We start from the raw sequence: 58,951 nt of genomic DNA on the forward strand, positions 1-58,951 counted from the left end.
GCAAGGAAATAGAAAGATAAGTTCAGTAAGCGACAGAGATTTGAAAAAGGAAAGGAAAAAAAAAGGAGTGCATACATTGTTCGTAGCAATGGAAATACAAAACATTCGCTGCCTCAAAAAAAAAAAAACAAAAAACAATGCAAGCATTGCAAATCCTTTTTAAAACTGGGCCCCCAAAACACGGCCCACTGAACACTGCATTCCAATGGGCCGTCCTCACGTTCACGGCTGGGCCCGACTAACCGCACGGGTCGCCGCCGGCACTCGGCAAGTCTGCGCAGACGACGACGAGAGGTGGGGAGCGAGATGGAGGCGGCGCTGCGCGGGATCAGGGCGAAGCTGACGGAGCACCGGGAGAAGGTGATCAGCGCCCTGCTGCTGGGCTCGTTCGTGGTGCTGGGGTGGCGGTCGTCGGAGCAGCAGCGCGAGATCGAGGACCTGTTGGCCGAGAAACGCTCCCTCCGAGCCACCAACGCCTCCATGTCCGCCGCCATGTGGGCCTGGCGGGAGGAGCTCTTCTCCCTCGCCGCCGCGCCCTCCTCCCCCATCTCCCTGTCCCGGCTCCGCCACATCTACGGCGAGGAGGAACCCGCACCGCCCGCGTCCAAGCTGCCAGGTGGGTACCCCGGTGCTCGCCGCAGTGATCTGATTGGTGTGCTAGATAATTTGATACTGTATATTTTTTTGCTTGTATAGCATAATATTCCGGCGAAATTTCCCAATTGATTGGCATCGAAACGTATGCTAGTTGCAATCCAGAACTTCATTGAGTTTGCAATCTCCATTTCGAATCATTATATATGATCTAGTAGGTCGAAATGCCACTAAGCTAGTGAGATTTCTCTGTTCTAAGTGTGGAGGTTGTGCTCTTGCACTTGACTTAGACAGGGCAAGGTGCTTTGCTGCTCTAGTATGATGTCACTCAATTTTCTGCGTGAAGAGTGTAGGGACTTAAAAGCACATCATGTAATGCCAAAATTCCAACCTGGAAATCAGTTTGTGGGTTGCACACTTGCTCTCTTGGATCCATATTTAGAGAATTGATGATTATAATTTACAGTTTTGCCATTTGATAATGCATACCATTTTATCCATTTGATGAAGTTTCCTGTCCAATTAGCATTTTCTTTGTTCTACGATTCTGTTGTAAAAAAATGCTTACGCTATACTGTCACCCAGATTGAATGAGAATACATAAAAAGCACGAAATACACGTCAAAGGTTTTTTATAGCTGCAATTCTGCAAATGTGTGGTTATGCTCTTTTCCTTGTTCATTGTTAAGCACCTCAGTCACATTGTACTAATAGTCTAATACTGGTACTTAATAATGTGGATGTGCAGAATGAATTTATTCTTTGTCAAAACTGAACTTATTATGCAGTTCATATCTCAATGGTAGATGTTCATGTTCTCCGTGTTATTTGCTGAAAGAAGAAAAGTAGCAACTTAATATGCATTGGAGGTGTGGAGTATGCATATTTGTACTTTTATTAATAAAGCATTTTCAAGGTATTATAAATTCACAATTTGTCCCAACCATTCCTTAATCTGTATATGTTGGCATGGCTTTTACCATAAGAGTCCCTTAACAAGTGTGCAGTGTGGGTGATTCTGATTTTCCTTCTCAGTTCTTGAACTAAAAATCTTTGGGTCGCAACATCACATCTACATTTTGTTTCGAAAATAAGAGCATCACATCTACATTGCTTGCGGCATGTAATTGCCAAAAATGAGCAGCTCGCTAATTTTGCATCTGAATTTTGAATGCATCATGGCTGTAATAAAATTGTTGGCCTTTTCAATATGCAGGATCAGATGCTGGGGAGGAATCGATCTCCATAGCCTGAACTCTTTCGCACTTTTCCAATCGAGCGTGCCGTGTATAGCATGGCCGGCTTCCTGAAGGCTAGGATGCTTTGTTAGATAATCATGAATAGTTCTGCACTGAATTGCAAATAACTTTTATGGACCTAGCGTAAGGAACAGTGTGTCTCAGGTCTGGCTTTTCAAAGCTGTACTGCGGACTGACATAAAGGAACAGTCAGTGTTGTATTTGGGTGCTACTAATATGGTGAGCTTAAGGCTCTAGATATTTTGTGTACTTTTTTTTTGGAATAGATATTTTGTGTACTTCAAATGCTGTGCTTTAAGCAGAGTCGAGTGTCAGTCGACAAAGAAATAAGCAACAAACCGTGCACGATTTGAAATGAACGTGCCAACCATGCAGGAAACGACGAGGCTGCGTAGGCATAGCTGTGCTCGTCTCCAAATGTTTGCATTCCGTTGAGTGCTTATGTTTTGCATCATTTTTTAGCACAGAAAACCTCATAACCGGTGAAAGTAGGCGCTCCATATCCTGATGATTTCCAAGGAGATGCTAACTGTTTGAAGACGACGTTTTGGATAGTTGAGACTAGAGAGCACATTGGATAGCAACGTGCGCTCAGCCTGAGCCAAAAAAAAAAAAAAAAAGCGCTCAGCCTGTGAAATACTTAGGGGGTGGATGCAGAGTTGCAGACTTAGCCTGAAGGAGAGAGGCTTCATCTTCAACCTTCAGCCCCTCCTATCTTCTATGCATTCAAAAATGAAGGAGGGCTCAGGGAGGGGCTTTAGGGCTTGCAGCGGGTAGGAAGGGCTCAGGCCCACCTGCCCCACCACTGGATCCATGCTCCTAACAAGATAACACCACTAGTTTATTAGGTAATTGTACTTACTTTTGTATAAAGTATACTAGTCTTGCAGATGAAATAGAGTAGTGCTACGAGGTAGTAGATCGGGGTAGCTGAAGAGCAACACACTGTCCGCTCGTCCGTTTCACTGAGAAGGACTAAAAGAGCAAGAAGAGAGCATGGAGGAAGGGGCAGGGAGGAGAGGGATCCCTTCGCTGCTGAAATCACCGGTGGTGGCTGAAACCGAAGCCACTTTTCTTTCTCTGCAGCAGGAGCACATCGCCTCTGATATTACCCAGGTGATGCCATCTTATCTAGTCTCTCTGTCCTGGCATCGGCTTCTGAGTTCTGACTTCTCTCTCTTTTTTTCTTCTTTTTTTGCAATTTTTTTGTGGAAGGTTTGTTTCCATTCCATGTAATTTAGGGTTGGTTTGTGCTACCATATAAATATATCTCAATCCCAGTTTCCCTGCAGCTTGTAGGATGGACGCCACTGATAGAACTGAAGAGAATCGCTGAGAAGGACAATGTCAACGCCCGGATTGTTGGCAAGCTGGAGTGCTACCAGCCCCTCTGCTCTGTCAAAGACCGCAGCGCTCTGAGGTATCTATCTAGGGTTTGAACTCGTGTCATGTTGAAGCTACTCGCCGATGCAAAGATTACTACCCAGGCTCTATCAGGAAGTAATCCATGCTATTCATTGGTCCTTTATGGCTTTACCAATGGCCGGCACTGTGACTATGATGTTCTTCACAGAATGATTGAAGATGCAGAGGAGAAAGGGCTGATCTCGCCTGGTATGACAACACTGGTTGAGCCGACGAGCGGCAATATGGGCATAGGTTTGGCGTACATTGCTTTGACTAGAGGTTACAGGTTCGTTGCCGTCATGCCTGCCGAGTACTCACTTGACAAGCAGATCTTGCTGAGGTACCTGGGAGCTGATTTGGTGTTAACCGGTAAGGATTGCAGCTATGGAGTACACATAGTGTCATCTTGAGCCTTGAGACCAATGTCAAAAATGGAGTAGCGATTTGATGTTTGTTTAGTTCTCGCATTTGTAGGACTAGCGTTATTATATTCTGAAATTTAATATCTAATGCTGTGCTGTTTTCAGATCCTACGCTTGGCTTTCAGGGACAACTTGACAAGGTGGAACAGCTCAAGAAAGAAATACCCAATGTGCATGTTCTTGACCAGTTTGCAAACGCAGCAAATCCTGAAGCACACTTTAAATGGACTGGTACTTATCCTTACAAAGGACCACCTAAGAGTCATAAATGAATTTACCTATGAAACATTAGCAGCTTTTTTTTTTAACTGGGTCAGAAAATGTCGTGGTGTACGATACATCACCTCTGTCCATTTGTACTTAGGACCTGAGATTTGGAAGGATACGGCAGGCAAAGTAGACATATTTGTGGCCGGTTCAGGCACAGGAGGTACTGTTTCTGGTGTCGGCAAATACTTGAAGATGAAGAACCCAGCTGTGAAGGTCATTTGTGTTGAGCCTGCTGAGAGTCCAGTTATTTCAGGTAAACTGCTAACCCTGCAATATGTAAAGTTTTAAGCTCAAAATATCTCACTGAATGATAAAATGCTACAAGAAATCAAAATGATTAAAAATGTGAACTGGCCACTTACAATGAATTTACTGCAGGAGTTAATTGATTTGATTATAGCTTTGCTGATTTTGTTACAGGAGGCAAGCCTTCTAGACATAAAATTCAGGGAGTCGGCCCAGGATTTGTGCCCAAGAACTTGGACACCTCAGTCACTGATGAGATCATTACAGTAACTGCAGAAGATGCAATGGCAAACGCTAGGAGGTTGGCCAGGGAAGAGGGCCTGCTAGTTGGCATATCATCTGGAGCAAATCTGGCAGCTTGCCTGCAGGTTAGCGCTATTGTGAACTCTAATTGTTCTGACTGGATCTAGTTGCATGCATTTCTTTCGTGTTTTTGCTCACCTTACCTTATATTTTAAATGATTAAATGCATTTTTATATAGGTGGCATCAAGAGAAGAGAATAAAGGGAAGATGATTGTCACTGTGTTTCCTAGTGGTGGCGAGAGATACATGAACTCCGATCTCTTTGCAGCTATAAGAGAGGAATGCATCGCCATGACCTTCTGATCTGGACGTCTGTGCAGATCTATAGTGGTGATCTGTTATTGCTCGGCATGTAATAAATTTTAGTATCATTGATCCAATCCAACAAGTTGCTGAGGTGGGTGGGGATTTGGAACCTCACAAACTGCTGGCATAAGATTGCTGGTCATGTGCATTCCATTAACAGGAAAGAGTTGTATATGTTCTTGGCTAGGGATCATTACAGACTTTTGAGGATTGATGTAATTGTTCGTGCTTGTTTGCTTTCTAGCTTCCATATTTCTTGGCACGGAAATTTTCAGCAAAGAATTGTACCACAAATTATAAACTGAGAGATGCCAATTTTCAACCTTGGATCATAAAGTATCTCGTTTGAAAAATAACCACTTGGCCTCTGATTAAATACATTAATTCACCTCCATTTACTTCATTTATTTGCCGGAATTACTGTTTGCATCTTGTCTTGAGTTCTAGCGAAGCCATAACGCAGAATCATCAAAGTAGTAACAAACCTCCAGCCTCCTTGAACTAAGTAGTCATAACCGATGAACAATTAAGCAGGCCCGTGTTCCAAATGTGGATTGACCATTTCATTTTTCTCGTGCTGGTTGACGAGCAACGGAGGAAAGCCCACTTACGAGCCACCGTTGTACCTGTCACAGTGTCACCTCAGCTTAGTGTTTAGCACCACCTCGCTAATCCACACTCCACAACATCAGCTTAAATACTCGTCCGGACCACCCACTCTCGCCGAGCTCAGTAGCGTGAGCTTGTAACCCGAGTGGGGGCATTAAGGTGGTGAGGATGCTTAGAACTGGCTTCTGGGCTTGGGCCTGTGATGTGCCTTTGCTGGCCTGCCCATCCCAAGTTGGTAGTGCTTGGTGGGGCTCTAGTGAAGGCTTGGGCCTCCCTAAACCTAAAGTGGCAGGAATGGCGTGAGGCTGGCTTCACAGAGCAGCGATAACTGCCCGTTTCCAACGGTGGGAGGATAACAGGCCGCTGCATCAAGAGTCCAACTTAGTCCTAGAGCCTCTCTATAGTAGACCATCACTTTTTTTTATCAGCTTAACTCCTTTTCTTACTATTTTAATCACTTTTTTTTATCGGGTTAACTCCTTTTCTTACTATTTTAATATCTATTTCTTAGCAGGCTTAAAAGCATCAGTCCTATTCATGAAAAGGGTAGGCAGGGTCATGTGCTTCAGTGGAAGTGCAGACAGAAATATTTTCAGACTTCAGATGATCTCTATAGTAGACCATCACTTTTTTTTATCAGTTTAACTTCTTTTCTTACTATTTTAATCATTTTTTTATCGGGTTAACTCCTTTTCTTACTATTTTAATCTCTATTTCTTAGCAGGCTTAAAAGCATCAGTCCTATTCATGAAAAGGGTAGGCAGGGTCATGTGCTTCAGTGGAAGTGCAGACAGAAATATTTTCAGACTTCAGATGACAGATGAGCAATACAGTATGTCTGTGATCCGCAAAGTTACAGTCTTCAGTAGCTGCCTGTTTTTGCCAATGAGAAGAAACTAAAGAAACAGGAGGGAAGCAAGCAGTTCATTCATGTCATGGAGGAATAGCAGACTGGGAGTATTCCTTCTCTTCTGTAACCAAGTGAAGGTGGTGTTTTTTTTTCTCAATCACGCAAAAGGCTTGTGCGTATTTTCATTAAGGAGAAAGAAGTGAAGGTGGTGTTGGGTCATGACGAAGGAGGCACACAATGACTGATGTCTCCGTCTCTCCGAGGTGAGTTCCTCGTTTAGTTTTCAGTTTTACCAATCTGTTTCGTGCACCTCATTTAGATCTTTGCTTCTTCAAATCGATCCACACTGTGAAGCTAAACTAGTTGGACAAAAGCTAGAATTCTGACGAACTTCAGTTTTTCTAGTGTTTCTTTCTGAACCACATTTGCTTGTTAGGTGAATAACCATCATTTGTCTACTATTTCTGAACCACACTTGTCTAGAGTGTTTGTTTAGTTTCTGAACAAAATTTGTTCTTTAGCATTCATTTGTTCGGTTAGCAAAGTAGCTCTTGACGTGGACACCAGTGGACCATAACCATTTGTCCAAACAAGTTTAGTAGCCATATGGGTTAGACTGTTAGAGTTAGACGGGGCTGCATCTGCAACAAATATCTCCAAGCTGCAGGGCACAGTCGTCTCTGCCTGCCTACTCCCTCCTCCAGTGAAGAGAATCCAACAAGCCAGCAGCCATGGATGGCGAGGAGGTTGGCAGGAGGGGTATTCCTTCTCTGCTGAAGCCATCTTCCTCCTCCGCCGATGGCGGTGCTGGGGAACAAGAGCACATCGCTTCTGACATTACTCAGGTACGCCGCCGCCTCCACCAACCCCCCCCCCCCCCCCCCCCCTCCCTCCCTCTGCTGGTAGTGGTGAACTAAGTTGGAATGAGAGATTGACTGTTGTTGCGCAACAATTTCCTCAGCTCATAGGATGGACACCACTGATCGAACTGAAGCGAATCACCAGCAAGGCTGGGATTGATGCGCGGATCGTTGGCAAGATGGAGGCTTACCAGCCGCTTTGCTCCATCAAGGATCGCTCTGCTTTGAGGTACCATCTTTTCCTTTCCCCTTCTTTCTGTTTTCTTCTGAAGAATGATGCAAGATGCACACCTGTTACTTCTGAAGAATGATAGAAGATGCAGAGGAGAGGGGGTTGATTTCACCTGGAGTCACAACACTAGTGGAGCCGACAAGTGGTAACATGGGGTTAGGATTGGTCCTCTTTGCCATTCAGAAAGGTTACAGGCTCATTGCAGTTATGCCAGCTAAATATTCGCTTGATAAGCAGATCTTGTTGAGATTCATGGGTGCTGAGCTGTACTTAACTGGTATGATTAACTGAAGAAAGTTATGGCATAACCTTAATTGCCTTTTTTCAGTCAAATTCACTTGATTAAGGAATTTATGGGTGACCTTCCATTGGGCGTACTGTATGTGCAGATCCAGCCCTTGGTTTTCCGGGCATGTTTGACAAAGTTGAACAGCTCCGAAAACAACTGCCAAATGTACATGTTCTGAATCAAGTTACGAATAAAGCAAATTCTGAAGCCCACTTCAGATTGACCGGTATGGATAATAATATGTGTTCAAATGATGCTTATATCTCGGTATAAACAGGAGTTAGTTGCTGTGGAATAGTTTTTCTGAGAAAGTATCATTTATGCATTTACTGTATTTATATGAAAGTTTTGTTTCTTGCTTCAACACATGCCAACTGTGCTGTAAATGGTACGCTCTCTGACTGACCGTCATGCTATGCTAGTGCAAATATCACTGTATCAGAAATTCAAAACCTGAATTCTTGGTGCAACATGTTACTCTACATGGCCCTGTTGCCATCATAGTTTAGAACCCCACTTACGTTCAAAAAAAAAAAGTTTAGAACCCCACCGAAATCCTGTACACTACAAGAATTTTGTATTCTAGGACACTAATAATTACTGGTCAGGATTTGTATTATTATACAATTTTTTCTGTTGTAGCTTAATACAATATTGATAGTACATGGTGTCATAATATCTTGCCTACTGTTTACAAACACAGGACCTGAGATCTGGAAGGACACAGCAGGCAAGGTGGACATATTTGTGGCCGGTTCAGGCACAGGAGGCACTGTTTCTGGTGTGGGAAAGTATCTGAAGATGCAAAAGCCAGGCGTCAAGATCATCTGTGTTGAGCCTGCAGAAAGCCCAGTGATTTCAGGTAGTATTACACAAATGTAGAAACACCAGTTAATTCAAAATAATCTTTTGGAAGCCTTGACTCTTGAGCAGCGTGGCTTAACAAAATACAATATTTGCTATAAGAATCACAACCTCTAAAATTGTATTTGCACATTGATAAGCATTGGTATTCTTCAGGTGGTGCGCCTGGCAAGCATAAAATTCAGGGAGTAGGACCAGGATTTATACCTGAAGTCCTGGACACCTCGGTCATCGACGAGACTGTCACTGTGACCACCGAGGAGGCCATGACGAACGCGAAGAGGCTGGCCAAGGAAGAGGGCCTGCTTGTGGGCATTTCTTCCGGAGCAAACCTGGCAGCTTGCTTGAAGGTTCAGACACACATCCTAGCTAACTGACTGTTCTTCTCGCATTTCAATTCCCTGCCTGAAGGTTCATACAGTGATCCTTCGAGTGCGTCTTCAGGTCGCTTCGAGAGAGGAGAACAGGGGCAAGATGATCGTCACTGTGTTCCCGAGCGGCGGCGAGAGATACATGAACTCCGACCTCTTTGCAGATGTACGAGAGGAGTGCATTGCCATGACATTTTGATCTCCCCGTTCTTTTGGAAGATAGCACTGCACTTTATACTGAAAAACACTGAAAACCCGATTTCTCAAAAACACTGAAAACCCAGGAATTGGGACTTTGGGAGCCAGAGCATGATACTGTCAGCACTTAGCAGTCTCCACACAAACATATTTCTGGGACTTGGCAGTGGCACTCGTCTCTTCGAGTAAATGACACCGTGGAGGCAAACATTTTGCTTCCTTATTTGATGGATTTATTTCCAGAATAGAAATGTTCTCTATATATGACAAACCAATTTCTTTAATCCTAGGTGGCCAAGTCAAGCATCGAAGCGTGATTCTTTCTCTGCATATTCCGTGTGTGTGTGTGTGTGTGGGGGGGGGGGGGGGGGGGGGAGGGAAGAACAGCAAATTCGTCCTCTGTAAAGCCTTCTCCCTTACTACTTGCCATCCATTTTCAGTGTTTTATCTCATCCACTTAAGGCCAAACAGACAACCATCTTTGGTGTATAGGCAGAGCTCCATGGGGCACCAAAACATTCCTTAGAAATCAAGGATATTTTGTTGTCACTTGCAAGTTGCAACACTGGGTATACAAAATTGTCTCATACTGTAGAAAGTTTCTTCTCAGTAGCAATTTGGCCACTAACTGAAAGTACTAGTTTAGGTTCAGTAAAGTAATGTACAATGCAAACATCCGTACAAGTAAAGTTTATTCTCTCCAATTTGAGTGGGCTAATGTGCGAAAATTGCTTTTCATCAGTCCCTTTGCCAGCCAGCAGGATCTTCATGACACAATATCGGGGCACTAGCCGCTTCTCCAGGCTCAATGTGAGCAGGGAAGGCCTTTCCAGAATGTCCTGCGTCTCCAGTCCAACCTCGTTGATCAAGAACTGAATCTTGGGGAGAAGGCACTCATGAGATATTCCTAGAATGCCTGGCGTATTGGGCCAGTAGCAGCAGCAGCAGCAGCAGCACGAGGGAAACGGGCCTCAGATCAATTAGAGGGGGGGAAGCACGAGGAGGGTGCGCGTGTGGCCCGTGACAACTCAAAAGGGCCCAGCTGGGCACAGGAAGCCCCGTGAGCGGTGGGCGGTTTCGCGGGATGGTTGGATGGATGGATGGATGTTTTTGTCCCACCTCGGAAGCGGAGAGGAGGAGCGGCAGGGGGAGGCGAGTACAAGACGTGGGGGTGGGCGACCTGAGGAAAGCATCTTTGCGCTTGGGGCAATGACGCAGCTTATGAGGTCATACCGAGGCGCGTCAATTGCTGGTTGAAAACTATTTCCAAACCCCCTCATTGGCCCTCAAAAGCCTTTGAGAATTTCTGGAAGGGCTCCTTCTCTTCGGAGAAGGGAAAGCCCTACAAATCATATCTAAGTTTTATTCATTCAGTCAATAATAATGGTTTTGAAGTCAATTGAACTTCTCAGAAGAATCACGTTAGCAGGTGTCCTATCTGGCTGCACGCCCTCGCCCTTGCTATACGAACGTGGTTATTACTCACAAGCATAAAGATGTGATCAACTAATTGCTTGTTATTAAATATAAGCATAGCTCTTGTCAACTCTTCTATTCCTTGCCTATCTATCACACCTACTACTAATACTAAAACGACGTGTTCAAGCTCGCCTCGCTATCTACGTACAGCAGAGCTTAGATCTTTTTTTTAATAAGGCCTTGTTTAGTTTTAAAAAACTCCGTCACGTCGAATCTTGCAGTACATGTATGGAGTATTAAATTTAGACAAAAATAAAAATTAATTACACAGTTTGACTGTAAATCGCGAGATGAATGCCAGAAACAAACGAAAGTGCTACAGTACCCAAAATCCAAAATTTTTGCCAACTAAACAAGGCCTATGAGGATAGTGTTCCAATTATCTTGCCAACTGATCCAAAAGACGGGCCGGCCTGATCAAACCCCAAGCGTCGTCTGACTCTTACCCAGACACCCGCCCGCGGTCTGGTCAAATTGGGCCGACTTTGTTTTTCTAGTGGTTTGGATCGGGTGACAATGAGCCAAGAACAATATTTTTTGTAAAACGGGAGATGTACATCCGTACTGTGCTAATCAGCAATGCAAGGTGGTGAGGGCCTGACTGATCATTTCGTCTTCAGTTTTTCTTCAAGGCTTTTTGTTTAGCTGACTCTTTCATCTCTTCTTCCGAGGTCTTTCTCCTTGCTTGTAGCAAAGTCAGAAGTCGGAACCAATCAAAACATGGCTTACACTTAATATCATGCTACCAAATGGACATCCATAGCATGACATGCTTTTACTTGACGTGACAGTAAACAATTATGCAGGCCGTCCCGAACAGGTCATTTATCTGTTAGTTACATCTCGTGTTGAGACTCGCTACCAACCAATCGCAATCCTCCAATCCAGAAACATTTGCAAATTTATTATACGACATGGACACCGGTGTTGTCTGGTGGTGCTGGACTGGACCGGACCGCCGTATTACTACAATTTAATATCCCTATAAAAAATATTAGCAAGTGCAGCTACTAATAAAAGAGTTCTGCGGCTCGCAAGAGGCAAATTCATTCTTCACTGACAGGTAACAGCACGCTCCGAGAGGCCAAGAAACGCTCGGTAGTTTGGACTTTGGAGCAGCATATCCATGGCGGGAGAGGAGGCCGGGAGGAGGGGGGTTCCCTCTCTCCTCAACCCGCCGTCCGCTTCCAGCGAAGGGCAGCAGGAACACATCGCCTCTGATGTCACTCAGGTCCCCCCTCTCTCTGTCTCGTCTTCGTGCTTGCCTTTTGGGGGGCGCCATGAGAGATTAACTGTTCGTGAGCGACGATTGATTCCTTCAGCTCATCGGGTGGACACCTCTGATCGAGCTCAAGCGAATTGCCGACAAGGAAGGGGTAGATGCCCGGATCGTCGGCAAGGTCGAGGCGTACCAGCCTCTCTGCTCCGTCAAGGATCGCAGCGCTTTGAGGTCTGACATTTTTTTTTCCTCTTTGTTTTCCCCAGCTGGTTTGGGAGTTCAGATGGAACTCTGACCAGTTCTAGTTATCCTGTTCCTCCATTATCTGATTCGGATTTTAGCCGAAGAATAGCAAACTGGGAAGAGGGAACACAAAGTTAACGGACAATCTTGTGTCTGTCCTGCACATGTCTCCCAACTTCAGACATGTATGGTCTGCATTTTTGCCAAGTTCAGAAAGACTAGACTATTTGATGGTCCTAGACTTTCTGGATTTATGCTGTAGCTAACTACTTGTTCCTCTGTTATATGGTTGTACTAGCACACTTTCTAGATTTATATGCTGTAGCTAACTAATTTTTCCTTGTTGTTACTCTGCTTTATGAATTGTACTAGCGTAGACTGTGCAGTAACATTTCTATTTCTTCTGAAGAATGATTGAAGATGCAGAGGAGAGGGGGTTGATTTCACCCGGTGTGACGACACTTGTCGAGCCGACAAGCGGCAACTTAGGGTTAGGATTAGTACTCATTGCTCTTCGCAAAGGTTACAGGTTCGTTGCAGTTATGCCAGGTCAATACTCGCTCGATAAGCAGATCCTGTTGAGGTACATGGGTGCAGAGTTGTATTTAACAGGTAAGACGATTTCTAGGAACAGCATCTTGTTTGACCTTTTATTTAGGATGCTATCTACATTCTGTCATTGGCAGACTGGCAGTGTAAATTCGGTGGAGTTTTATGGGTTACTCACCATTGAGTGTGACATATGCAGATCCAGCCCTTGGTTTCCCGGGCATAGATGCGAAGGTTGAGGAGCTCAAAAAAGAATTGCCCAATGTACATGTTCTTGATCAATTCAAGAACAAAGCAAATCCTGAAGCACATATTAGATGGACTGGTATGGTTACTGAATGAGTTTGGACATGATTTTAGTTCAGTACACATTAGTTAGCTTATGGAGACGACGCTTTTTTTTTTCTCTGAAATCTATACTTTCTCAATGTCTCTGAACTTTCAAAGTTATGCTAAGCACTTACTTAAATTATTTCCTCCTCACATGATGACAATGCAAATCTCATCATATCATAACCTGATTGCCTGCATTGTATTTATTGACCCTGATGTCATCAAGACATCAATAGTTCAAAAACCAAAGGGCTGTTACATGTTATTGACGTGTACTGATATCCAGGACCTGAGATTTGGAAGGACACTGCTGGCAAGGTGGACATATTTGTAGCTGGTTCAGGCTCAGGAGGTACGGTGTCTGGTGTTGGGAAGTATCTGAAGACGCAAAACCCCAGTATCAAGATCATCTGTGTTGAGCCTGCAGAGAGTCCAGTTGTTTCAGGTAGTACACCATTCAGAACCATCAATTAGGTTAGTATGCTCTTTGGAGTGAATGATCGTGGTACATAGAGGAAATTAGGGAGCCAAAGAAAAATGCACTATGTTGAGTGCTTCTATGCTCCCAGAAAGTATTCCTAAGTACCTAACATTTCTTTAGAGATACTGAGTTTCCATAATAGTTGTCCCCTGTTGATGGACCATCAGTTTTCAGCAAGTCAAAAGCTCTAACGAATTATTAGGAACAGTGGAATTTCCCTAATGAGGTAAACATAGTTGTATGACCCATACTGTATATACTTCTAGAACATAGAGTACTTTCTACTTTGTTTGGATGATCACAGAGCAATGTTTTCTGCACTGAACAATTGCATTGAATGATAATGACATAGTATTGCTGTCCTTCAGGTGGCGAACCAGGCAAACACAAAATCCAGGGAATAGGACCAGGATTTCTACCTGAAGTACTGGACACCACAGTTATTGATGAAGCTGTCACAGTGACCACTGATGAAGCGATGGTGCACGCTAGGAGGTTGGCCAGGGAAGAGGGTCTTCTTGTGGGCATATCTTCTGGAGCAAACTTGGCAGCTTGCTTGAAGGTTTGCAAGAATCCTAACTAAAATCTCTTCCATTAATTCTAACTTCCCATTCTGATTCTTTTAGTAAACCTTGAAATGAATGTGCCTTTAGGTCGCATCAAGAGAAGAAAATAAGGGGAAGATGATTGTCACCATGTTTCCAAGTGGGGGCGAGAGATACATGAATTCTGACCTTTTTGCTGCTGCTAGAGAGGAGTGTATTGCCATGACATTTTGATCCCACATCCAGAAGAGGGCTATGGACTATTTTCCATGTAACGGTCGGCATGTGTTGCATGTAGTTGATATTTGGTCAGACCACAATGAATTGCATGATTTTGTTATGGAATTTATACTCAACGAATATGTATGAATTAACTGGAAGAGAAATGGACAACAAACTAATGTGTTCTAGGATTAGTTAAAAATTTAGTTTATATCCTATAATTTGCTAAACGTATGGCCAACACAAATTGCTCCCAAATTGGTATGATGCCTTTTTTTTTTAAAGAAAAGACAGACAGATGTGTAGTATACCTTTATCTTCATATATGGCACTTGTTTACTCTGTACATTTATAATTTTCTTTTTCCGAAGGGGGGAGGGATTCTATTAAATCGAGAGATAACAATTACATGCATGTCCACCCAAGTCTCTGGACATTAAGAAAGATACAACAAAGTAAATTCAACTCCCATAATGTCATTCTTCACCTCCAGTTCATGTTCTTAACGATTGCCTAGTTATGATAGATCAGGGATGCACATCCAATGCCACAGGAATTTTCCTTGACACATCTGACACTAAAAGGATCAACATGCCCAAAAGAGGGTGGTGAATTTGGCTAATTTATTTTTTTGTGGAAATAAACCTTTCACCTACCCAAGTTCACTCATTGTGCTTAACAAGTGTTATATTCTTACTGCATAAAGTTTTGCATTCTAAGTTCCAACCCTACTCTAACGTGATAATTCTAAGAATATAAAATGCATGAAAGTAAACGAGGAAAGTAAAGAGGGTTAGAAACAAATATAATTTTTCCAAGGTATCGGAGAATCAACACTCACCACTAGTTTTCGTTGGAGCACCCGCACAAGTTTTTTGATTCCCCTTGATCCATGCAACGGTGTACCCCTCCTTGGGCCAATGCCAATGAGAGATCACCAAGAGCCACACCACCACCAAGCCATCTACATGATAAGAGTAACAAACATAAACTTTCACATGACCCAACAAAGCCTAGTGAGAAGAGTGAATGCAAACTTGCTACTCTCTAAGCACTTGGAGTCCTCAATCTTCAATTAAGATTTCCTAACCACTCCAATTGACTAAATCATTTTCTTAGACTCAAGTATGTGTATCTAGCTACCCTAGCTTCCAAGAGATCTAAAATGCATGAGAGGACGGAGTATATATAGGTCAAGCAATCAAAACTAGGCGTTGGAATTCCACTCAACCGAAAACCATGCAACGGATTTCTCTTGTGCTTTCTTGGTGCAGCACCGGAGAATTCCAGTGGCCTTCAACTGGCTGAACTCCAAATTAGCCGTTACTGTATAAACAAGCTCCAGTGTGGCAATAGAGGATTCTGTGGACATTTTTATTTCACCTTGGCCAAATGCACTCGTCTCTAGTGTATCTCTCGTGCAAACTCTGGTGACTTCATCTCCTCGATCTCAACCAATTGCACATGTCTCTGTTGCATTACTCCGGTGCCTACACCAGAATCCATAGCATTTTTCTATAGCTCAGGTGGTCTTTGCGGTGCCCAAACTGGAGAGCTCTGGTGCCTACAAAAATAGTGTAAATTCTTGCAATTCAACTTCTTTGAGTCTGGCTTTGGGTTTCATTCATCTTTGGGCTTCATCTGAGGAACCTAGTGCTAGTTTTCACAGGTGTGCATCACATGCACTCACTAAACTTACTTAGGTCAAGATACCCATTCATATCCTTCTTCACAGCACAACCAAAGAAGAGAATAAGAACCTAAACTACTCTAAGTGTTTCTAAATACCAAATGACACTTAGAGCTAGCTTGTCCTTAGCCTTCGCACACATCCTCTGAAAATCGTTGAAATCAACCATTATAAGGGAATGAAAACCACAAGAGCCCAATCAATATAAATCATTGTGATTTCACTAAGAAATGGTACCGCAAAACACATGTTAGTCACAATGATTATATCGTCATTAATCACCAAAACAGAATTAGAGGCCTATGCATTCAATCTCCGTATTTTGGTGATTGATGATAACACAACCTCGTGTATGTGTATAAGAGAAAGATTTAAGGTTTTCAACACTTGGTTTGCATGACCACATGATAGTAAGTCAGTAAGAGCAAACGGTTAGAATTAATTCATGTAAGCCAAGCCTAAAACACCGTTACGAGTATGAAAATAAGCGAGTGTATGGAAGGAATTACTCATTTGACATAACTTTTAATGGAAGCTCAGCAAATGAGTAAACAAACATAACACGATATAAGATATATAGAGCACAACACGTGTCACAAGCAATGAGCTAGCATGTATATACACAAAGGATATAATGCAAATAATGCATGAAAATAGCATATCAAAAGATCCAAAACCTCATTAATTCCCCTTATCTCACATGCTCTCACGCACTCTCCCCTTTTAACGTCAGACACCAATACCTAAGAGTCTGAATATGGGAAAGTCACAAATGAGAAAGGATTTAAGGTGTGCAGAATGAACTGGAACTAAGAAGTGTCGTGCCTTCGACGTTCCATGATAAATTCTAAAATATTATCTATTATGGAACAGAGGGAGCATACAACTTGGGCACTGCCACACTGGTGGTGGAGTTAACTATATTTTCTCTAATATAGCATATTAAAAATTACTTTATCTATTTTAAAATAACTGCACATCTCAGTTTTTTTAAGTAGTCAAAACCTTTTTAAATTTGACCGACTATACAACCAAAAATCCAAAATTACTAATAATTTATGGTGCATAATAATTATTTTTAGATTAATCATGATATATATTTTTATAATAGATTTATTTGTTAATAATATTATTTCTTATAATGTCAGTTAAATTTATAGGGAAAGGAAACGATTCTAGAAGCCAGTTATTTGGAAGGCAGGAGCGGTAAGTGGTCAAGACTTTTTTTTAAAAAAAAAAACTTGTCAGTTGAGGCTTTTAGAGTGCACGTGCGGTTGAAACTCGGTTAAATATAGAAAAAAAAAGACTTATGTAGTTATTTTTGAACCACATGAGCGGTAAGCATTCTTGGGTTCATTGCGTCTCGCAGGAGGCAAGCTTCAGTTATCACTCATCAGTCTTCAGTCTTCACTGACAGCACGCTGCGACTGCGAGAGTCCAAGAAACGTTGCTGCACCTGCATCCATGGCGGGAGAGGAAGCCGGGAGGATGGGGATTCCCTCTCTGCTCTATCCATCGTACGCTTGCAGCAGCGAAGAACAGCAGGAGCACATCGTCTCTGATGTCACGCAGGTCAGGCCGCTTTGCTTTTGGGCTTAATAAGGCAGCCATGAGAGATTAATTGTTCGTGAGCAACGATTCCTTCAGCTCATTGGGTGGACACCTCTGATCGAGCTCAAGGGAATCGCCAGCAAGGAAAGGGTAGATGCCCGGATCATCGGCAAGATCGAGGCGTACCAGCCTCTCTGCTCTGTCAAGGATCGCTGCGCTTTGAGGTCTGACCTTTTTTTTCCTCCTTTTTTACCCTACTGGTTAGGGAATTCAGATGGAACTCTGACCAGTTTTAGTTATCCATTTTCTCGATCGTCTGATTTGATTTTTAGCTGAAGAATACTTCCTCTGTTCTAAATTGCAAGTCATTTTGGCTTTTGTAAATACGTAGTTTTTGTACGTAGAAAAGCCAAAACGACTTTCAGTTTGAGATGGAGGGGGTGGCAAACTGTGAAGAAGGAACACGTAAGTCAACTGACAATCTTGTGTCTGTCCTGCACACGTCTCCCAAGTTCATATATGGCAATTTCATCACTTCCAACTCTAATGACTAAGTGTTTTAGGCTAAATGAATTCCAATGCGTCACAAGCAAACCAAGAAGGTAATGCAAACTTAGGACTATCATTAGTCCTGATCTTGCCCTGCTTGGCCTGTTTACAAAATGTAATGCAGTACTTACGCTACATCAGATTATAAGTACAACGATATATTTGGTACGTCATGTTTGCAGAAGCATCATTCCTCAATCACAATTTCCATATCCATGTCAGATTCTCTACCCCTGCGACCAATAACTTCACCATTAGCAAGCCTCTGCAAGTCAACAATAGAGAGTTGGTCAAGCCATCTCACAACATGGTTTGCTGCTTGGAGCTCATAGGCAGGGTGTCGGCCTGCAACTGCCACACACCTCATCCCAGCGTTATGTGCAGATTCCGTCGTCAAGTTTGAGTTACCAAACACAACACAAACATCTGGCTCCAGACCAAGTTGCTCTGCCGCGACCTCAAACATCTCACCATCAGGTTTCCCTAGGCAGAAGTCCTCCAATGCAATTATAGCATCAAAGTAGCCTTGCAGACCAACAGTTTTAATCCCTTCTTCGAGACTCTTCCTTGAGTGAGGAGTTGCAATTGCTATTGGAATGTCCAAACCCACAAGGGTGTTCAAGAAATCAAGCACACCTGATCGCAGCTGGTAGTATCCACCTCTGAGTGTTTGATATATTACCTCCTTGTGTGCTGCCAACCTTTGAATTTCTGCTGGATCTTCTGACCAACATAAGACTTCTGAAATAGCCTGGTCAGTTCTCATTCCCTCAATTTTCTTCAGCAATGCATCTGGAGGGAAAGACTTTCCCTCTTCAAGTGATAGAACATACCAAACCCGGGGCTCCAAGTCTGGATCATCATCGTCCACAACAACTCCCTCCCACTCCAAGATCACACCAAAGCTGTTACTAGTCACTATTTCATCCTTTTGTTTTTTCTTCTTCGAGGTAGGTCTTTTAGGAACTTCTGGTGGTGCCAACAGCCAGCTAAGGTTCTCTGGAAGTCTATAAACCAATTCGTAAAGCTCATGTACCTGGGGGTTCCGCTTCATGTCTGTGGCATGCGGCTTCAAACGTGCCCTCTTCACCATCATAGCTGTACCCAAGGGCTTTGTAACTGAATGCATGGTCAGCGCAAAATATGGGTTATTTGTCAGGCATTTTCTGTAAAACTTGAGAGAAGGCTGCAGCGAGCTCCCAAATAAATTGTTAAAAGAGATCATTTCTCCCTGAATCCTATCTGAAACTTGTACTGAAGTTCCAATTTTCAGAAAAGCAAGTTCAGCTCACATGCGACTAATCAGTGAGATCCAGGGATAATGCAAACTGCACCTGCATTAGGAACCAAGCAAAAGGTATAAAAAACATATTTTAGAAAAACAAATGGAGGGGTAATATCCACCTTCTGCACCAACCAGAGGTGCACACAGCCACTTATCTCTCTTTACAGGTGGACATCATGTTGTTGATGGTGACCTGTGCACTGTAATCATCAAAACTTACGAGCCGTTTCGGGCTAAAATAAAATTATTTTACAGGTGGGGATCGCCTCCCCCCCGTTGACTCTCAAAAAAAAAACTTATCTCTCTTTAACTCGTTTAAAAAAAAACTTATCTCTCTTTAATATTTGTGCACATAGGATTTGAGCCCTGGTCGGTGGACCTATACTTTCACATCTTACAACTGCACCAATGGTTCTTTCGCAAAGTTATGACTTAACAGCTTGGCAAATAACTTCCTATCCATAATTTTTTTAGCAAAATGAGGAAAAACCTTCTAGCGCGCAAATATATGTGTGGGCAATGTGCTTGGGATCGGTCTTTCTCCTCATGCTTTGCGGGGCTCTTCGTTCGTTTAGCGGGGCTCTTCGTTCGCTTAGCGGGCCTCTTCATTTCATTAGCGGGTTTTTGGGTTTTTAGAAACAAAATTTGCCAAACTATTGGAGATGAGATGTTTTTTTCCTCCTCACATTATTTTGGGAGTTGGGAAACAACAAGATTTGGGAAACGAATTTTCCCAAACTGTTGGAGACTCTAACAACATAATGCGCAGTACATAAACGCTCCATGTCAACAGCTTGTTTAGTTATAGTGTTTACTTCAGTGAGAACTAAAGAAATCTGTGAACCGGGGTTAACTAGAGTGTTTTCTTGTTGCACTCTTGTAAACTGGCAACCTCAATGCTGGGTCAGGGTTTCAGCAGCACGCTTAAAGCTGGACTAAAGCCTTTGGTCCAAAAAAATGCAAAGGGGCAAGATTTCCTTTCTCCATTAAAGTCAGATAGATTGGCATAAGCATTTGATTCATTATCTTAGTTCTCCTGCTCGCAGTATACTTAGAATTTAGGAAGAAAGCATATGCAGAGCCTCACTTCTTGCAAGCATTTCTACAAATCGACCTTCATATGAATCCCTAAAAGGAACAGCCTAACACTAACAGTAACTTTTCCTGGTAGACATGCTTTCCGCATTTTAGGCGAAGTTACAACGGATGTCAGAATAAAAGGCGAACTTTAGCACAAGGGCTCGGCCTAATTAGCTCCATCCCAACTATTGGACAGGACAGCAAATGCGAAGCAACAAGGCGCAATCTTTGCAGCGAAACTCCGTCATTTCCGAATATTTTTCAGGAGACAGACAGCAAAACAAGGTAATGCTTCATCTTAGCCCAAGCAGTAGCTACTTCCCAAGAATCCGGGAACAAAAGAGGATTATGCTGACCTGATGGAGGAGAAGGAGCAGGTGAAGGGAGCGTCGGCCGAAGCTTGGAGGAGTGGAGGAGACTCCAGCGCCAGCCACTAGCCCACTACAACCGGGGGCCGGGGCTCTTGTCTTGTGCGCTTCGATTGGATGGTGGCGATGAGCTCCACCGCTTTTGGATAGACAAAGGGACGCGGGCGGCCGCTCTGGCGCTCCCCATTGGTGGCAAGCTGCGGCAGCTTGGTGACAATGCCAAGTGGGACAGGAGAGGTTGGGACCCAACTGTTAGAGAGAGTGGCTGCGCGGTGGCGAGATCTATGGCCTGCATTCTTGCCATGTTCAGAAGCACTAGACCACTAGAGTATTTCATGGCCCTAGATTTTCTTGATTTATGCTGTAACCTGTAACTTACTACTTGTTGTCGTGTTCCCTTATTGTTCCTCCGTTATATGATTGTACTAGCACAGTAACATTTCTATTTTCTTCTGAAGAATGATTGAAGATGCAGAGGAGAGAGGGTTGATTTCACCTGGTGTCACCACACTCGTCGAGCCGACAGGCGGTAACATGGGGTTGGGATTAGTCCTCATTGCTATTCGCAAGGGTTACATGTTTGTTGCAGTTATGTCAGGTCAATACTCGCTCGATAAGCAGATCCTGTTGCGATACATGGGTGCAGAGTTGTATTTAACAGGTAAGATAATTTCTGGGAAGCTGCCCAAGCACCTTGTATTATGAGTGACAGTGTAAATTCAGTGGAATTAATGTTGTATGGGCGAACTGCCCTTGAGTCCAACTGTGCTGTGCTACACTCTGTAATCTGAAACCTACGAGCCGTTTCGGGCTAAAATAAAATTGTTTTACAGGTGGGGATCGCCTCCCCCCGTTGACCATCAAAAAAAAAAACTGCCCTTGAGTGTGACATATGCAGATCCAACCCTTGGGTTCCCAGGTATGAACGCGAAGGTTGAGCAGCTCAAAAAAGAATTGCCCAATGTACATGTTCTTGATCAGTTCTCGAACAAAGCAAATACTGAAGCACATAGTAGATGGACTGGTATGGTAACTGAATGATGTTTTTATTTCAGTACACATGAGTTAGCTTATGCAGAGACGCAGACGAACTATTTTTTTTCCTTCTAAAATTTATACTTTCTCGATGTTTCAACTACCAAAACTATGCTGAGCACTCGTTTAAATTCTTTCATCCTGATGTAATCGATAGTTCAAAAACCCAAGGGTTGCACGGAACATCCTGTACACTGGAAGGGCTTTGTATTGCAGAGTAGTGAAAGTTAGTAGTTTCTATCCTATTTAATATACTTTGCTGGAACTGGTACTGGTAAGTAGGTGACAATATTGTTTCTACATGCTATCATAATACATTGCATGTTGCTGATGTGTACTGATTGATATATAGGACCTGAGATTTGGAAGGACACTGCTGGCAAGGTGGACATATTTGTAGCTGGTTCAGGCACAGGAGGTACCGTATCTGGTGTTGGGAAGTATCTGAAGATGCAAAACCCCAGTATCAAGATCATCTGTGTTGAGCCTGCAGAGAGTCCATTCAGAAACACCAACTATCATCAATTAGGTTAGTATGATCTTTGGAACGAATGATCTTGCTATATTTAGGAAGTTAGGGAGGCAGAGAAATCATGTGTTATATTTGATTGCTATCGAATGCTTTATACCTATTATCAGGCACAGTTGGACGAGCACAGATCGAGCGGCGTTTTCTGCACTGAATAATAACAATCCATTTCCACACTGAATGATAATAACATAGTATTGCTGTCCTTTAGATGGTGAACCAGGCAAACACAAAATCCAGGGAATAGGACCAGGATTTGTACCTGAAGTACTGGACAGATCAGTTAGCCATGAGGTTGTCACAGTGACTACAGGAGGCGATGGTGAACGCTAGGACTAGGAGGCTGGCCAGGGAAGAGGGCCTTCTTGTGGGCATATCTTCTGGAGCGAACTTGGCAGCTTGCTTGAAGGTTTGCAACTATATATCCTAACTAAAAGTTCTTCTCTTGTCCAAAAAAAAACTGTTCTTCCATTTTTTGTCCAAAAAATTTTCTTCCATTAATTGTTGCTCCCTCTATTTCAAACTATAAGACATTTATAATTTCTAGATATATAGCTTTTGCTATATACTTAGATATACATTGTGTCTAGATACATAGTAAAAACAATATATAAAAAAACCAAAACATCTTAGAAATTAAAATGGAGGGAGTATTTCTATATTCTGAGCTTTTTTAGTAAACTTACATGAATGTGCCTTTAGGTAGCAGCGAGAGAAGAAAATAAGGGGAAGATGATTGTCACCATATTTCCAACCGGAGGCGAGTGATACATGAAGAAGAGGGCCGTGGGGTATTTTCCATGTAATGGTCGGCATGTGTTGCATGTACTTGATATTCGGTTATACCGCAACGAGTTGCGTGATTTTGCTATAGAACTTATACTCAAGAAAAATGTACTCCCCCCTTCCCAAAATAACTATGATTCTTGCTTTCCAAGAAATAACTTTAATTAAATATATATTAAAAATAGTTATTATTTATATTATATAATTAATATCATTGGAAAGATCTTTAAATCTAGTTTTTAACAACTTTATTTGGGGATATAAATATTGCATGTATTTTTTATAAATCGAGTCAAACTTGCGACACGGAAACAAAAAATGACAGAGTATGAATTAACTGGAGGAGAAATGGACAACGAGCTAATGTGTCCCATCATTAGTTTTTCTAAAAAATTCTAAAAAAATAGACAACGATCTAATGAGTTCCAGGATTAATTCAAAATTTGGTTGATCGTATAATTTGCTAAACATATGGCCAACCCAAACTGCCTCCGCGAGTGGGTACGATGTTTTATTTCTTTTTTTAAGAAAATAATTTATTTACTGTGTACATTTATAAATCTTTTTTTGAAACAGAAGTGAACAATTATATGCTAAACATTTGGTGTTTGGGACTGCTTCATTCCATGTTTTTTTAGCTTCGCTCCACGTTTTTTAGCAAATAGGTCTAGCTCCACGAAGCTATGTTATACAAAAAAAGTTACTGTGAGAGGAGAAACGTAAAACTTGTGCAGCGGTACCAAATACGCCCTAAGACTCCGGACAATAAGAAAGATACACTAGATTACATTTAGAGCTCTCTAACAATTTTCTTCATCTCCAATCCATTTCTCCTCGGGATAAAATATCTGCAACAACTAATAAGATCAAAATGAATGTCAAAATCTAGATTCATGACACCATAAATCTTGTGTTGTATTCTTTTAATACTTATGCGTTCAAAAATTCACTGATTGATGGATTAATTAATTAAATACTCTCTTTATTCTAAATTATAGGTCACTTTAGATTTCATCTAAGTCAAACTTCTCTAACTTTGACTAAATCTATAAAAAGGTGCCAACATTAAACACCAAATTAATATCTTGAGAGTGCACTTGCTTGTATTCTAGATGTCATTATATATATTTCTGTAAACTTGGTGGTATTCTAGATGTTGTTATATATTTCTATAAACTTAGTTAAAACATAGAGAAGTTTGACTTAAAACAAAGTTAAAGCCAAAGTAACTTTATAATTTGGTTGAGAGTGAGTAACAAATGTTTCTTAACTAACGTGATTGAACCATAAACTCATACTCTCTCCGTCCTAGTATATAAGGTGTAAACTTCCCTGATTCAAAGACTAAGAAATGTATTTAATTCTATCTCTCTTAACACTAATACTACTATATCGATGAATACTTCTTGTATTATGGAACTTGAATAAAAAATAATTATGTAATATATATTAGAATGGAGGGGTAGGTTAGACACGTATGGTCAGGCTATTGCTATATGCATGGTATCATGCACAATAAATGAGTGTCATATAAGATTTAGTTGGCACGCAGATTGAGAGTGGAGAGAGAGATATGTGTGAGAGAAGCAACTCCATGCTGGGTGCTTGGACCTTTGCGCCGGGCCACTGCTCGCCGCTGGGACGGCGCTCGAGGAGCTTCCTCTAAGGGCATCACAGAGGGAGTCACGGGAGGGAGAGAGTAAATGGAAACATAAGAACGGTTCTGTTCGCTTAAGCTTATCAACCGAACCCGCTAGCCATTCAGTAATGTTTTTCTCTTATAACAAATAAGTGAACAATGCTTTCAACCATGACTTTTCAAACAAGCAAACATGATCAACATAGAGAGGGGCGGAGTCAATGATCACTGTGCTCCACGAGTATCCATTCACGTGGCCACATAGACCGGCCTCTCAGTCACCCCGGAGAAAACCACAACATACAGAAGACAAGGACATCTAGGGCGCGATTGCGGGAATGGTGGGGTGCACATATAGAGCCTTCGCTTGTTTGAAAAGTAATGACTAAAAGTACTGTTCGCTGATTTATTGTGAGAGGAAAATACTATTGATAGATTCGGCAGATAAGCTCAAGCGAACATGACCATAGATATTGGATTCGGTGTACAAAGTTTCACCATCTCTACTGAATATATTGACGGTGAAACATGCTTTTCAATCACCGCCATTTTAGAATAAGAATTGATGGTTTCACTGCTGGTTTTATTTAGAACCGGTAATGATATATATTATCACAAAATGTATTAATAAAACTGATCGACGATAAAAATAGTATTGGTGAAAATAGTTTGTGTAGTAGCGTAAGATAGATGACACATCTGGTGAGTTGTGGCCTGATACAGTGTACTCTATATTGAATTGTACAGGTAAGTCACGGCTGTTTGCGTGTATGGAAATCGAATTTTACATGCAGTATTTCCTTCGATGGCACAATTAATTCTGCGACCCCCGTGCGTGATCATGACTGAACTGTTCTTAGTTGCGTTAGAGCTGTCCATATACAGCATCTCCTTCCATATGTACAACTAGATCGTGCACGTGTAGTCTAGGCATGACTATATAAACGTACGCAAGCTATACGAAAGAGCTGTGCTTCTTGTCGATACATACCGTCAAACCTACGAAGAACAAAAGTCGATCTATAGCTGTGTGCTTGTCGTCGTCTTCGTCCCTTGTAGCGATGGGTAGGTGCGGCGGCATGGCGTTGTACCTGATCATGGCAATCGTCTTGCCCGTTGTTCTCTTCGCATCGTCTGCAAATTGTAAGTAAAAAAAAAAAATACATCCGCCCTCCTCATCAAGCTGTTGTTTGAGCTCGAAGGAGTCATGCCTTCTGGAATATATATGATGGCAGAGATTATTTCTTTGTCTTTTTTAGATGTTCGTCTTCGTTGTGATTATTTGGTTGCCCATGTTGGTTTTGTCATCTGAAAATCTACGGCTTTCTTGCCCAGTTCGTTTTTTTTTTTAAAAAAAAAACCACACACTAACGTTTTGTAGCAGGTCGTCCTGAGCCACTCGACGCCAACAAGGCGAGCAGCAATGGCCATGCCATGGCGCTCAACGACTCCACGGCAACGACGACGTCATTAGTCAATGGCAGCAGCGGTTCCGGCGGCGGCGACGTGAAGCTGGTGTGGTGCATCATGAGGAAGTGTGTGTACGAAGGCCGTGGAAACGCCCCCTGCTTCTGTTGCGCGGCCATGAAGCCGAACGCGTGCTACGAAACGAGGGACCAGTGCAACGGCAACTGCGTGTAGCTGTAGCCGACGCCGAGCGATGAGAGATCATATCGATCGATCGATCCATCAGGCATATATATCAGCCATATCGTCGAATGACTAAACAAACAACTGCGTGTTTTTTTTATTTGTGTCTTTGATGAAGAACTGTGGTAGTTGCATTGTTATATCTTCTCTGATGTACAAGCAGTACCCTTGATTTCAATCATATAATATCTCATGTCGATGTTGCTTGGAAAATCACCTTTGCACTAGTGTTTTGCTCGCTTGATGCATGACTTTAGCTGGGATGATTGGATTCTCCAGCTAATAGACTCAACTAAACTTTAGTTGGTTCTTTAGCTGGGCCGTTTGGATCACATGCTAAATTTAGCTGCTAGGGATCCAAATGGCCTAGCTAAAAGATCAACGAAAGTTTAGCTAAGTTTAATTACTTTAACCTGGCTATTAGCTAAAGTTTAGCTGAGTCTATTAGCCGGAGAATCCAAACACATACCCAAGCTAAAGTTTAGCAAAATAATCTTTTAGCTATCTAAAGTTTAATTAGCTTTGAAATTTTAACTAGTTATAAACTTTAGTTGGCCAGATCCAAACAGATCATATACATTTCTATGAATTTGGTTAAAAATAGAGTTTGTCTTGGAACAAAACTAAAATTAAAATAGTTTATAATTTTATAATTTGGAATGGGCTGAGTACAATAACTCATTCTAAGGTATATAATAGTTAGCTCCTCAGTATTAATAATATATGATCTAGTTTTCTCTCACATGATTTATTAGAGGTTGGGATTATCTCTAAATTTAGAACCCACATTGGCTGTAAACTAACAACCCACACCTCTTTTTCTCTTGATCGGACCTTGTCTGTTTCTTTTTCATCTTATCATAAAACTTACTTACAACCTGTTACTGTACTTACTCATAGGCTGGTATATCATGCACATTCGATGAGTGCTAAACTATATAGGATTTCATTGGCGCTCATTGTTGTATCGAGTTAATAAATAAAGAGAAGAAATCATTAAAGTTGTATATCTCAATTTAGGCTTGATTTTCAAGACTAGGTATGCATAAACTTTTCGCCGGTTATGTACCTATATACCGACCCTCATCATTGACATAACATGACTTAACGAGAGGCTACACCCCCAACCCAACTCGGACATATGTACGTCGTACAGGGGCTCAGGAGACTACACCCACTGTTGTGGGTTTCGATGTCACGGCTGCAATCTAGGCCTTGTTTACTTCCCGAAATGAAAATTTTCGTGACACTGTAGCACTTTCGTTTGTTTGTGGTAATTATTGTCCAACCATAGACTAACTAGGCTCAAAAGATTCGTCTCGTCAATTTCGACCAAACTGTGCAATTAGTTTTTATTTTCATTTATATTTAATACTCCATGCATGTGTCTAAAGATTCGATGTGACAGGGAATCTTGAAAAATTTTGCGTTTTTGGGTGGAAGTAAACAAGGCCCTAGTTGTTTGTCATGGATGGATACGTGAGTCTTGTTATCATCTTATTAAATTCCATCCAAATAATATCATGTCGATCTTGCTTGCGAAATCATCATATCACGCGCTAGTTTTTGTTTATTTTTGGATCACCTGATGCATGCACCGTCTTCTTGCTTACGATGTCACGCCTTGTTTGACTAATTTATTGTAATTGTTGTAAGAGAAAAATATTAAAAGATTGTCTGACAGATTCGGCAAAGAAGGCGTAGCCTTGTCGTGTTCCCGCTGTCGTCACGAGGCAAAACTAGCCAAATCGTCGTCCCGCGCCGCCGTCGCCAGGCGCCAGCCAACCACCACCACCACCAGCGCCGCTGCTGCCGTGGCAACAGCTGCCAGTTGACGCCACGCCGTCGCTGCCATATTAAGCTAGCTAGCTAGCTAGCTAGCGCGCCATGCTAATCTGGGCGTCCCCCGCGCACGCGCAGGACCTGCCACCCTCGCCGTCGTATTTATTCGCTCTCGCAGGCCGGCCGGAGGGCCGAGCTGCCTTGCAAACAAACCCACGTAGAGCCGTCGAATCCAGCAAGCCCCCAGCGCAGCTCGTGCGACCCATTCCATTCGTGGTCCGTGCGCGTGCGCGTGCGCCACGCGGTTCAGACGTGCGGCGCGGCGCGGCGCGGCGCTGGGTGCTGGCCGGCCGTCGTCGTCTGATCGGAGATCTCATTTCGCCGCCCGATGCTCGCTGGAGGCTGACGAGCGCCGCCGCCGTCGCTAATTTTGCCGCGGGGAGACACCCCAGCCGTCCGAGGCCGGTCGGACGGCTGTGCTGGTGCGGCCAAAAATAGCGAGCGCCCCGTCCCGTCCCGTGCATGCCGTGCGCTGACGAGGCGTTCGGCTCGGCTCGGCTCCGCTCCGCTCCACCAACCGAGGATCAGGCGTCGTCGTCGCCGTCGCTCCGTGCCACAGGCGCCGCGCCGGTCGCGTCCAGATCGGTGACCGGCCGCGGCTTGTGCGCGCATGGCGTTGCCACTGCAGGACGGCGCCGAGTTCCGCGGCAACGTGGCGCCGGCCTCGCCGCCGCCGACGCAGCTCATGGAACGGCTCTCGTCGACGGACAGCGGCGGCGGCGAGGAGGCGGGCGATCCTGACAGGATCCCCGCGGCGGTGTTCGAGCGGGACCCGTCCGAGTCCAACAAGGACTGGAGCATGATGTCCACGGAGTCGGTGTTCGGCCTCCAGGTCGCGCCGTCCAGCGACTTCACCGGCTTCTTCCTGGCGCACCCGGAGCTCATGGACATCGCCACGCCGCCGCGCAGCAGCAGCGCCTTCGCCGACGCCGACGCCGACGCCAAGGCCGCCCCTGTCATCTCGCCGCCCTTCGAGAGCATCCCGGAGCTCCCCGAGAGCGCCATGAAGGGAAACTACTCCTTCGCCTTCCCAAAGTACGCACATCACCATGTGCCATTTCGTTCCATACGATTAAGATACGTTCTTATTGTTTAAAAGCTGAATCTTCTCGACCAACTGATGAACAAAAAAAATCTTATGGCGCAGCTTGATAGAGGACAAGAGGAACTACTCCAAGAAGCAGTCGCAGCGGGAACACCAGCCGGAGCCAGCAACACCAACGGAGGTGGCCAAGCCCGCACCAGCAGCACCGGCGAAAGCTGAAGCGAAGGCGGAGGCGCAGCCGGAGACAAGCAGCAAACCGGAGGCAGCTCCGGCTCCGGGGTCAGGAAAGGGCGGCTTGTTCTCATGCTTCCCCTGCTGCTGATAAGCAAGCAAGATGCAGTTTGCAGTGGCCAGAATGATGTCTCTGTAAATCGCCACTTGGCCGTTATGTAAAATGGAGTAGGGTGCGAAGAAATGCAGGGTGCAAGTGTAAGGGCAGAGGGTTTCCTGGTACAAAAAATGGCGTTGTGGGCAGCAAAAGGTTCTTGCAATGCAAGGAAGTACAGTATATATGTCGAATTCAGAATGGCTAACTTGCTATACTGGCGGTGTAAACGATCTTTTTATGTACTGTGGAGAGACCGAACAATTCCAAGTCGTTTTTTCGCGCTTTCTATAATGCCCTGTACAGTTCAGTTCTGAAAGTAGAGTTGTAATGATCCTTTTATTTTGTGTATATATATAAGCAAGGGTATCTGTAACATGAATCTAAAAGGTCAGGGATGAGGGTACTTTAATTTGGCAACCTGACCTGAATCTGAATGTAAACAACTAGGAAAATCACAGGGACCCCATGATACAGTATAAGATAACTTTGGCTTAAATGTTTCATGGCAGAAAAAGGTTCCCCTAGCACAACACGAGTTGAGCATGATATGACCTGCACGGCGACTAAAAGTTTGCAGACAGATGAAATTTAAGTGCCAAAGATTTGAGCTCTTTGAATCATGTGGAAACTACGTGCTGAATACCCAGTCAAACAAGGGACAGTAACAAAAGGATGTCTCCTTGGACAATTACAGCATAGTACACAAATTCTGAGATGGAATCTCCATCACACACAACAGGCATTCTGATCTAGTAGAACGGTAATGCCAAGCGCTTACAAGTAATTTCATATTTGCATACCATTCAGCTAGAAGACCCTACTGCTGGCTGGAGACTGGCGTGCCATCTTCATTCTGTGCAGCTTCGGTTCCCAGAGTTTTCTTAGCGACTTGTTTGGGAATATCAAGGTCATCTTGGATGCAACGTTGCAAAGGATGGGATAGAAGAATGCACATCTGACGAAAGAGAACACGAGCAAGCCCTTGACCAGTCTCAAGAATGTACCCCTCATACTGGCTGACATGGTCAAGAGCATCAACCAAGGCATCATATACCATCTGTGGGCAGTTGTCAGCACTTGGCTTGTCATGGAGATAGATTATGTCAAGGGTGAAATTCTTTGGCCTCACAGGCCACTGATGCTGTGGCTTAGTAGAGGAACGGCAGTAGATGAGTACCTGGAATGATTAACCTTGAAGCAATCAAGACCCAATACATTGTATAACTGATAAAGAAATGGAAAGTAGATAACTGCATGAGGAAACAGTGTGCCAGTATCAAAAGAAGACTCATGTACAAAATGGGGCACAGAAGGATAGATAGTGATCTGAGGAAAATTAGCACCACGATGATTCAGAGTGGTCCTGCATTTTACATATACTGAACACAGACTAATATTTCCAGAACACCATAATTAACGTCGAGAGCCCTTCGTGTGTGGTAATAGTTAAAAAAATTATCAACAATGTTCTAAGTGCTTGATGTCCAATTGGTTACCAGACACTAACATGGGGCATAATTAGCAGAGAGACACTACTAAAGTAATGTAAAACTGAGTCCTAGTTACCAAAAAAAAAAAAGCTTACCACCCTGAGAATCCGGCCTTGCGATTCTGCTCTTTTCCCTTCCTGGTTAGCTGTCATGAAGAGCTGGGTGAGATCAGCCATTGGATATCTTGATTCTGAAGCAGACAAGGAATGGATCGCCTCCATTGCTGAACCAGCGTCACTGCTGAAGCCCTTCTTCACCTTAAAATTCAAAGGGGACATGTTATATTAACCAATATATTATCACATTCCAGAGATACAATAAGAATCTTGACCAATAACTTTCAGAGCAATAATACATGATGATTGGGGAAATTTGGGGGCGAATATCTCAACTCCTAACTTAAACCCAACCTAAACAGAATTCCCTCTCGTAGATCCCCTCATAGCTCGAATTGAGCGCTCAAACATCAATGGTTTCCAACATCTATTATGACAGACAGCGGGTATCTGGTTACATTTCTGCACAAATAGTGATACTCGTTCCCTAAATTTCTCATCGATAAGAGCAAGGAACGCGAAATCCGACTAAATGTTTCCCAGAAATGAAGGGATCAGGTGAGGGGCGTCGGGATACCATAGAGAACGTCTCGCCGAGGGATCCGAAGGCGAAGCGGTGGTCGGGGCACATGGTGAGCTTGCTGTGGACGAAGAGCAGCAGGGCCTGCTTGATCGCGTCCATCCGCCTGACCGCGGTCCGGGGCACCGCCGCGGGGGCACCCCCGACGGCCCCCGCGGGCTGCGTCGGCTGCGGCGACGCGGTGGAGGTGGAGCCCGAGGACGCCGCCGCCGCGGACTTCATCTCCGCGCGCGCCTCCAGGTCGACGTCGACGCAGAAGAGGATATCCTCCGCGGGGAGGCGGCCCGGCGGCAGCGAGTAGCGCGGCGCCGGCGGGGCGTCCGTCGCCATCTGGACAGCAGCGGGTGGTGGGCTGGGGACCTCCGTGGGCTGGCTGGCCGGCTGGGTGGGGGAAGGGTGGGTTCGGTTTCGGTCAGGCAGGCGGTCTGGGAAATGGCTTCCGATCGTGGTGGGTGCGGTGAATCAGGGAAACTCGCAAAGGTCGGCTACTCTACACTCGCAAAGTCAGGCCAAGATGGCAGGAAGCGCTGGCTGCTAAACCAGAAAAGGAAAAAAAAAACTGGGGGGATTTTGGAGGAGAAAGATACTACTCTCTCGCTCGGTTTTAAATGATAAGTCATTTCAGAAATTTTGAAAGTTAAAATATCTTAAATTTGACTAAATTTATATAGTAGCATAATAACATTATGATATCAACTAAATATTATTAGGTTCTTTATTAATTATATTTTCATAGTATATCTATTTGATGCTACAAAACTTTGTAATTTTTTCTATAATTTTAGTCAAACTTGAGATACTTTGACTCTCCAATATCCTTAGAATAACTTATAATTTGGGATAGGAGTAATGTTTTCTTCGATGTGTTATATACACCGAGGTAAAGCCACTCCTTGTTGTCACCTGAATTTCTGATCCCCGGTTCTTCTCCTTCTCTGCATGTTATACAAGAGCGAACGACCGCTCTTCATGTTGTTGGTCTCGCTTAGCCACGACTACGCCACCGACATCTTGCCCAAGGATATGGCACTCTCACCAAACTCCAAGGACACGACTACCTATCGCTTTGCCATAGCAGAAAGTAAGATCCGGTCATCTTCTTCCACAACAATGGCTTCATCATTAGATCGCCTAGGTCCACTGTATACCACCGCCTACTTAACCTCCCTGTTGCCGCCTATCGAACATCATCGTGGACTACCGCGGTATTGCCTCGTGCCAAGGCACACCATCTTTGTCGCTTATGAGGACTTCCTCACAACCCTCAAGTGGGCGTTGTCCCATGGCAAATCATGGCTCATCACGCATGGTGTCCCTAGTCCTCCAACCACATATTCCTCATTGGCAATAATAATGCTTGAGAAACGTGCCACCACCTCGCCATACGCTCAGACATCTAAGACGCTAGGTTCAGAGGCATCATGCTCATCCACCCGTGGTTTTCGTGGCAAAAAGCTCATGGATGGTGAGTCATAGAACCCCTTGAAGCACAACAGAAGGGCCCTAGGCATGGTAGCCGTCGTGGATCACTCATGAATATACTCGATGATGTGGGGCATGTGAGGCCTAGGATAACTTGTTTGTGCTCCACTTGCCTGCCAATGAGCAATCAGGCAAGGCCGGTGTTGTTCACGAACATGCAAATGAGGGCTAGGAAGAGGAGGAGGATACATAGGTGCAAGGCCTGTCGTAGGGAGGAGGCTGGGATTAGTTATGAAAAAACAAACGGGAATGGGTGGGGAAAACCCTATGTGTTTGATCTTATGAGTTTTTTTTATGAAAAAGGAGTCGAGTTTGGAAAATCCAGGTTTGGAAACAAAATCGACATGTACAAGTGTATGGAAATGAACCAATATGACCGGACATTCAGTAGAAACGGTTGGAAGCAGGTAACTTGAAGCCAAAATATTGCACATGTTTATATTCACAAGTCACAATGACAGACAAAACTCATAAGTTCACAGGTTAAACCTTTTGCAAAGAAAAATAGGTTAGCATGAATTTAAAGATTCGGACACAAAATGACAAATGATAATCAGAAGCTCACGGTTCACGGTCAGCTAAAATTAACTAAGCACAATTCATACTTTTACCATGTCTAGAAGACTAAAAAACGAGTTCAAAGTTCATATGACTAGATCTAGATACATAGTTCAGATCATACGGCTAATAAATTAAAGTGAGACGACATGAATACGGTACAACACACGATAACTTGAGTTCTACGTGTGACTAAAAATGATAGCACTTAATAGCTAGCAAAGCTGAATAATGTAAATATATGTCTATGACCTTGAGAGTGAGATTTTTTTGTTTGAGAAAAGACTTCGAGAGTGAGATGTGAGAAGACTAGGATTTGCTTAGGTTGAGGAAGCTTTGATGGGTCATAGTGGGCTTGGCATGTCATACAAATCCGGATCAAATCCAGAACAAACACATGCCTATTTCGACTAAATAAAGAATTCTATAAATAAGGGAGAAAAAAAAAACACACATTCTATTTTCGTTTTGATTCCATGAACTTCCGTCCTTGGAGTTTTCCAAAAATACAGAAATAATTAAACTGATCAAATGTAAAAAAAACAATAGACAGGCCAAGGCGGAAGATTTTCTGTCCGTTTTGAAGGGTAGCTACAGGGGTGGCTCTAGGAGGAGATTCGTGGAGACAAAATGTCACCGGCCGTGATTACACTGATTTGGCCCCATAATTTTCCTTTTTATTTTAAAATTTGTTGGGTTTGTTTGCCGATCCATGTTATTTAATATAGATATGTATCAAAATCATCGACACATCAGAATGAAGAAATATGAATATGCAGTTTCGAGAGAAAACCGATAATTCAAGAAGGTAAATAATCTTTTTTTGACGAAAGAGGGAGTGAGAGCCCCTATAGGGATTGAAGAACAATGCCAATTTGGTTCCAGCAATTAGTGGCAAAAGGACAGCTTAAAAAAAGATGGTCTAGTGAAGTGATCATAGATCAGCTAGTTGGGTTTCTTGTAGCGGAACTTACTCATCCGGATTCAAAGTCTTCGATTTGACACGGGTGCTTGTATTTTTCTGGATTTATTTCAGGATTTAACGACGCTATACTTTTAGTGGTAGACGACATATCCATCGAGAGCGAGGTGTCTGTGATGACTTCATCAATCTCAAGATTTACTAGTCCAACTCAGTTTTTCAAAGATACTCCTAGGTGTAAGATGGGCGGGTGGGCGTTCATATGAGGTGAGTTGCACACGTATTTTTTAGCGTCGTATCTCTAAGTCTCACAAAAAAAAACAAATTAAAGATATTCCAAAGTTTCTTCCATTACTTTTATGGGCCCTAAAGTATAGTCAGCTTCAAATTCAGGAGGATATAGCCTACTTTTATGGTTGGTCTTGTTTAGTTCATCCTAAAATTTTTAAAAAAAATGAAAATTTTTTATCACATCGAATCTTATAATATATATATATATAATATTAAATTTAAATAAAAACTAATTAATTACATAATTTATTTATAATTTACAAAATGAATCTTTTAAATCTAGTTAGTATATAATTAAATAATAATTACTAAATAAAAATAAAAATAGTACCGTACCAAAATTTTTTTTTGACCTCGTCAGCTAAACGAGGCCTAAATCAGAAACCTTGGAATTGCAACTGATCGGCTCCCGACTCGACCGCATCACCGGGGACCGGCCTCCTCCTGTCCCGTTCTGCTGCAGAACTCGAGGGTTTGAGCGCTTCCAGGGTTTGATCCGGATGAGCCGCCGCCTCCATCGCCCCCCATCCTCAGCTTTTTATTAACGGATCCGGACGAGGCGCTGGTGTCATCCTTAACGCCGCCAACCTCCGCTCCCCCGTCGTCATCACCCCTCACGCCTAGCAGTACCAGTAGACCTCGGCCTCCATCTCGTAAGGCTAGATAGTTTCATCTCTATGTATTGACCATGGTTTAGCCGTTTAGGTACACTCTGTGGATTTGTTTGCTGCATCAGTGTTAGGGTTTGTTTGTTATGGATTTGGATCGCAGACCAACTTGTTTTTTTTTTTTTTGAGGTTCAACGGGGGGAGTCGTTCCCCACATGAAATTCAATTGATTTAGCCCAAAACGGCTCGTATATACGGTAGCAATTACAATATATGCAACAGCGAAGTTGCAGAGGGAGAAACTAGTTATTTCTATCTTCTATCTTCTAACTTCTAACTTTGCCCCTGTCTAGCCATCATAAGGATGTTACACCAGCGAGACACCACAGACCTCTTGGAAACATGGAATCCGAATTGCTAGAGTTCAGCTGCAATCTTGCAATCGTTGAGCACTCGGTCGACTGACACTGTTTCTTGCCTGAAAACACGGGCATTTCTTGCCTTCCAGATGTGCCAGCAGATTAGGGAGAGGAAAGTAGGCAACTCAGGTATAGGCGATGGTGATCGGTTGCTGACCATATGCATTTCCGACATGTTCATCGTCAGCATGGACTGCAGACGCAGCCGAGTCCATACCTCCTTCCCAATTGAGCAGCCATGGATGATGTGTTCTGGAGACTCAACATGAGAGTTGCAGATCTCGCAAATTGCAGAATCAACAACTCTTTTCTTGAGAAGGATTTCCCGGCATTGGATTTTTGTTTGCGTTAGCACCCACATGAACATTTTAACTCTGGGAGGTGCCATGCTTTTCCAGATGAACACTGCCTTGGGGTCGGTCCCCTGTCCTTTTGCTTTGATCATCCTGTAGAGAGCAGCAGTGTCCAAGTTTTGGGCAGACCGACTTGTTTGTGCGCGAGAACGGAATAGATGGGGCAGTAGGAGTGCCAGCCAATCCTATTTGTAATTAGGTGTACTCTGAATTTTGATTGCTCTCCAAACCAAATGCTGCATTTTTTTTATACACATACACGTAACACGTAAGTCCAAACTGCCAGCAATCATGCATGATTAGGTTCAGGTCTGAAGCTATAAGCTTGCTTGCAGCTGAATAATATATTCATCCATCTTTAGTGTATGTTATGTATATGTCTGATCAGGACCACCACATATGCAATTCGCTACACCTAGTGATCTGCATTACTGAACTCACAAATTCACATGAATTATTTGTATCATCAGCAGAGTAAATGAAGAATGAGATTACTGTATGCCACATGAATGAAAACTTAAAAAAAAACATGCAGAGCAGGGTTGTGCATGCTGCACTATGATAAATTAATTACTTTCTTTCCACTAAGATGTTGCATGAGTCAGTTCCCTCTTCGCTGCTTTAGACATTTAGCAGGTACACAAATAAAGTGTATTATAATTTGCTAGCTATATCTATATCTGCAGTCTGCACTGTTGAGTGTTGACATCATGGACCAACTTGTATTCCACAAAGCTCGCAGAAGCAGAACCAGGTTAAGGAATGATTTAGGAAACAATCTTGAAATAAACCTACCAGGTTAAGGAATGATTTAGGAAACAATCTTGAAATAAACCTACCGCTGTCAGAAACAAAACAGAAACGGATTAGCAGCTGCCAGCATCCATTAATTACACGCGCTGCACAGCAGATGTTATTAGTCTTAAAATGTTAGAACCCTCCCTGCATATGAATGGAGGGATATCGTGAGCAAGTGAATCTTTATGACTTTGGTTAGTGGCTGCATCTGCGTTTGGTGTGGACCTGTGCTATTCATGCTCCTGTCTGCTCTAGTTTTCAGAATGGTTGCACCTCCATTTAAATCATGTACTGTGAATATGCAGTGATGGTCATTAACACTAACATGGTTATCTATCTAACCGTACTATTTTAGAGGATGATTCTGTGCACAATAGAGGGATGCTAATGTCTTGTTCATGTTAAGGGTCAATCACTCCAGTTTGTTCTTTTCAGATAATACCAATTGGCCTAAGATCAAAGAAGAATAAGTGAACTTGCATTAGCCTATTTTCAGTTTGTTCCCTTGTTTTCCTAGCTTGTCATTTTAATCCTTAATATTGTCATATGCATACAGGAGAATCCTTCTATAAAGACTGATATGTAAATTCACTTTAGGAGTCATTCCAAGATTCACATTCCAAACAGGATTGGAAGATGTGAAATCCTAAGCTTGTCATTCTGCTATTTTAAACTGATCTGCCTTATTGCATAGTATATGGTTCTTGATTCACTGCTCATGTTAATAACATTTTAGTCTGTAGTTTGTTAACTCTGAGCCTTGTGTAATTTCATCTCAGGCCTGCATTTTCATGATGAAGGAGGCACGATCTTCATCTTGGTCAGACCTACTGCCAGAAATATTGGGGCTTGTTCTCAGGCGGCTACCCTCTTTAGCTGATCGTGTTCGACTAAGGGCAGTGTGCCGCCCATGGCGTTCCAACGCTCAGCTAGATGCCCTGCTCCCACTGCTTCCTTGGCTCACCCTCCTTGACGGGACTTTCTTGAGTATTCCGGATGGTAAAATTATCAGATTGCCGATACCTTTTAAGGCTTTTTGCAGAGGTTCTGTTGACAACTGGATGTTCTTCGTGCATGGTGATGGTGGGTGCTCACTGATGAACCCTTTTTCCAAGGCCACACGGGACATTTCTAAGCTAGTCACCACGTGGTTCAATTCAAACTCCAGATGTTACAGTTATCATTTCTTTAAGCTGGTGGCACCCTCGCCCTTGGAATCATCACCAGGTTCCCTTGTTGCGCTGATCTTGGAAGGTGGTGGTAGAATTCGTATTTGTCAGCCACCAATCGCAGTTGACTTGGAGTTGCACCCTGACTCCTCTTGGGCTCATCACTAGCCACGACTGTCCCTCCTTGATGATATTACCTTCTTTCATGGAAAATTGTATGGTGTTAGTAGGGATGTGCTTTCAACTTTTGAGATTACCTATGGCCTTGATAGTAAGCCAAAGATATCCTCCGACCTATGCATAACCAGTTACCCGGCTTTTTTTCGACTTTGGCCACCCCGACAGGTGCCTGGCTCGTGCTTGGTGCTGAGTTATCTAGTTGAATGTTGTGGTAGACTGTTAATGGTGAAACGAATGATTGGGTGTAATCTAGAAACAGAACCTTGTCCCTTGGAGTCTGATCGCACCGCAGGGTTTGAGGTCTTTGAGGCAGATTTGAGCACCAAACCAGGCCAATGGATATCTGTCCGTGAGTTGGGTAGCCAAGCTCTCTTTGTTGGGAAGCACTGCTCCAAGTCTTTTCCTGCTGGGGAGTTTACTGGAGTTGAAGAGAACTGCATATATTTCATGCGTGACTATTTTCCGGCGAACCTAGCTGCTAATCCTCTTGGTGACAGTGGTGTGTACAACATGAAAAGTGGGAATATCAAACCCTTGTTATCAGAGACTGCAGCTGTGCCACAGCATCATGGTGGTCGGTGGTGTCCAACTTGGATATTCCCAACTGATGCTATGTAATCGCTCAGCTTAGCTTGCTGTTCTGGGATTAAGTATGCACTTTTAAACTTATGTTAGTCGCTCAGTTATCTATTATTGAACCATATTAGCTACTCAATAAGACTAAAGTATCATCTATTTGCGGTATGTTCTTAAGCTAGTTTTTCATTGTACTGAACTTAGTTTCAATAATAATGTTTACTTATGGTGATGATGAGACCAAGGAGAATTTCATTTCACGCCTTGTCTTGGTTGATTTTCTTTTATAGTCCTGTGGTGATGCCTGGCTTTTGGTGTGTAAAATTTTCTGTCTCTGGTTTATGTATATGATGACTGTAATCCTGTGGCTCTATCTTACAGATATTTTGCTTCATCTGATGCACATTTCTCTCGCAGCGGCTAACAATATTGCTGCCCTCAGATCAACCAACCGGGCAACCAGATTGGGTGGCATTTGTCTTTATCTCGAAGGATTGTGTGTGCTTTTGTGTTACATTCTTCTGAGACTCTTTCAGTTTGTCAAAATTTGCAGGGTTCGTTCTGTGCAGCTACCGGGCCGGTAGCTCTCGTCAAATCTGTTTGAGATTTGCTTCGTGTATATAAAATCAAAACATTAGCTTCTTCTAGACGGATCTAATTCATACAATTGTTTCATCTTGAGATGCATATTTTTTAACCTCGTAGGGTTTTGACTTTTGACGCTTGAAATCCAGTCCGCAAAGCAAATCAATTATCAGAAAATGGGTGTCAATGGAACTACTACGTTCAATGTCAATGAGACAATGACGGCTCTCTTCTCTTCTCTCTCTGCCGTCTCTGTCCGCCTCCAACTCGATCGCAGGTCCACCAGTGTGAGTCCGTGACGAGGAAGGCTCAATGCCCATTAAAAAGTTATATCTATATTTTGAAGTAGACCTGGGCTACAGCCCATACATGTTCTGCCTTGTTCTTTTAGAGTTACCTTAGCAATTGCATATAACATCCCAAACATCTATTCTATCTGTCTTATAATATAGTGTATTCTAAGAATTATAAGATAAATTTAAAATATATATATAAGACGCATGTAACTTCATTTTATTTATTAATCAGATGCTATCATAAACATGATTAGTGGTGATTGATTGATAAATGGATTTAAGACAAAAATAGTTTTTATCCTCTGGAATGTTTTATATTTAATAATAAATTTTAAATACAAGAATAAACTATATTACAGGACAGAAAGAGTACTACATATTTTTTTAAAAAAAAAGTCATACATATCGGGGTCAGAGTGGGCGTACGTGCGGCACTGCAATTTACGCCGGATGTTTGGAAGAATAAGGACGACGGGGTGGAAGGCCCGATCAGAGGAGGGCAAGCCGGCGCTAGCTACACATTCAGGCCGAAACAACAATAACTACGCTGGTGGTGGTAGAGGGTAGATGACGGCAACGCCCTGGATTGAGACGCAGGGTAGCAGCACGATAGGCTCACAGGCCTCGATATCCATCCATCCTAAAAAAAGAAGAAATGCCAAGGCCGTGTTTAGTTCTCTACCCAAAATTTTTTCATCCATTACATAGAATCTTTGGACACATGCATGAAATATTAAATATAGATAAAAAAATAAACTAATTACACAGTTTGGTTGAAAATTGCGAGACGAATCTTTTAAACCTAGTTATTCCATGATTAGCCTTAAGTGCTATAGTATCCCACATGTGCTAATAACAGATTAATTATACTTAATAGATTTGTCTTGCAGTTTCCAAACGAGCTATGTAATTTGTTTTTTATTAGTTTCTAAAAACTCCATCCGACATCCTTCCGACATATCCGATGTGACATACAAAATTTTTTTCATCTTCTATCTAAACAGGCTCTAAATGTCACTAGGTTATTTTGGAGCAATCTAACTCTTGATTTCTTGCCCTGTGATTAGTTTTGGTTAGGGTTTGGGGTTGAGTGACCTTCCTTCAACTCCAATAGGTTTAGAAGAAAAATCTGGGAAAAGGAAGACCGGACTGGTGGTGGGTGGCGTGCGCGGGGGCGGCGGTGTGGGGGTGAGCCGGCCGGTGAAAGAAAAAACTACGTATTTGTGAAGAAATAATCATCTTCCTCGCCATTTTTAGGTCTTTTTCGCCAAATTTTATTTTCCACTTGGAACAGCCGAAACCAATCGCATTATTTTCTTTGATACCGGTTATCCAAGCATCATTTTAAAGTTACATTTGGAAAATTTGTGTAGAATGTGGATATTAGACCCTTCGTTCCAAACGCAACGGGATCTTTTTCTCGGCGATTGTCCATGCATCCAGACCACACACTTTCATCACAAAGATAAGATGACACAAGGAAATTATAGAGCAATTACATCCGAATCTGAATGCACTTCACATCACCCTAGCGTAGTAGCATCCCTCTCCCCTTTGACGCCTAGTACACACGCACACGTACTCTCGGGCTGTCAAGAATCCGACGCGTGCAAGGCGGGGGCGTCGTGCTGCGGCTGCTGGTACATGGCGAACGAGCTCGACCGCGACACGGGCCGGGAGTAGCTGGACCGGCGGAAGCTGCCGGCGGCGACCTCGTCGGCGGGGTCGACGGGGTCGCCGAGCTCCGTCTCCCGCTCCCCGGGGATCCTGCACTTCTCCCCGAGGATGATGCCCTTCTTCCACAGCGTGTCCTCCGACTCCACCTTGTGGTGGTGGTCCTTGTGCTCCCGCCGGCTCAGCCGCAGCTTGTCCGGGATGTTCATGCTCAGTTTCTTGCTCACGCTGATGGACAGCCGCCGCTTCGACGTCGACGACGGCAGCGCCACCGGGTCGATGGCGCCGTGCGTCGCCAGCTCCGGCGACAGCCTCACCACCTCCTCCTCCCCCTCCCCGGCGCCTGCAGCCTCCTCGCTGCCGCCGGAGACGGAGCCCGTCCCGGCCGGCTGGTCCGACGCGGCCGGGTCCGCATTGGCGGCCGGCTTTGGCTTGCGGCCGCACGCCGAGCACATGGACGACGTCAGCGCGACGGTGGCGGCCACGCACGCCACGAAGAAGGACAACGCGACGGCGTCGTGGCCCAACACTAGCTCGCCGGCCGATGGCGGCGGCGGCGGCGGCGGCAGCCACCTTACCATTGTCACCGGCGGGATCCCGGCGACGGGCTGCCCGGAAGGAATGAGGCTAGCTGCTCGTCGGAAGCTTCTATTCCCGCGGGGCGGGGAGAACCTCCCGTTTCCAAATTGGAAACTGGCGAGGTGCCTCCAAATTGGAAACTGGAGAGGGGCGCGGGTTCGGCTTCATGTCGTGTGGCTCTGGAATAATGCTTCTCCTGTTCTTAACTGGGACAAGCTAATTTTAGAGGACAAATGTACTAGCACAAATTTGGGCAATGCCTGCCTGTGTAAACCTCCAGCAGCCCAGATAAACTTGACAGTAAAACACAGCTATATTATGCGTAGCCAATAATCTAATTTACTGACGTCACCAGTTGTTTTGTTTTACAGAGTATCAGACACCAACAACCAATTGGGACTCGACTAGCCTGGTAAAACTATCATCAGAGTCCAGTTCTTCTCCTAGTGTACACTGAAAATAACAGAAAAAAAATTGTACACGTTTATGCTAAACTCTCTAACAAAAGCTCTGGATGTGTTGCTGCAACTTTATCTTCCGAAAATCATCTAAAACTTTGCTCCAGGAGACGTGGGTGATGGGTGAAATTACTGAACTGATTCAACAATGCTGTGGTCTTCAGAGCTCAGTTTTGCTTTTGCTGGATTTGGCAGGCTTCTTTGCCCCTTTCCACCATTTCTTTACCACATTGGACACCTTGTTTACATGCCCTTTCAACTTTTTACTGGTATCCTTGAACTGTTGCACAACTTGCTGTTTCAAGTCTTTCTTTTGAGAACCCTTGTCTTTCAGAGCTTTTCCCTGCACGAGTAGGTGCGATTAGATGTGCAACTTGGAATGGAAATTTTCACTCAAACCATTTTGAATCATTACCAAGTTCTTTGGGAAGTTGTCATCCTCGTCTTCATCATCTTCATCATCGTCGTCTTCAGTACCAAAGTTATTTTTCATCAGATCGTCCCTGGAGTACATCTTCATGCTTGGAGCTCCCGGCATACCCTGTCATCACCCATAAGTAACATTTTTTTAATATTCTGGATCCACTTGGATCAAGTTAAACTGGCTGAGTTAAAGTATCTACCTCCATTGATTTCAATATCTTTTCCATCTCAGCATCTTTTGATGGCTTCCTTGCAAATGGTTCCCCAGGGACTCGATCCTGTAAAATTCATAATGATGTCTCCAAATGAGATCCAGTACTTATCTTGACTTCTTGACACTCATGTTCTAAAGCCTCAATGGCTACTATTTTGTGAAACAGGCATGTAACAAGTATAGCTACAGTGAAATCCAAAATCATGCAATGCCATCCTTCAGAAGATAACATGCAATTCCTTTGTTAAGTCTTTGATTCTATCACTTCATAAAGTACACAACTACTTTTGCTTTCCCAGTTAGGGGAAAAAAGTCTTGCAACATACTACCACATTTTTCACCAAAGCACTTCAACATATAAGTCAGAAAACAACTGAATTCACTGCAGACTACATAATAATAAATACAATTCAGTTTCACTTAACATGGTATTGTCAAACTAAAACAGAGCTTGACACCAAAGCATCCTACTTGTGTCTTTATTAGGAAATCTAGCACCTAAAGCTCAAAGTCAGATAAGGAAGGCTCCATGGACTCACTTTTGGAACCGGCGGCGGGTCCTTGGCACACGCTTTTGAAAGATCTTTGCAGAGAAATTTCATCAGCTGATCAGCTGAGGGGTTATTTTTGTATACAAACTCAGCAATATCAGTATCAGCATATCCTATCACCTGCAATGAATTCGATTCAGAAAAATTCAACATGACAATATTTAATAAAGATAGTGCTCTGCCTGCTCCTTTATGGTTAGTAATTAATGAAAAATCGGAAGGCAGACTATAACAAGCTTCGTAAAAAAATAATACAGTTAAAAATATATATATGAAACCACCTCTTGACATGCACGCTCAATGGTCTTGCATTCTGCATTGCAATGCCCTTCCTCATCTTGTTCAACAAGCTGCAAAACAAACCTCTATATCAGTACTAGAATTAGATTATACATTTGCGTAAACCTCACAGTTAAACACAAAACTACATCAGTCAGAAACATGTAGAGCAGTTTTTTATATCTCACTGCCTAGAGCAAAGAAACTACTAGTTGGACATAACTCCAGTACTCCACAGTCCACACCAAGGCAAACATGGTGAAGAATGGGTTCCTACAGTGTCACACATGGGGCAACAAGGCAAGTATAAATATACTCACAGAACTCCACAAATATTATGGAAACATGGAGTAAACAACACCTTTCACATAACAAATTCACTCAAACTACTGGTTTTAAGAAATTCAGTCACAGCGAGTAACTTTAGCCTAGCCAAACGCCATAAAACAATGACGTAATTCCATTCGGACTGAGGTTCCATACATGATACATGTTTGATCACTGCCAAGCAGATTCGCGATGGATTAATTAATCACTTGCACTTAGCGATTATCAAAGCAACTTATGCAACACGAGCTATTTGCGTATTTAAGACGAGCTGTTTGCATTTGAGAATCGCCCGAATTTGAAGATTTAGAAAGCGTCAAGCATCAACAGGCATTGAATCCCGCCACACCAACCTCAATTAACAACAGAGCCAACACAGAGCGCCAATTTACCTGGAGCTTGTCGCCTTTCTCGACGATGTCGATCCGGAGCATCCAATCCGCCTCCTGCTTCTTCAGGTTGCACACATTCTCCGCGATCTCGATGATCTCGATCTCCGGCACCTGCACGCACCCCCAGTCCCCAATTCATCAGCACACCGCCCCACCCCGCACCAACTAGACTGCCAGCCAAGAGCCAACCCGCCCGAATCGACACTGAGCAGAGCAGAGTACCTTCTTGGAGGGCGGGAGCGCCTGCTGCTTCTTGGCTACCTGCGCGGAGATCTCGCGCGCGATCCGCTCGCACACCTGGCACCGGATGTAGGGGATGTCCTCCCGCCTCGCGGCCGTCGCCGGCTTCTTCTGACCGGCCGCTGCCGCCGCGGGGTGCAGGAGGAAGGCCGCGAGCGCGACGGCGACGAGCAAGGCGACGGCGCGACTCGCCATCTCTCCCCTCAGTCCCTCACTGGTTGGTCTCCGCTGCTGCTGCTCTGCTCTTTGCAGCAGCCCAACTTGAAGCGGGGGTGGTTGTTCGGTTCGGTTCGGGCCGGCGCGCGTGCCTATGTGGCGGGGGGAGTTCTGCGCCGTCCGTTCGTCCACGTCATGTGATCGGAGGGGCGCACGGTGCGTTTGGGACGCACGGGCCAATGGGAGGAGACCAGGTGGGACGCGTGACGTGGTTTGGTTCGTTGGGCTCCCCTCCACCTCCAGCTTTGGTTTCCTCTCTTTGCATTTGCACGCAGCGTCCAGAAGAGCCGTTTCGCGAATGAAATGGGTGATAAACACATTTTCTACGTACAGATATAGCACAGTTTTAGGCCTTGTTTACTTTCGCTCAAAAATCCAAATTATTTTTAAGATTTCCATCACATTGAATCTTTAGATACATACATTAAGTATTAAATATAGATAAAAATAAAAACTAATTACACAGTTTGATCGAAATTTACGAGACGAATCTTTTGAGCACAGTTAGTCCATAATTGGAGAATACCACAAACAAACGAAAGTGCTACAGTATCGTAAATTTTTTTCCTTCGCGAACTAAACACGACCTTAAGCAAATTTGTACTTATGAACATGCATGCAAGGGTAAGGAGGAACCACGCTTATGGCATTCCCAAACCGAGCCCCCTTTTGCTTAGCCTACAAGTTGAGGAGAAACTCAGGTGCTCTAGAATCTCCACACGTGTGCCCGACTCATTTGCCAACACATTCTGCTCCTAATCACAATGTCAACTAGTATTTCATAATAAAATGTACTATACACAAATTCTAAAGGAATATTTGCTTGCTTAGTTCTATCATGAGTTTCAATTACTTATCATGTGTTTAGTTAGGATTATACCCCTCCTTTGTGGGACATACACATGCGCTCAAATCGACCACCCGGACTAGGCCTTGTTTAGTTCCAAAAAAATTTTGCAAAATTTTTCAGATTCCTCGTCACATCGAATCTTTAGAGGTATGCATGAAGTATTAAATATATACGAAAATAAAAACTAATTACACAGTTTGGTCGGAATTGACGAGACGAATCTTTTAAACCTAGTTAGTCTATGATTAGACAATATTTGTCAAATACAAACAAAATTAGTATTATTCACATTTTGCAAAATATTTTAGAACTAAACAAGGCCTAAGCCAACATTTTGCGGCACCAGGACACCATGCATGCCACACGTGTTTTCCTATCATAGCTGCTCCTGTGTTTTTTTTTTCTCAAATCACCCAGTTCACCAAAGGTATTCTATGTGGATCGTTTGGTCCACTCTTGACGCAGTGACAGAAGACCATATCTCCAGCAGTCCATCATCAGCTTGTCTTGCTACAATTAACAGCTAAAGCTTCTAACGCACATAAACCTTCCGCAATGTAAGGCCCTGTTTAGTTTTCCATCCAAAAATTTTTCATCCATCCCATCAAATCTTTGGACACATGTATGGAACATTAAATGTAGATAAAAAATAAACTAATTACACAGTTTGGTTGAAAATCGCGAGACGAATGATTAGCCTTAAGTGCTACAGTAACCCGCATGTGCTAATGATAGATTAATTATCCTTAATAGATTCGTCTTGCAGTTTCCAAACGAGCTATATAATTTATTTTTATATTAGTTTCTAAAAACCCCTTCCGACATTCTTCCGACATATCCGATGTGACACCCAAAATTTTTTCATCTCCAATCTAAACAGAGCCTAAAGCTGGTAGCTAGCTCCTGAAACAACCGCAGGAAGATCAGCTTCTGCTTTATCTTGAACTACTTCTTTGGTTCTTTGACTTCTTTGGCTCCATGGCAGAAGCGCCTCAATCAGAATAGTGGTATAGGTTCTTTAGACAGCTTTCCTTCAGTTGTGATTGTGGACACAGGTCGCCTCCCTAGAACTATAGGGCTCCTGTTTTTTCGCAGGTCTGAGGTTTTTTGGGCGCTTGTTTCCAGTAGTCATCTAATAAAACTTGCGGCAAACTTTTGCCGTCTTTTCTGAAAATCTTTGCCAATTTGGTAACCTTTTGCATGCAAAGCTAAGTAAAATAATAAAAATGTCCAGCTTCATGGGACATGTATGAAGCCAAAAAAATGCTAAGCCCTAGCAGACACGTGGCGTGCACCAATGTGTAGAAGGATCAGGAAGGCCCAAACGGCCTCCAATTCCTAGAGTGACACCTGCCGCTTAGGGATACACTAGCCAATGCCCGTGCGTTGCTACGGATGACACAAGTATGTTAATCTAATTTGTTGCTTCCATAAGAAAAGTTTTTGAAACAATATTGGCGCCAATAATGAAGTTAATGAAACACATAATGTATTGATTTGCATCATTGGTATAAGTGGAAATGAAATGTCAAATGCACCTTGTCGAAATCCATCAAAATGAATATCTGTCAAACTCTATTACGGTTCGCTGCACCGCTTTGCTACAACAACAAGCCAACAATAACACCAATCAACATTCCAAGAAATGTGGCCTTCTCAAGCTCCTAAACCCTGGCTACGGTAGTCCCTGTAGGCGAAGTGATCTAAAACTTCCAGTTTCAGGATGTGATTGGTTAGGTGGATCAGTATGGGTCTAGCTGCGGAGAAGAACCAGACCGAGCATGACCAACTTGTCCACATGTGTTTGGTTTGCAGCCAGGCTACACTGTGCTACTAATTGGTTGGCTAACTTCTTGGCTGGATTGCTATGGGTGCACAGTGAGGTTATGACTGCCGTGAGCATTTTCTTCACGCGTCTGAATAACAGAGAATACAATCAAAACAACCAAGAATTGAGCTACCATTACTGCATACTTTCATGTCCCAAAACGACAAAATCACTGTCTCCACACAACAGAATTTCATTGGCTAAAACAAAGATTAGTGTCTTTGTGCCTGAATAATAGTTATAACATAGTACATACATCCAGTTGAAAGCACACTTTCTCTATATAGTGTCAGCGCGTCCTCTCGATCTTAGCCATTTTCAGACCAGCTTATCCATCTTAACCATAGTATGCTGCCCTAGCTTTATTTTTTGTTGTGTGCTATAACAAGCTCATATTTGGACCCCTGATAAAAATACACCCTGTGCACAATAACCACTCAACTCCTATTGCAAATTTTCTTACCTAAATTTAGAGAACTGCTGGTGCTCGCGATGAATAGGCGCCTCTTATTAGACTTTTTTCCAATCGAAGACGCAAAGAAATCATGCCCTTTGGAAGTAGGTTTCTCCACCTTAACCTGCAAAAAGGCGGCAAAATCATGAGGAAAAATATCTCAGGCATACTAAAAATATATGTTTAATGTAATTGTGAAGAAAAATATCTCTAAATGAGTAGAAAAATTCAAGCTCATACTATAACTATTAGTATCAAGGACTAAACTCGCTTGTGGTAATTGTTAGTTTTTTTAGCTACTACAAAAAAATAGAAAATACACCGATGCGTGAATGTCAGCTAAGGCCTTGTTTAGTTGATCCCAGAAACCAAAAACTTTTCAAGATTCTCTGCCACATCAAATCTTGCGGCACATGCATGAAGCATTAAATATAAATGAAAACACGAGACGAATCTTTTAAGCCTAGTTACTTTATGATTAAACAATGTTTGTCAAATAAAAACAAAAGTGCTGCAGTGTCGAAATCTAAAAACTTTTCAAAACTAAACAAGGCTTAAGAACTACATTCTAAATCTTACTATTCATGGATGGACACAGCGCCATCAAACACATCGTTGGGCGCAATGTCCGCGCGCTGAATTAAAGATCCCATTGTGAATCCGTTGGTTTTCACTGGGAGAGTGTTGCCGATCTGCATCTTGAACCATACTCCCTTCTTATCCTAATTAGATGTCGTTTAGAACATGAATACAATTACAACAATCAATTGTAGCTTAGCTGGCCAAGACTCTGCAGCCTGAGCCCAGAGGGCGACGGTTCAAATCCTAGCAGCAGCAGCCCAAGGGTACTTGCGTCCAAAACAGGCATAGCAAACATAAACGGTGTTCGCTCCGGAACGTGGCGGCAACCCAAGGGTACTTGCGTCCAAAACAGGTCTCACAAACCTAAACGGTGTTTGCTCTAGAACATCTTCTATTTAGGATGCAGAGGGAGTATATAGCTTGATATCAATTCTATTCTATGCTCGAGGGGAGTGGGACCAGGGTAATTGTGGAATACTCCCTTCGTCTCAAAATAAGTGTTGTTTCTGCTTTCCGAGAAATAACTTTAACTAAGTATATAGTAAAATATTAATATTTATAGTACATAATTAGTATCATTGGAAAGATCTTTAAGTCTAGTTTTTTTAACAAATTTATTTTGAGACACAAATATTGTATGTATTTTTTATAAATCGAGTCAAACTTGTGGTACACAAACCTAAAACGACACTCTCTTTGAACGGAGGGAGTACACTGCTACGCCATCATGTCGTTTCACCAACCTAAGGCCTTATCTAATTCCCAAAAAATTTCAAGATTCTCCATCACATCGAATCTTTAGACGCATGCATGGAGCATTAAATATAGATAAAAAATAAATAATTACATAGTTTGTCGATGAATCTTTTGAGCCTACTTAGTCCATGTTTAGACAATAATTACCAAATACAAACGAAAATGTTACTGTAGCTAAAACCAAAATTTTTCCCCTAGAAATTGCACCGTCTTCTGTTCACAGCACACCATGTTGCTCATTGTCTTTTCTCGATGCAACAAGAGCAGAACCGTGGTTGACAACTTGAGACCATCAATGTGTATCCCACAACGGCGCGAGGAGAGAAGGCAGCATCGCCGGCTCTACTCAAAGCCATCGTGTCCAGGCAATAGCCATCGTGTCTCATCACATCGAATCTTGCGGCACATGCATAAAATATTACATATAAATAAAAATAATAACTAATTATATAGTTTACCTGTAATTTACGAGATGAATCTTTTAAGTCTAGTTAGTTTATGATTAGACAATATTTGTCAAATACAAACAAAAGTACTACGGTGATCATTTTGTCAAAAAATTTGGAACTAAACAAAGCATCACTGAGGGAGTTGGGTGGGGGAGGTGGGAGAGGTGGAGAGTCAGAGGCACGTTGAAGACAGTTGACGTCCCCACTTCCATCTTTTTAGGTGTAGAGACTAACAAGAGCTGAATCGTTGGGAGACCTCTACTTTATCCTTGCCTCATTCATTGTTAACACACTCTATTCCTAATCACAACACCAACTAGTATTTCATAATAAAATATTTCGTACACAATTTCTAAAGCCATGCATGTTTGCTTGCTTAGTTCCATCATGAGTTTCAATGACTTCTCATGTGTTTAGTTGGATGGACAAATCATGACAAAAATGAGATGATCCACACTGGGCTCACTTGGGCTGAAGTCACGTGGGGGCATGTTCATCCTAAATGGAATATACCTCTGATTTGTGAAATGAATTTGTACGCTCCAATCAATCTACCAGACTAAACTAACATTCTGCGGCAGTAGAGCAATAGGAACATGGTAGAGCCGGGATGCTATTGGATTTATGGAGAACAAGTAAAAAAATAGGGTACTTACCAATGCCATCTGTATCTCTCCTATATGAGTAGGCCTCCTCTTCCATTTGACTCGTCTTCGAGCCACTCTTTCTGCTACCGCCATCTTGGGCTACAATTATCATATTTAAATTATCTTTATTTGACACCATATGAGAAATATGATTTTTCTAAAGCGAAAAGCTTGGTACGTTATTAATAAGATCATAAAATTTTATTTTACTTTGATTATCGTAACAATCTTAAATGAAAAACTCAAAACTAAAAAGTTGTAGATCTCACGAATGGGGCAACAATTTTTTTAAAAAATCTGCATCCATGGTTGTATGAGGCCACTCTTTCTGCTACCTCCATTCTCATATCTCTTATGTTCCATGCAAAGCTACTTAAAATAATAAAAAATGTCTAGCTTCATGTGACTTGCATGAAGCAAAACAATGCCCTGGCCAAGCAGACAAGCGGTGTGCCAATCTGTGGTAGGCATCCTAAATAGAATATATCTCAGGTTTGTGGAATGAACACACATACACAAATCGATTTACCGGACTAAACCAACATTTTTGCAGTAGTATAGCAGTTGGAACATGGCATATAGTCATACATACAGTAGGAATGCAATTGGTGTTGTGGAGAACAAGTAGAAAATGGGCTACTTACCATTGACATTTATATCTCTTCTATATGAGTAGTCCTCCTCTTCTGTCCTACTCGTTTTCGAGTCACTATTTCGGCTACTGCCATTTTGGACTATAAATGTTATATACAAAGTATCTTTATCTGACACCATTAGGAGAAAGATAATTTTTAAAGCGCAAAGTCTGGTACACGGTTAATAAGCACCTAAATTTTGTTTTACTTTGAGTATCTTAACAATCTTAAACAAAAAATCTTAAAACTAGAAATTTGAGGGCAACAATTTTTATATAAAAATTTTCAACCGTTGTTGTATGAGGCCACTCTTCCCGCTACCGCCGTCCTCATACCTCTCATGTTGCATACAAAGCTACTTAAAATAATAAAAAGAATATCCAGCTTTAGGTGAGCACTATTTCTGCTACCGTCATCCTCATTTGTGGAATGAGCACGTGGGCAACAATTTAGGGGCAACAATTTTATGCTAAATAGAATATACATCTCATTGTGGAATGAGCACATGGGCTCAAATCGATCTACTGGATTAAACCAACATTTTGCGGTAGTAGAGCAATAGGAATATGCCATAGAGTCATATATAGAGTCAGAATGCTATTGGTATTGTGCAGAACAAGTAGTAAATGGGCTACTTACCATTGACATCTGTATCTCTCCTATATGAGTAGGCCTCCTCTTCCATCCCACTCATCTTCGAGCCACTCTTTCTGCTACCGCCATCCTGGGCTACAATTATTATATCCAAGTATCTTTACCTGACATCATATGAGAAAGATGATTTTTCTAAAGCGAAAAGCTTGGAGTGCTGTTAATAAGCTCCTATAATATTATTTTACTTTGAGTAACTTAACAATCTCAAATGAAAAAACTTAAAACTAGAAAATTGAGGGTTTCCAATTTTTATATAAAAATATTCAATCATGGTCATATGAGGCCACTCTTTCCGCTACTGCCATACTTATACCTTTCATGTTACGTACAAAGCTACTTAAAATAATAATAAAACATCTAGCTTTAGGTGATGTGCATGCAGCCAAACAATGCCAAGCCCAAGCAGACACGCGACGTGTACCAATCTACAGTGAGCATGTTAATCCTAAATGGAATATACCTCTCATTTGTGGACTGAACACATGCTTTTAAATTGATCTACTAGACTAAACCAAAATTTTGTGATAGTAGAGCAGTAGGAACATGGCATATAGTCGTATATAGAGTAGGAATGTTATTGGTATTGTGGAGAGCAACTAGAAAATGGGCTACTTACCATTGACATTTGTATCTCTCATATATGAGTAGGTCTCCTCTTCTGTCCTACTTGTCTTCGAGCTACTCTTTCTTCTACCGCCATCGTCCTAGGCTTCAATTATCATATACAAAGTATCTTTATCTGACACCATATGAGAAAGATGACTTTCCTCAAGCGAAAAGGTTGGTATGCAGTTAATAAGCATCTAAAATTTTATTTTACTTTGAGTACCTTAATTATCACAAATGAAAAAACTTAAAACTAGAAAGTTGAGGGTCAACAATTTTTAGATAAAAATCTTCAATCGTGGTCATATGAGGCCACTCTTCATGCTACTACCATCCTTATACCTCTCATATTACATGCAAAGCTACTTAAAATAATAAAAAAACTTTAGGTGACGTGCATGCAGCCAAACAATGCCAAGCCCAAATAGACACGTGAAGTCTACCAATTTGCGGTGAGCTTGTTCTAAATGGAATACATCTCATTTGTGGACTAAACACATATGCTCAAATCGATCTACTAGACTAAATCAAAATTTTGCTATTGTAGAGTAGTAGGAACATGACATATAGTCATGCATAGAGTATGAAATGCTATTGGTATTGTGGAGAGCAAGTAAAAAATGAGCTACTTACCATCAACATCTGTATCTCTCCTATATGAGTAGGCCTCCTCTTCCATCCTACTCGTCTTCGAGCCACTCTTTCTGCTACCACCATCGTCCTAGGCTACAATTGCCATATACAAAGTATCTTTTTATCTAACACCATTTTCTAAAGTGAAAAGGTTGGTACGCGGTTAATAAGCTCCTAAGATTTTATTTTACTTTGAGTATCTTAACAATATCGACTGAAAAAGCTCAAAACTAAAATGTTGAGGGGCAATAATTTTTATATAAAAATTTTCATCTATGGTCGTATACGACCACTCTTCCTACTACCAACATCCTCGTACCTCTCATGTTGCATGCAAAGCTACTTAAAATAGCAAAAAATATCAAGCATCTGGTGACATGCAACCAGCAAAACAAAAGCCAAGCCCAAGTAGACACGCGGTGTGTATGAATTTGTGGTGGGCATGTTCATCCTAAATGGAATACACCTCTCATTTGTGTAATGAACATGTGTGCTCAAATTGATATACCGGACTAAACCAACATTTTGTGGCAATAGAGTAGTAGGAAGATGGCATATAGTCATATATAGAGTAGGAATGCTATTGGTATTATGGAGAACTAATAGAAAATGGGCTACACTTACCATTGGCATCTGCATCTCTCCTATGTTAGTAGGCCTCCTCTTTCATCCTGCTCATTTCGATCCACTCTTCTTGCTACAACAGCCATTCTGAGCTACAATTATCATATACAAAGTATTTTTTCTGACACCATATGAGAATGATGATTTTTCTAAAACAAAAGGCTTGGTACGTGGTTAATAAGCTCCTAAAACTTTATTTTACTTTCAATATATTAATAATTTTAAATGAAAAAACTCAAAACTAGAAAGTCGTAGAACTCATGGAGAGGCAACAATTTTTATATAAAAATCTTCATCCATGGTCATATGAGGCTATTGTTCCTGCTACCGCATGTATTTCTTTATAAAATGTTATGTACACAATTTCTAAAAGCATGTATGTTTGCTTGCTTAGTCTATCGTAAATTTCAATTACTTATCATGGGTTTAGTTAGATGGACAAATCATGACAAAATGAGATGATGCACACTAGGTTTTCTTAGGTTGAAGTTACATGGGGGCATGTTCATCCTAAATGAAATATACCTCTCATTTATGGAATGAGCATATGCACTCAAATTGATCTACCGGAAGCCAACATTTTGCGACAGTAAAGAGCAATAGGAACATGCTATATAGTCATACATAGAGTCAGAATATTATTGGTATTGTGGAGAACAAGTAGTAAAGGGGTTACTTACTATTGACATCTGTATCTCTCCTATATGAGTAGGTCTCCTCTTCCGTCCTACTCGTCTTCGAGTCATATACAAAATATTTTTATCAACACCATATGAGAAAGATGATTTTTCTAAAGCGAAAAGCTTGGTGCGTAGTTAATAAGCTCCTAAAATTTTATTTTACTTTGAGTACCTTAACAATCTTAAATTAAAAAACTTAAAACTAGACAATTGAGGGGCAATAATTTTTATATAACAATTTTCAATTATGGTCATATGTGGTTACTCTTCCTATTACCACCATTCTCGTACATCTCATGCTAGAAGCAAAGCGACTTAAAATAATAATAAAAAGTTGTCCAGCTTTAGGTGACATGCATGCAGCCAAGCAGTGCCAAGCCTAAACACACATCCGACGTCTACCAATCTACGACGAGTATGTTCATCCTAAATGGAATATACTTCTCATTGGTGGACTGAACACAAGCGCTCAAATCGATATAACAAAAAAATTGTGGCAGTAGAGCAGTAGGAACATAGCATATAGCCGTACATAGAGTAAGAAAGCTATCGGTATTGTGGAGAACAACTAAAAAATGAGCTACTTATGATTGATTTTGTATCTCTCCTATATGAGTAGGCCTCCACTTCTGTCCTACTCATCTTCAAGCCATCCTTTGTACTATCACCAACCTACGCTACAATTGTCGTATACAACTATCTTTATCTAACACCATCTAAGAAAAATGATTTTTCTAAAGCGAAAAGCTTGGTACGCCATTAATAAACACCTAAAATATTATTTTACTTTGAGTAGCCTAACAATCTCAAATGAAAAAAATAAAACTAGAGAGTTGAGGGGCAACAAATTTTTATTTTAAAATCTTCAATCGTGGTCATATGAGACCACTCTTTTTGCTACTGTCATCCTCATACCTCTCATATTACATGCAAAGCTACTTAAAATAATAAGAAACATCTAGTTTCAGGTGACGTGTATACAACCAAACAATGCCAAGCCCAAGGAGACACGCGGTGTCTACCAATCTGAGGTGGTCATGATCATCCTAAATGGAATATACTTCTCATTTGTGGACTGAACACATGCTCCAATCGATCTACGAAACGGAACTAGAATTTTGCGGCAATAGAGCACTAGGAACATGGCATATAGTTGTGCATATAGTAGGAATGCTATTGGTATTGTGGAAAAAAACTATAAAATAGGCTACACCATTAACATTTGTATCTCTCTTATATGAGTAGGCCTCCTCTTCCATCCTACTCATCTTTGAGCCACTCTTTCTGCTACCGCCGTCGTCCTAGGCTACAATTATTATATACAAAGTATCTTTATCTGATACCATATGAGAAAGATGAATTTTCTAAAGCAAAAAAGTTGGTACATGGTTAATAAGCTCCTAAAATTTTATTTTACTTTGAGTACCTTAATAATCTCAAATGAAAAAAAACTTAAAACTAGAAAGTTGAGCGGGCAACAATTTTATATAAAAAAATCTTCAATTGTGGGCATATGAGACCACTGTTTCTGCTACCACCATCCTCATACCTCTCATTTTACATGCAAAGCTACATAAAAAATAAAAAATGTCTAGCTTTAGGTGACATGCATGCAGCCAAACAATGACAACCCCAAGCAGACACGGTGTCTACCAATTTGCGATGGGCATGTTCATCCTCCTCTCATTTGTGGAGTGAACACATGCGCTCACATTGATCTACTAGACGAAACCAAAATTTTGCGGTAGTAGAGCAGTAGGAACATGGCATATAATCATACATAGAGTAGGAATGTTATTGGTATTGTGAAGAACAAGTAGAAAATGTGCTACTTAACATTGACATCTATATCTCTCCTATATGAGTAGGCCTCTTTTTCCATCCTACTCGTCTTTGAGCCACTCTTTCTACTACCTCCATTGTGCTAGGCTATAATTGTCATATATAAAAATATCTTTATCTCCCACCATATGAGAAAGATGAATTTTCTAAAGTGAAAGGCATGGTATGCAGTTAGTAAGCTCCTAAGATTTTATTTTACTTAGAATATCTTAACAATCTCGAATGAAAAAACTCAAAACTAAAAAGTTGAGGGGCCATACTTTTTATGTAACAATTTTCATCCATGGTTGTACGAGGCTATTCTTCCTACTACCAACATCCTCATACCTCTCATGTTGCATGCAAAGGTATTTAATATAATAAAAAAAATATCAAGCATCTGGTGATACGCATGCAGCCAAACAATACCAAGCCCAAGAAGACTTGAGGCATGTATGGATTTATGGTGGGCATGTTCATACCTCTCATTTGTAGAATGAACACGTGTGCTAAATCGATCTACCATACTAAACCAAAATTTGTGGTTGTAGAGCAGTAGCAAAATGGCATATAGTCATACATAGAGTAGGAATGTTATTGGTATTATAGAGAACAACTAGAAAATAGGCTACTTACCATTGACATCTGCATCTCTCCTATATGAGTAGGTCTCCTCTTTCGTCCAGCTCATCTTCAAGACACTCTTTCTGCTACTGCCATTGTCCTAGGCTACAAATTGTCATATACAAAGTATCTTTATCTGACACCATATGAGAAAGATGTTTTTTCTAAAGCGAAAAGGTTGGTACACGGTTAATAAGCTCCTAAAGTTTTATTTTACTTTAAGTACCTTAACAATCCTATAAATCTTCAATCATGGTTATATGAGGACACTCTTCCTGCTACCGCCATCCTCATACCTCTCATGTTGCATGCAAAGCTACTTAAAATAATAAAACAAATATCTAGCCTTAGATGGCATGCATGGAGCCAAACAATGTCAAGCCTAAAGAGACACGCGATGTCTACCAATCTGTTGTGGGCATGTTCATCCTAAATGGAATTTACCTCTCATTTGTGGACTAAACACATGCACTAAATTGATCTACCATACTAAACTAAAACTTTGCGATTGTAGAGCAGTAGCGACATGGCATATAGTTGTACATAGAGTAAGAATACAATTGGTATTATGGTGAACAACTAGAAAATGGGCTACTTACCATTGACATCTGCATCTCCCCTATATGAGTAGGCCTCCTCTTCTGTCCTACTCATCTTCGAGCCACTCTTTCTGCTACTGCCATTGTTCTAGGCTACAATTATCATATACAAAATATCTTTATCTGACATCATATGAGAAAGATGATTTTTCTAAAGCAAAAAGCTTGGTACGTGGTTAATAAGCTCCTAAAACTTTATTTTACTTTGAGTATCTTAACAATATCAAATAAAAAAACTCAAAACTAGAAAGTCAGAGATCTCATGGAGAGGGGCAGCATTTTTTATATAAAAAACTCCATCCATGTTCGTATGAGGCCACTCTTCTGCTACCGTCATCCTCATATCTCTTACGTTGCATACAAAGCTACTTAAGATAATGAAACATATACAACTTCAAGTAACGTGCATACAACAAAACAATGCCAAGCCCCAGTAGATATGTGGCGTGTGCCAATCTGCAAAGGGATCGAGAGGCCTCCTGACTGCCTGCAATTCCTAGAGCGGCATGTGTCGTGTAGGGAAACATCAACATGAGTTGAATCATTGGGAAGCCTCCAATTTATCCTTGCCAGACTCATTTTCTAACACATCGTACTCTTATTCGCAACGCCAACTAGTATTTCATAATAAAATGTGATGTACACAATTTCTAAAAGCATGCATGTTTCGTTGCTTAGTTCTATCGTGAGTCTCAATTACTTATCATGTGTTTAGTTAGATGGATAAATCATGACAAATGAGATGATACAGACTGGGTTTTCTTAGATTGGAGTCATGGCATGTTTATCCTAAATGGAATATACCTCTCATTTATGGACTGAACACGTGAGCTCAAATCGTTCTACAAGACTAAACCAACATTTTGTGGCAGTAGATGAATAGGAACATGCCATATATAGTCGTACATAGAGTCAGAATGCTATTGGTATTATAGAGAACAAGTAGAAAATGGGCTACTTACTATTGGCAATTGTATCTCTCCTATATGAGTAGGCCTCCTCTTTCATCCTACTCGTCTTCGTGTCACTCTTTCTACTACTACCGAGGCTACAATTATCATATACAAAGTATCTTTATCTGACATCATATGAGAAAGATGATTTTTCTCAACCAAAAAGCTTGGTACGCGCTTAATAGGCTCCTAAAGTTTTATTTTACTTTGAGTACCTTAACAATCTCAAATGAATAAACTCAAAAATAGAAAGTTGTGGATCTCATGAAGAGACAACATTTTTTATACAAAAATCTTCATCCATAGTCAT

The 58,951-nt window shown here is 42.1% G+C and overlaps 10 protein-coding genes, 1 long non-coding RNA gene and 1 pseudogene across 13 annotated transcripts; 8 read left to right on the plus strand and 4 right to left on the minus strand.

The window, feature by feature from the left end:
- On the plus strand, positions 256-2,208 carry LOC8068789. The gene is made up of 2 exons (XM_002436437.2): positions 256-616; positions 1,811-2,208. The coding sequence occupies exons 1-2, from the start codon at positions 307-309 to the stop codon at positions 1,846-1,848; spliced, it is 348 nt and encodes a 115-aa protein (XP_002436482.1). The 5' UTR covers positions 256-306; the 3' UTR covers positions 1,849-2,208.
- LOC8071318 (cysteine synthase) lies at positions 2,494-5,145 on the plus strand. Of its 3 annotated transcripts, XM_021449382.1 has the most exons (8): positions 2,495-2,626; positions 2,744-2,969; positions 3,146-3,273; positions 3,427-3,629; positions 3,788-3,913; positions 4,047-4,205; positions 4,373-4,566; positions 4,681-5,145. In XM_021449382.1, exons 2-8 carry the CDS (start codon positions 2,850-2,852, stop codon positions 4,804-4,806), a joined length of 1,056 nt encoding a protein of 351 aa, XP_021305057.1. In that variant the 5' UTR covers positions 2,495-2,626; positions 2,744-2,849; the 3' UTR covers positions 4,807-5,145. The 3 variants fall into 3 exon arrangements, 2 of the variants coding, with proteins under 2 accessions (XP_021305057.1, XP_021305056.1); XR_002448437.1 differs by having other exon boundaries at positions 2,494-2,969; positions 4,353-4,566; positions 4,681-4,821; XM_021449381.1 differs by having other exon boundaries at positions 2,499-2,969.
- Positions 6,951-9,388, plus strand: LOC110430995 (cysteine synthase-like). Its single transcript, XM_021449383.1, has 7 exons — positions 6,951-7,113; positions 7,230-7,357; positions 7,435-7,637; positions 7,750-7,875; positions 8,353-8,511; positions 8,670-8,863; positions 8,958-9,388. Exons 1-7 carry the CDS (start codon positions 7,000-7,002, stop codon positions 9,081-9,083), a joined length of 1,050 nt encoding a protein of 349 aa, XP_021305058.1. The 5' UTR covers positions 6,951-6,999; the 3' UTR covers positions 9,084-9,388.
- LOC110430994 (cysteine synthase-like) lies at positions 11,577-14,368 on the plus strand. Its single transcript, XM_021449380.1, has 7 exons — positions 11,577-11,792; positions 11,884-12,011; positions 12,433-12,635; positions 12,772-12,897; positions 13,192-13,350; positions 13,755-13,948; positions 14,040-14,368. Exons 1-7 carry the CDS (start codon positions 11,688-11,690, stop codon positions 14,163-14,165), a joined length of 1,041 nt encoding a protein of 346 aa, XP_021305055.1. The 5' UTR covers positions 11,577-11,687; the 3' UTR covers positions 14,166-14,368.
- On the plus strand, positions 17,099-23,164 carry LOC8071320 (annotated as a pseudogene).
- Positions 17,846-21,078, minus strand: LOC8071319 (5-amino-6-(5-phospho-D-ribitylamino)uracil phosphatase, chloroplastic). Its single transcript, XM_002437794.2, has 2 exons — positions 20,665-21,078; positions 17,846-19,277 (listed from the first exon to the last, which is right to left on the minus strand). Exon 2 carries the CDS (start codon positions 19,166-19,168, stop codon positions 18,131-18,133), a length of 1,038 nt encoding a protein of 345 aa, XP_002437839.1. The 5' UTR covers positions 19,169-19,277; positions 20,665-21,078; the 3' UTR covers positions 17,846-18,130.
- Positions 25,727-26,515, plus strand: LOC110430756. Its single transcript, XM_021448670.1, has 2 exons — positions 25,727-25,808; positions 26,050-26,515. The coding sequence occupies exons 1-2, from the start codon at positions 25,727-25,729 to the stop codon at positions 26,304-26,306; spliced, it is 339 nt and encodes a 112-aa protein (XP_021304345.1). The 3' UTR covers positions 26,307-26,515.
- On the plus strand, positions 28,214-29,816 carry LOC8071321. The gene is made up of 2 exons (XM_021450480.1): positions 28,214-29,192; positions 29,305-29,816. Exons 1-2 carry the CDS (start codon positions 28,768-28,770, stop codon positions 29,522-29,524), a joined length of 645 nt encoding a protein of 214 aa, XP_021306155.1. The 5' UTR covers positions 28,214-28,767; the 3' UTR covers positions 29,525-29,816.
- Positions 29,802-32,131, minus strand: LOC8071322. The gene is made up of 3 exons (XM_002437795.2): positions 31,654-32,131; positions 31,116-31,277; positions 29,802-30,707 (listed from the first exon to the last, which is right to left on the minus strand). The coding sequence occupies exons 1-3, from the start codon at positions 31,984-31,986 to the stop codon at positions 30,348-30,350; spliced, it is 855 nt and encodes a 284-aa protein (XP_002437840.1). The 5' UTR covers positions 31,987-32,131; the 3' UTR covers positions 29,802-30,347.
- On the plus strand, positions 35,310-39,404 carry LOC110430769. The gene is made up of 2 exons (XR_002448123.1): positions 35,310-35,562; positions 37,867-39,404. It is a non-coding gene; the product is annotated as an uncharacterized LOC110430769 (long non-coding RNA).
- On the minus strand, positions 41,289-42,290 carry LOC8071323. The gene has a single exon (XM_002437796.2). It carries the CDS (start codon positions 42,146-42,148, stop codon positions 41,486-41,488), a length of 663 nt encoding a protein of 220 aa, XP_002437841.1. The 5' UTR covers positions 42,149-42,290; the 3' UTR covers positions 41,289-41,485.
- On the minus strand, positions 42,463-45,297 carry LOC110431394. Its single transcript, XM_021450496.1, has 7 exons — positions 45,013-45,297; positions 44,791-44,901; positions 44,074-44,142; positions 43,781-43,912; positions 43,228-43,305; positions 43,020-43,145; positions 42,463-42,947 (listed from the first exon to the last, which is right to left on the minus strand). Exons 1-7 carry the CDS (start codon positions 45,223-45,225, stop codon positions 42,765-42,767), a joined length of 912 nt encoding a protein of 303 aa, XP_021306171.1. The 5' UTR covers positions 45,226-45,297; the 3' UTR covers positions 42,463-42,764.

The sequence above is a fragment of the Sorghum bicolor genome, chromosome 10 (assembly GCF_000003195.3).
Source record: "Sorghum bicolor cultivar BTx623 chromosome 10, Sorghum_bicolor_NCBIv3, whole genome shotgun sequence".
In the NCBI taxonomy this organism is placed as follows: domain Eukaryota; kingdom Viridiplantae; phylum Streptophyta; class Magnoliopsida; order Poales; family Poaceae; genus Sorghum; species Sorghum bicolor.

What these genes read in the sequence shown, in the direction of transcription:
- LOC8068789 (XM_002436437.2), top strand. Translation starts at nt 307, where the DNA reads ATGGAGGCGGCGCTGCGCGGGATCAGGGCGAAGCTGACGGAGCACCGG. An exon ending in GCCCGCGTCCAAGCTGCCAG is followed by an intron (nt 617 to 1,810) that starts GTGGGTACCCCG and finishes TTCAATATGCAG; the next exon opens with GATCAGATGCTGGGGAGGAA.
- LOC8071318 (XM_021449382.1), top strand. Translation starts at nt 2,850, where the DNA reads ATGGAGGAAGGGGCAGGGAGGAGAGGGATCCCTTCGCTGCTGAAATCA. An exon ending in TCGCCTCTGATATTACCCAG is followed by an intron (nt 2,970 to 3,145) that starts GTGATGCCATCT and finishes GTTTCCCTGCAG; the next exon opens with CTTGTAGGATGGACGCCACT. An exon ending in ATCTGGCAGCTTGCCTGCAG is followed by an intron (nt 4,567 to 4,680) that starts GTTAGCGCTATT and finishes ATTTTTATATAG; the next exon opens with GTGGCATCAAGAGAAGAGAA.
- LOC110430995 (XM_021449383.1), top strand. Translation starts at nt 7,000, where the DNA reads ATGGATGGCGAGGAGGTTGGCAGGAGGGGTATTCCTTCTCTGCTGAAG. An exon ending in AAGGATCGCTCTGCTTTGAG is followed by an intron (nt 7,358 to 7,434) that starts GTACCATCTTTT and finishes TTACTTCTGAAG; the next exon opens with AATGATAGAAGATGCAGAGG. An exon ending in ACCTGGCAGCTTGCTTGAAG is followed by an intron (nt 8,864 to 8,957) that starts GTTCAGACACAC and finishes GTGCGTCTTCAG; the next exon opens with GTCGCTTCGAGAGAGGAGAA.
- LOC110430994 (XM_021449380.1), top strand. Translation starts at nt 11,688, where the DNA reads ATGGCGGGAGAGGAGGCCGGGAGGAGGGGGGTTCCCTCTCTCCTCAAC. An exon ending in TCGCCTCTGATGTCACTCAG is followed by an intron (nt 11,793 to 11,883) that starts GTCCCCCCTCTC and finishes TGATTCCTTCAG; the next exon opens with CTCATCGGGTGGACACCTCT. An exon ending in AAGGATCGCAGCGCTTTGAG is followed by an intron (nt 12,012 to 12,432) that starts GTCTGACATTTT and finishes TTTCTTCTGAAG; the next exon opens with AATGATTGAAGATGCAGAGG.
- LOC8071319 (XM_002437794.2), bottom strand. Translation starts at nt 19,168, where the DNA reads ATGATCTCTTTTAACAATTTATTTGGGAGCTCGCTGCAGCCTTCTCTC.
- LOC110430756 (XM_021448670.1), top strand. Translation starts at nt 25,727, where the DNA reads ATGGGTAGGTGCGGCGGCATGGCGTTGTACCTGATCATGGCAATCGTC. An exon ending in CTTCGCATCGTCTGCAAATT is followed by an intron (nt 25,809 to 26,049) that starts GTAAGTAAAAAA and finishes GTTTTGTAGCAG; the next exon opens with GTCGTCCTGAGCCACTCGAC.
- LOC8071321 (XM_021450480.1), top strand. Translation starts at nt 28,768, where the DNA reads ATGGCGTTGCCACTGCAGGACGGCGCCGAGTTCCGCGGCAACGTGGCG. An exon ending in TACTCCTTCGCCTTCCCAAA is followed by an intron (nt 29,193 to 29,304) that starts GTACGCACATCA and finishes CTTATGGCGCAG; the next exon opens with CTTGATAGAGGACAAGAGGA.
- LOC8071322 (XM_002437795.2), bottom strand. Translation starts at nt 31,986, where the DNA reads ATGGCGACGGACGCCCCGCCGGCGCCGCGCTACTCGCTGCCGCCGGGC. An exon ending in TCGGCGAGACGTTCTCTATG is followed by an intron (nt 31,278 to 31,653) that starts GTATCCCGACGC and finishes TTGAATTTTAAG; the next exon opens with GTGAAGAAGGGCTTCAGCAG. An exon ending in AAGGCCGGATTCTCAGGGTG is followed by an intron (nt 30,708 to 31,115) that starts GTAAGCTTTTTT and finishes TAATCATTCCAG; the next exon opens with GTACTCATCTACTGCCGTTC.
- LOC8071323 (XM_002437796.2), bottom strand. Translation starts at nt 42,148, where the DNA reads ATGGTAAGGTGGCTGCCGCCGCCGCCGCCGCCGCCATCGGCCGGCGAG.
- LOC110431394 (XM_021450496.1), bottom strand. Translation starts at nt 45,225, where the DNA reads ATGGCGAGTCGCGCCGTCGCCTTGCTCGTCGCCGTCGCGCTCGCGGCC. An exon ending in AGATATTGAAATCAATGGAG is followed by an intron (nt 43,146 to 43,227) that starts GTAGATACTTTA and finishes GGGTGATGACAG; the next exon opens with GGTATGCCGGGAGCTCCAAG. An exon ending in ACAACTTCCCAAAGAACTTG is followed by an intron (nt 42,948 to 43,019) that starts GTAATGATTCAA and finishes CTACTCGTGCAG; the next exon opens with GGAAAAGCTCTGAAAGACAA.